The sequence below is a fragment of the Choloepus didactylus genome, chromosome 6 (assembly GCF_015220235.1).
Source record: "Choloepus didactylus isolate mChoDid1 chromosome 6, mChoDid1.pri, whole genome shotgun sequence".
NCBI lineage: Eukaryota > Metazoa > Chordata > Mammalia > Pilosa > Megalonychidae > Choloepus > Choloepus didactylus.
This window is the reverse complement of record NC_051312.1, coordinates 62,920,923-62,993,011: the sequence shown is the minus strand read 5'-3', so window position 1 is coordinate 62,993,011 and position 72,089 is coordinate 62,920,923. Positions and strand designations below refer to the sequence as shown.

General features: G+C 38.9%; 1 protein-coding gene across 1 annotated transcript; it reads right to left on the bottom strand.

Annotated features, from left to right (window-relative positions):
• Positions 1–28,114: 28,114 nt before the first annotated feature.
• On the bottom strand, positions 28,115–67,980 carry SAAL1 (serum amyloid A like 1). The gene is made up of 12 exons (XM_037840976.1): positions 67,808–67,980; positions 64,671–64,784; positions 59,761–59,844; positions 52,325–52,404; positions 42,857–42,916; positions 42,602–42,717; positions 42,082–42,262; positions 40,096–40,178; positions 39,821–40,009; positions 31,571–31,764; positions 31,093–31,185; positions 28,115–30,404 (listed from the first exon to the last, which is right to left on the bottom strand). The coding sequence occupies exons 1-12, from the start codon at positions 67,940–67,942 to the stop codon at positions 30,312–30,314; spliced, it is 1,422 nt and encodes a 473-aa protein (XP_037696904.1). The 5' UTR covers positions 67,943–67,980; the 3' UTR covers positions 28,115–30,311.
• Positions 67,981–72,089: the final 4,109 nt, after the last annotated feature.

Here is a 72,089-nt window from a genome sequence, read left to right as displayed (position 1 = left end):
TTATTGTGCCTAAGAGTCTCCCCCACAGAACCTCTTTGTTGCTCAGATGTGGCCGTCTCTCTCTCTAAGCCCATGTGGCAGGTGAACCCACTGTCCTCCCCACTAGGACATGACTCCCAGGGGTGTAAATCTCCCTGGCAACGTGGGACATGACTCCTAGGGATGAACCTGCACCTGGAATCATGGGTGTTCTAGTTTGTTAATGATGCCAGAATCCAAAACACCAGACATGGACTGGCTTTTATAAAAGGGCGTTTATTTGGTTACATAGTTACAGTCTTAAGGCCATAAAGTTACCAAGATAACACATCAGCAACCAGGTACCTTCACTGGAGGATGGCCAATGGTGTCCGGATAACCTCTGTTAGCTGGGAAGGCACATGGCTGGCATCTGCTCCAAGTTCTGGTTTCAAAATAGCTTTCTCCCAGGATGTTCCTCTCTAGGCTTCAGCTCCTCAAAAACTCTTAATTGCTCTTGGGGCGTTTGTCCTTTCTTAGCTTCTCCGGAGCAAATCTGCTTTCAACGGCTGTCTTCAAACTCTCTCATCTGCAGCCACTCTCTCTTCTCAGCTCCTGTGCTTTCTTCAAAGTGTCCCTCTTGGCTGTAGCTCCTCTTCAAAATGTCACTCTCAGCTGCACTGAGTTCCTTCTGTTTGTCAGCTCATTTATATGGCTCCAGTGATTTAATTTAGACCTACCCTGAATGGGTGGGGCAACACCTCCATGGAAATTATCCAATCAGAGTCATCACCCACAGTTGGGTGGGGTGCATCTCCATGGAAACACTCAAAGGATTCCAATCCAATCAGTACCAAAACATCTGCCCCACAAGATTGCTTCAGAGAATACGGCTTTTTCTGGGGGAAATAATACATTCAAACTGGCACATTCCACTCCCTGGACCCCAGAAAAACATTCTTTCCAAATACAAAATACATTCATCCCATCACAATATCACAAAAACGTAAATCATTTTAGTAACAATAGGTAAGTACAGGATCCCATCAGAATCAGTTACAGGCGTGGTTAGTCCTAAGGCATAATCCCCCTCTAGCTGTGGATCTGTGAAACTTTGAACAGGTTATGTGCTTCCAATATACAAAGGAGGGACATTCATAGGATATACATTCCCATTGCCATAAGGAGAAACAGTAAGGGAAGCAGGGTTTAAGGGACCAAAACAGTTCCTAAAACTGGCAGGGCAAACTCCATTAGATTTCAAAGTCTGAGAGTCATTAACAGAACAAGGTTGCATCCTTGGGGCTTGAGAGAGCTGGAGTCTAACCCTTCCTAAGGGTCTTTGTGGCAGCCCTTTCCTCTCCAAACGCTGGGTTGAGTGTTCCAACATATCCACACATTGGGGAGACCACCTTCTTGGCCCCACCCTCCTCAAACATCAGGGCAGCACCCGGATTCCCTTCCATCTCTGGGGTACATGCTCAACCCCTTCAGTACAGTGTGGTGGCAGGCAGGCTCTCCCCAATTCCCTGGGAATGTGCTCCACTGTCTTTGGGGCTTGGGGTTGCAGAACATTTCCTAAGCATCGAGGCGGAAGGCCCGCCCTCGACCTCCGGGGCAAACTCACCGTTTCCATGTGTATGGGCCACTCTGCTCTCCGAGCCCAAGGCCTCTTGACTCTAGACCTCAACCTCTATGGCTCTGTCTTTGAAGAAATTTTTCCTTTGATTTGTTCCTTGTCTGTCCCCTTCAGTCCAGACTGGTAGCAGCTCCGTCTATAAAGATCTCGCAAAAATTCCGTTGGCTTCGCATGAAGCACACGGGTCAAAGTCATCAGACAATAGGACTTTCCACAAATCCTTTCTGCTTAACTTCTCCAATCTTGGCTTGTTCTGAAATGGCCATCGGGTTCCATGTTTGGTTAAATTCTCTGTTTGGGGGTATATAATAATAAGAGTAAGTAATCCTGCAGTAACAAATTACCCCTTTATTTTGTTAACACCATAAATGTTTATTTCTCTCTCACTCTCAGGCCGGCACTTAATGTATTAACTCTCCAGGATGGCTCCTCTCCATGTAGTTCTCCATGTAGTTAGTCAGGGATTCAGGTAATTTCTATCTTGTGGCTCTGCCAGCTAAACCCATGACTGTCACCAAAAGAGAAGAGAGAATGTTAAGGTGGTCCACCAGCTCTTAAATGCTTTGGGCAGGAAATGTCATGTCCTTTCATTGGCTATAACTAATCATGTTGCCCTTCCTTACTGCAAGAGAGCTGGGATGTAGAGTCTTCCCACAAGCCCAGGAAGAAGACAAAAACTGGATATGGGAGAGCCCAAATATTCTTTACTCTGGGGTGCCAAGATCTATATATGTGTGCATTTAGAGCCTAGGGGTTAACAGAACCCACCGTGGAGCCAAACAGTTCTGCATTTACTTAGCTGTGTGACCTCATGCAAGTTACTGAACTGTTTTGTGCTTCAGTTTCCCTATCTGAAATTGAGGATGATAGCACTGCCTACCTCAGAGGGTTGTTATGAGGATTAAATGAACTCATACTTCAAAAGCACTTAGAATAAAGACAGGAATATAGCAAGCACTGGACTTGATTAAAAAAAAAGCAAATACATCAAATCAAGTCTGCAAGATATTGTTATTCAAATCCTCTTTGTCTTTACTAATTTTTTTTTTTACTGAGTTGTCCATTTCTGACAGAGGTGAGATTAAATTTTCCACAATTAAAAAAAGTTTCCTTGTATTTCTAAAAAATTTGCATAATATGTTTAGTTGCTCTATTGTTCAGTATTGAAAAGTTTGAGGTATGGGAACTATGTACTTTCTGCATGATTTTGTAAACCTACAACAGCTCTAATTAAAAAAATTAAGTTTATGATGGTTACATTTATTAATTGCCTCACTATAACTATAAAATAGCCCCAACTATCTTTTTTATTTTTTTGCTTAAATTCTAATGTCTTAGTTTTTGCTATTCCTACTTTCTATTTTGTTACTTACCTAGTTTTTATTTTTCCATCTCATATTCTGTGTTGTTTTGCTTAGTTTTATTTCTTATAAACAAGCTAAAATTTGATTTGATAATAATGGGATTTAACCCATTTATATTGTGGATATACTTAGTCTTAAAATATATTTTAATTTCTCTTTCTTCTTTCCCAATCTGACTTTTTCTGGATTGATTACATTTTTTTTGGTTCTTTGTTTTTTAACCTAGTGGTTTGGAAAGTCTACATCTTTTTCTATTTTCTATAGTGATTATATTTAAATGCTTAATAAACATATTAAAATGTTTATATTCCTATCAACACTAAGATTAGCCAATATCTATAACCTCTCTCCTTAATAAGACAAGACATGCTTTTGATTCTCTTTCCCTCTGCCCATGTCACTCCCTAACCTACAAATGTCTATTCATCATTCAACAAATATTTATTGTGCTTTGACTATGCATTGAAATCATCTAGAATTTTAGCTGCAGATTGTTAGTACATTGATTTTTTAGAAACCTCCCTTTTAACTATTGCATCAAATATCACATCAACTTTGCAGTGATTTTTTTATATATAATAGATCTTTATTTTTTCAACCACTGTCTTATCTCTTTTTTTCAGCATTCTTTTTTAAACTGTAATTTTGTTGATATATCACACACCATATAATCCATCCAAAGTATACAATCAGTGGCTCACAGTGTCATTAGATAGTTGTACATTTATTGCCACAATCAATTTTAGAACATTTCCATTATTCCAGAATAAAGAAAATAAAAATAAAAAATACCCAAAACATCCCATATCCCTTATCCATCCCCTATTATTTATATATTTTTCTCTTTATTTTATTACTCATTTACACATATACTGGATAAAGGGAGTGCCAGTCACAAGGTTATCATAATCACGTAGTCCCATGAGAAAAGATATATATATATATATATATATATACACATATACATATATATATAATTATACAATCATCAAGAATCAAGTCTACTGGATTACAGTTCAACAAATTCAGGTATTACCTTCTAGCTATTTTAATAGACTAGAAACTAAAAAGGAGTATCTATGTAATGCATAAGAATAACCTCCAGAATCATCTCTTGACTCTATTTGAAATCTCTTAGCTGCTGAAACTTTGTTTCATTTCTCTTCCTCCTTTTGGTCAAGAAGGCAGTCTCAATCCCACGATGCTGGATCCAGGCTCATCCCTGGGAGTCATGTCCCATGTTGCCAGGGAGACTTACAGCCCTGAGAGTCATGTGCACATACGAGAGAGGGTAATGAATTTATTTGCAGAGAAGGCTGGGGGAGAAAGGCCACATCAGAGCAACAAAAGAGGTTCTCTTGGGGTGACTCTTAGGCATGATTACAAGTGGGCTTAGCTTCTCCTTTGCTGCAATAAGTTTCATAAGGGCAAGCCCCCAAATCAAGGCCTTTATTTATTAAGTTGGGAGTCCCTAATAGCAGTGATTATTTGATCTTAACTAACATTTTCCCTGGTTTATTGGTTCCTCCATTGCAGAGCCTGTTATTGTTTTTGATGTTCTGTATCTATTCGCTCTTCTTCTATTAAGCGAATCCTGGTTTTCCTCTGGGGACACACTCCTCTCCCACTCCCAATCTATTTGCTGTGGACAGAGTTGATTCTGCCCCTTAGGGCAGTAACATGACTCTGGAATGGCCAGTCAGAGGATTGCAAGCCAGGACCAGATTAACTGGTTCAGTGATGGGCACATGACTCAGTTTTGGATAATGAGAGTCAGACCCAAGACTTTTGTTAACAATTTAGAAGAAGAGTCTCTTTATCATATTTAGCCTTGGAGCATAACATCCTGAATCTAATGGCAATCATCCAGAGGTGAAGATTTATCTGAGAGAGAGTGAAGCCAACATGGAGAAAAGTACTGCTAGAAGATGAAGAGAAACTAGGATCCAATGACATTGTTTGAACCTCTGGAGTCAACTATACCTAAAGTTTGATCCCTTTTTTTATTTAAGCCAAAGGGTTCTAACTCGTAAGTTACTGTTCCTTCCATCTCACAAATCCTTGAAAGAGTCCATGGATTTTATACTGTCTGAATACTCATATGACAGCTAGCGTTCTAATTCTGGAGCCTTACTGTCTCCGGCATTTCATGTGTGTCCTTAGACAATAAACAAGTAAAACAGGCATAGCATTCTAATGTAACAGAAGTTCAATGTTTATATCTTACAGATAGACATAGGAGAGGCATTTTTAGGTAGGAAAATGAGCGTTATAGTCAGACAAATGGAAAATATGGAGAAGAAAATTCTCTTTTTTTGTGCTGTAAGACCAAAGCAAAGTGTAGCCTTGCCAGAGTATGCACAGCTCAGGAAGAATCATTCTCTGCAAAGTTATTCTGTGGCTGATCTGTGGAGATTTTAAAAACATGTTATATACAAATTGAAGGTCTGAAGTATGTGCTTTCTTATTATCTTGTGGCTGGAGACTTAACATAAAAGGAAGAATTGTTTTGGATGTCACAATGTGATTTATGTGTATGATTAATAAAAAATCCTTTCAGGAAAAAAAAAAAAGTCATTTTAGGGAAAAAAAAATAGACCCAAAGTAAAAGTTATGCCTATTATTCTTCAGTATTATTATGATGCAGCAAACTGAGGTTTTTCCTAGTAATCTGTTAAATTTTATATGCTTTTCATTTTACAAAGTACTGTTATTTATATAATTTAATTTGGTCCTTAAAGAAACTGAGACTCAGAAAGGTCCAGTGACTTGTACAAAGTTAAACAGCTTGTAAATGGACAAGAACTTCGAACCCACAGTTCTCTCGCTCAGGCTGGTGCTGTTTTGTCCAACACGATGCTACCACTTCTAAGAGATAACTTGGTTTGAACGCCAGTGAATGAATATGTGCTTAGCTTAGATTTTATCATTTAATGAAGGAGATCCCTGAAACAAGCTACAACATAACACCAGAAACCACAGTAGCAGTAGGAATGGCACCCTAAGCTTATCTCTGTCTGTGGTAGTACAATTATTTGTTTCCTTATTTCTCTCCTTCACCATAAACTCGTTGAGGGCAAGGACTGTGCCTTTCATCTCTATAGCCCAGGATGTAGCACAGTGACTATTAGAGAGAAAGTGCTCAATTAATAATTATTCAGTACATGTGTGTTGGGAATGAATGAATACATAAATGCACATGTCAACGTGAAAGAAATGAATGATGTGACAACAAAACAAAATGCTTTCTGTAATCCTTAATCTTAAAGGTCAAAGCTCCATTTGTGTACCTGTGAGTATGAAGCAGAGGCTGCTTCTACAAGAGCTCCTGTTCAATGTTCAAATGGAAAGCAATTTGAAGAGACAGAGGAATGGGGGAGAGAGATCAGGCTGGGACATAATCTCTTGAGTCCTCAAGATCCAAATCCACTCAATATTCCCCACAAAACACACTAATCCTCACAATGTGATGACTTCAGTGAGCATCCGAGAGTTTATGGACAGACTGGGTATGAGTCTGTTTACACACAGCTTCAGGCAAATTTCATCCCAAATCTGCTTCAATTCTCAATTATGCTTTTCAACATTACAACTGGAAACGCTGTTTATCATCTGAATATCTTTGCTTCAACACACTACTCTCAAGAAATGGTGGTTTATAATCATTTCAAATACATTGGGCAAAATAGCCCAATTAGTATTGGCCAAGACAGAGCCTTCCATTTGCTGTGTTACAGCTTGAGCAAGCCTCACCTACCTAAGGAACCTTTTGCCTTGTTGTACCCTAAAACTTCAAAAAATGGTCTAAGGCACCCTGAGGATTTATTTCATTTTTATTTCCTTTGGGGTTTTAGACTTCATCAACTTTGGCATCCGAGTCATATGAAAACCTCTCAGTCCATTATTAAGAGATAATTATGAAAGCACCCAACACCATAAAAGACAAAGTGAATGGTGCCCTGGAATTGCCCAACACAGGTTCCTGTTGAAGTTATCAAAGCAAGAAGTGTGAGAAAATGTCGCTATAGAAACACAGAGTTCTGAATCATCAGGAGTGATGGCTATTTGGGGTTTTAGGATGAGGGAGATGATTTTACACCATGAGAAGCAACTGTACTTAGAGATATAGGCTCCATTGCCTGGGAACACTTGGTTTCCCCCGATGTGTGCAGCTTTAATGTTTGCTCTGTGCTGTTTAAAGAAGCATTATCACTTCTCATTCAATGCAACTATTCATTTCTCCTACAAGACAAACAACATTCATTGGGGCTGCAGAAAGCAAAGCCAGTACCATTTGTCTAATTAATTATCTCCGAAGCTTTTATGAAAGGGCACTGCTGAATCTACATCAGGGGAAATGAGCAAACTCAATGATTAACGTGTTTCTCCAAACTGAGGTCAAAATAATGTGGCTGAGCTTTCACAGTGGTCAGAAAGATTCTGAGAGAATCCAAGTGTGACCATCTGAAAAGTCAGGAGAAGAAAACACATCATGTGAGGAGACAAAGAATGCTACTCCTGGAGTTCCAAATGGACAGGAAAGAAAGCTCTTGGTCTCTTTGGGAAAGTCCCATGAACGTGGCATTAATGCCCTGGACCCTGCACTGGTAGAGGTCATGGTCAGGGGCACCTTTTCTTATGTGCCAGATATTAGAAGACTTTACATGTTCCACTGTAGCTGAAATTAATCAATAAGGCCCTCAGCCCCCAGTCTTTCCCTACAGAGAGAAATCTGCTTTTATTCATCACTATCCATCATCTGGTTTATGTATGAAGCAACGTTTCCTCAGTGCACAAAAAAAGCCACTTATACTCAGATGTATAAACAACTTGGATGTCACCTGCTCCTGTAAGTGTCTGATACTGTGGAAGGGGCCAAGAGGACTCACAACAACATGTGGCCAGGAAGAAGACTCAGAGAACCTGGGACCAGTCTTTACACTTTGTAGATGATATGTGTAAGTACAGCTCACACAGCCTCTTAGCAAGCTCAGAGGCACTTCAAAGCAGCGCTGAAAGTCTGTCATCAGCTCTTGCACCGTTGGCCACATTCTCTCCTCTTCAGGCTGTATTCATGCTCCCCCACTGAGTCACTGAGACACACTCCGAGCTGTGCACCTGGCCAAAGGCAAAGAAGAGGAAGCTGTTCACGTGGCCATCCTGTCTGCCAACTGGCCTACACGTCAAGCAGAAACGGTTATTGTTTGCCTCTGTAATAAAATCACTGAATACTTTTTGTAGAGATTTATAAGCATTTAATCAGCCTCATAAGTGTCACCAGGCAACTCTTCCAGAGGATGGGGGATGGAGATCGTGTGGTACAGAACTCCAAGGACAGAGAAAAGGACCGCAGTGTATCTCTTGCAAAGGCCCTACACAGGAAATGCTATGGATTCATGAACTCCGTGCTGAACTGAAATCCAATCAACATGATGCAAAAACCAAAACTATAGAACCCTGCCAATTGCAGCAACAAATTCTTCTGCTTCACAGTAGAGTTCCTTCTGAGAACATCGCAAAAATCACTGTTAAGGTCATGAACCAAAATATAAGAGAAGGGTCACAAAAAGCAGCATCTGTTGCTTGTCATGGTTTAGCTTTCATATGGTGTTAGACATGAGAGGACTGCTAATCCGCATCTTTCAGTCATATTACACTTCTGAAAAGCTAATGCCAATAACGAGATGATTGGAATAAGACCGCCTGATGGATACAGTCTGAGTTAGGTTTTGTAGTGCCTGAAACTTACTCAATTTGGGGGCCCTAGACCAGAAATTCGAAGTTAAGAATTGCTAGCTCCCTCCCAGGGTCTTCGGTTGGGCCCCAGCAAGTGAGAAGCACTTAAACCAGCGGTTCCCAAACTTTGCTGCACTTTAGAACCACTTGCAGAATTTTTTTTAAATCCCAATGCCCAGATTGCACCTGATACCAATTAAATCAGAATGTCTGAGTGTGGGAGCCAGGCATCAGTATCTTTAAAGATCCTTACATGATCCCAATGTTCATCAAAGTTTGGGAAACGCCATCATAAGATTAAGTCAGGCTGCCTCAGAGTAGGAAGTATAGTTTTTATTCATTTATTTAACTAATATTTGTGGAGCAATTTCCACTTGCCAAGCACTGTATCCCCAGCATTTAACACTATGCCTGACATGTAGCTGGCAATTAGTACATGCTTGTTCAATGTATAAATGAACATTACTGGTTAGGAAGTTTCTTCTGTTTCACACTGGAGACTGATTGTAGAGTAGATTTTGAATCCTCTGGCTTATCTTTTACTTTAGATATGTCAGTATTATGAAGGAACCCTCTGTATTTCTCCTAAAATAAAGACACTTCGTGGCTCCACCATGCACAGTAGGTGGTCCCGATGGATTCAGGGTATAAAAGAAACCAATCAGGAGAGAACCTAAGATGGCGGCTAGGTGAGACAGGGCAAAAAAACACCTCCATGAAAAATACTAGATAAAAACCAGAAAGTGACCCAGAACACCAGTTTCAGCAATGTACCAGCTGGACAAGGTCTGCTAAAACCACAGGGACCGTGCACTTGGTGAAACTGGGAGTCTGCACTCTGAAATGAGTGAGTAAGCCAGCTGAAAGCCCCACAGCCACGCTGCAGTGTGGGGAAACCGGGGTTGGCGTTTGGAGATAGACTAGTTCTTTTAAAAAAAAACAAAAAAACAAAAACCCAGGAGTGGCTGCAGTTATAACAGTGAGAACCGCGCAGTGAAGCATGGCAGGAGTGGGCTGTGCCAACTTCTCGGTGTCTGGCGTGGAGGATAGACCACTGCTGATTCCCTCAGGGCCGGGGGGCAGAAGGGAGAGCCAAAAGGAGAAAGAAACCACGCTGCTTGCAGCCGGCTCCCCGGTGGGCTGGAGACACCCCTGCCCGGGGCCATACCCACAGCCCAGAGCTGTGCCAGGAAACCCAGTGTGACGGGAAGTGTATCCCACGGCACCGCGCACACGCCACAAAATCGGCCGTGGACAGTGGCCTTGGGTACACCCGCAGCTAGTTGTCCCAGAGCTGGGAAGGCAGAGCTGTGCGCAAAGGGGGGAGGTTGAGACGCCCCATTCAGCCATCTTTGCATCAGGCTGGGAGCACCCCTGCAGGGCCTGGTGGCCCGGGACTTCCCTTGAGGGATGGCACGCACTTGTGACATAGCACAGCCTTTCCTCAGCAGAGGTCTTGGAAGATCACAGCTGAGAAGGGGGGCCCCGCTCGGAAAACCCAGGGATGCTACATCAATGCCAGCAACTTGTGGGTCAGCGGCAGAGAAAATCTGGGGCAAAACTGAAATGAATGCTTAGACTCTTGCAACAGCCCTGAATCTCCGGGAACACCTGGGAGGTTTGATTATTAAAGCTGACCTAACCCCTAACCACCCAGACACACGCCCCACAAGTTGTATTTTTTACAACTTGAAAGAACCTTATCAAGCAAAGCAAATGCCAAGAGGCCAAAGCAACAGAAAATCTTAAAGCATATGATAAAACCAAATGATATGGAGAATCCAATCCCAAACACCTAAATCAAAGTATCAGAAGAGACACAGTACTTGGCGCAGTTAATGAAAGGACTACAATCAAATAATGAGAGCATGGCACAGGATATAAAGGATATGAAGAGGAACATGGCACAGGATATAAAGGACATAAAGAAGACCCTAGAAGAGCATAAAGAAGCAATTGCAAGAGTAAATAAAAAAAAGAAGATCTTATGGAAATAAAAGAAACTGTTGGCCAAATTAAAAAGACTCTGGATACTCATAATACAAGATTAGAGGAAGCTGAACAATGACTCAGTGTCCTAGAGGACCACAGAACAGAAAATGAAAGAACAAAAGAAAGACTGGAGAAAAAAATTGAAAAAAATCGAAAAAATCGAAATGGATCTCAGGGATACAATAGATAAAATAAAACATCCACATTTAAGACTCATTGGTGTCCCAAAAGGGGAAGAGAAGGGTAAAGGTCTAGAAAGAGTATTCAAAGAAATTGTTGGGGAAGAGTTCCCCAACCTTCTACACAATATAAATACACAAAGCATAAATGCCCAGCGAACTCCAAATAGAATAAATCCAAATAAACCCACTCCAAGACATATTCTGATCAGAATGTCAAATACTGAAGAGAAGGAGCAAGTTCTGAAAGCAGTAAGAGAAAAGCAATTCACCACATACAAAGGAAACAACATAAGACTAAGTAGTGACTACTCAGTGGCCACCATGGAGGCGAGAAGGCAGTGGCATGACATTTAAAATCTTGAGAGAGAAAAATTTCCAACCAAGAATACTTTGTCCAACAAAACTCTCCTTCAAATTTGAAGGAGAGCTTAAATTTTTCACAGACAAACAAATGCTGAGAGATTTTGCCAATAAAAGACCTGCCCTACTTCAGATACTAAAGGGAGCCCTACCAACAGAGAAACAAAGAAAGGCGAGAGAGATATAGAGAATTTTAACAGCCATATATAGAACCTTACATCCCAAATCACCAGGACACACATTTTTCTCTAGTGATCACAGATCTTTCTCCAGAATAGACCATATGCTGGGACATAAAACAAGCCTCAATAAATTGGAAAAAAGAAAAGAAAAGAAAAAAGAAACCAGTCAGCAGCTCTCCTGAAATGTAATGAAATCTTTTCATCTATCATCCTTCTCTTTGTTTTCTTGGAAATGCATCTATATATGTGGAAGAAATATTGAGTATATCTTACTGTAGAAATTTCAATAGAAGTCTACAAGGATTCTTACTTAGCTGCTAAAACTTTGGCTACTCTATCTCCTCCTACTTCTTCCCCATGTTGCGGGATCTGAAAATTCAACTCACACTGTTACTAAGATGTGCAGAGAAAAGGTAACAGCTTCATTTTGTCTATATCAAATCTACTATTTCTCTGAGTCCCCATCTATGAGTAGCAGGAAAATTAATAAATCAAAGATCCAATTCAGTTTAAATTTACTCTGTTGCAATAATTTACATAGTCCCTTCAAGAACTGCCCAGTCTTTAATAATAACAATGAAAGTTTTAGTCTTAAATTGCCTCCTTCTGCCCTTGCATCCCTCCCTAATATTGTGTCCAGGTATATAGAGGAAAGGTGTAGCTATGAGTCCTCATGATGTGTGTGAAGATTATGTTCTTTCCAACTCTGGTTTCTTAGCTTCCACAGTGCTCAGTGCCTGCAGCTAATGTAAATTCTGCATTTTGTCTTTTTTGTTTTGGGTTTGGCTGGGGTGACTAGACCTCATCTCACCCCCCATTGACAACAAATCCTTACACATAGCCCATTCCTCCAGCTTCCTGCATCTTTCCTCCTCTCCAGGCTGCTATGGTGTGAACTTGGCCTACTATGCAGGTCTGCTGACTTGTCCACTAGCTCTCAATCCAGTATTGATATTGCAAGGGACTTTCAGGCAGCTCAGAAAAGCTAAAACAGAGCTTCCCACTGTAGGGGGTGGGAATGGCCAAGTCCTAGGCTGGAATAGGAGCAGCCTGAGAGGTGACTTCTTTGTGAAGTCCCACAAGAGGAGTGGGAAGAAACAGTCATCTGCTCCTGTCCTTAATTGCCACGGAGGGTGGACAGTGGTGCAGGGTACTGTTGGGGGTGCGTGTAAACTGCAGGGAGATATCCACCCACAAAAGGACTTACATATCTCTTACTGACAGCAGAGTCCTCAAGAGAGCCTCAAATCTTCAACTTAGAGGGAAAGAACATCACTTCAGAGGAAGTGACATGGACCTTGACTTTCAGAAACTGATGGAACAAGTAGCATTAAATAGCTCTCTTTTTTACTCCTACCTTGAATTTTCACCATTGTATTCCCACCAACAGAGCACAGTGTAACACACAGCATGTTTAACAAATCACAAAATACTGTTGAATGAATGAATGAATAACAAGTGTTCATCTACAATTCAGTGTCTTTATGACTGGTTCAATAAACCTCAACAAACCACTTACTGATCACATAGCAGAGGTTAATCTCTGACCAAAAACAGGACAAGAGATGCATGTTCTATTGACACTCCAATTCTTCCATGGAGCGTCAAATTCTCTGCTCCAGGTCCCAGGACAACCTTACAGAAATCAGCACTAGAATGCAGGGTGAGAGAACATCACTTTTGAACTGGTCAAGAGTTATGGTAGCAGCTCTAATGTATGTGTATATTTCAGCCAAAATTTCATACCCAGAAAAGAAAAAATAGATTTTAACCCAAGGTAAGTATTTCCAAAACCTAGGATGTGGCAATTAAGCTCACAGTGGCTCCTCTGTAGTAGAAACAGATACAAATCACTAGACCAATCCAGTTCTCCTGATGACAACCACATCAGCTACAAAACCTCCTTTCCGCTCCCTCTGCACTTATGTCCAGGACCAGAAGTCCATAGCAACACAGGACAAGCCTCTACATGTATACTGGATACAATGCTCAGAGTTTCTGTTGTTTTGAATTATTAAGGCATAGCTGGACCCCTCTCACCGTGTCTACCCCTCCCCATAAGCCAATTGCTTTCTTCTATTTCTTTATATTCAAAATTGCAAAAGAAAGTAAACGTCTCAGCTCCCACTAAAAACAAACCCTTGAACAAACACTTTCTCTTCACTTCTCTAGATAAGAAGGTTGGAGAGGAGTTAAGAGAGGAAGAAGAGATTTTTTTTCCTTCCCCCTTTTCAATTAACTTCATTTCTTTCAAGTCTGAGTAAACTCTGGGCACAGAGCAGCCAGGATGATATGATTATGGAAACTATTAATCTCTCCATCAAAGGAGAGCCAGCTCATGGCTACGGAGCAACCAGCACGTTCCTCTAAAGGGCTTCTGCAGCATGGTCCTCCTGGTTTCTCTTGGGGCCACAAGCATTGAGGGTACAATTGTGGTAACTTCCTAAAAGACAAAATCACCATTAAGACTCTCATGAGCTGTTCTGGGACATTGTGTGTTTTTCCACAATTAGTCAAAAGAGAAAAATAGCCGAGCCAAATGTCCCAATAGAACAAAAGTGAAAAATCCGCTAGGAAATTTTCAGATCATTTAAGGCTCATCTGAAAGTATGAAATTTGGATCTTTAAAGACCATTCAGTTATCACTCTATGTAGGCAACAAGCAAAGGTGTACATTTGGAAAAGGAAGTCTCCAAATTGCTTTAAATATCAGATACTAAAATCATAAAAATTGAATAACTTCTAAAGGTCATTTAGGCAAAAAAGTAGATTAGAGAGGGGCGGGGCAAGATGGCGGACTGGTGAGCTCTATGTTTTAGTTACTCCTCCAGGAAAGTAGGTAGAAAGCCAGGAACTGCGTGGACTGGACACCACAGAGCAATCTGACTTTGGGCATACTTCATACAACACTCATGAACACGTCGAACTGCTGAGATCAGCGAAATCTGTAAGTTTTTGCGGCCAGGGGACCCGCACCCCTCCCTGCCAGGCTCAGTCCCGTGGGAGGAGGGGCTGTAAGCTCCGGGAAGGAGAAGGGAGAACTGCAGTGGCAGCCCTTATCAGAAACTCATTCTACTTATCCAAACTCCAACCATAGACAGACTGAGACCAGACACCAGAGAATCTGAGAGCAGCCAGCCCAGCAGAGAGGAGACAGACATAGAAAAAAAACAACACGAAAAACTCCAAAACAAAAGCGGAGGATTTTTGGAGTTCTGGTGAACATAGAAAGGGGAAAGGCAGAGCTCAGGCCCTCAGGCTCATATGCAAATCCCAAAGAAAAGCTGATCTCTCTGCCCCTGGAACTTTCCTTAATGGCCCTAATTGCTTTGTCTCTTAGCATTTCAATAACCCATTAGATCTCTGAGGAGGGCCCTTTTTTTTTTTTTTAAATCCTTTTTTCTTTTCCTAAAACAATTACTCTAAGAAGCGCAATACAGAAAGCTTCAAAGACTTGCAATTTGGGCAGGTCAAGACAAGAGCAGAACTAAGAGAGCTCTGAGACAAAAGGCAATAATCCAGTGGCTGAGAAATTTCACTAAACACCACAATTTCCCAAGAAAAGGGGGTGTCCACTCATAGCCATCATCCTGGTGGACAGGAAACACTCCTGCCCATCGCCAGCCCCATAGCCCAGAGCTGCCCCACACAACCCAGTGTGACGGAAGTGCTTCAAATAACAGGCACACTCCACAAAACTGGGCGTGGACATTAGCCTTCCCTGCAACCTCAGCTGATTGTCCCAGAGTTGGGAAGGTGGAGCAGTGTGAATTAACAAAGCCCCATTCAGCCATCATTTCAGCAGACTGGGAGCCTCCCTACACAGCCCAGCAGCCCAGAACCGCCCTGGGGGGACGGCACTCACCTGTGACATAGCACAGTCATCCCTCAACAGAGGACCAGGGGGTGCACGCCCTGGAATAGGGACCCACTTGCAAGTCTCAGGAGCCATACGCCAATACCAAGGATTTGTGGGTCAGTGGCAGAGACAAACTGTGGCAGGACTGAACTGAAGGATTAGACTATTGCAGCAGCTTTAAAACTCTAGGATCACCAGGGAGATTTGATTGTTAGAGCCACCCCCACTCCCTGACTGCCCAGAAACACGCCCCATATACAGGGAGGGCAACACCAACTACACATGCAAGCTTGGTACACCAATTGGACCCCACAAGACTCACTCCCCCACTCACCACAAAGGCAAAGCAGGGGACAACTGGCTTGTGGAGAACAGGTGGCTCGTGGACGCCACCTGCTGGTTAGTTAGAGAAAGTGTACTCCACGAAGCTGTAGATCTGATAAATTAGAGATAAGGACTTCAATTGGACTACAAATCCTAAAAGAACCCTATCAAGTTCAGCAAATGCCATGAGGCCAAAAACAACAGAAAATTATAAAGCATATGAAAAAACCAGACGATATGGATAACCCAAGCCCAAGCACCCAAATCAAAAGATCCGAAAAGACACAGCACCTAGAGCAGCTACTCAAAGAACTAAAGATGAACAATGAGACCATAGTACGGGAGACAAAGGAAATCAAGAAGACCCTAGAAGAGCATAAAGAAGACATTGCAAGACTAAATAAAAAAATGGATGATCTTATGGAAATTAAAGAAACTGTTGACCAAATTAAAAAGATTCTGGACACTCATAGTACAAGACTAGAGGAAGTTGAACAACGAATCAGTGACCTTGAAGATGACAGAATGGAAAATGAAAGCATAAAAGAAAGAATGGGGAAAAAAATTGAAAAAATCGAAACGGACCTCAGGGATATGATAGATAATATGAAACGTCCGAATATAAGACTCATTGGTGTCCCAGAAGGGGAAGAAAAGGGTAAAGGTCTAGGAAGAGTATTCAAAGAAATTGTTGGGGAAAACTTCCCAAATCTTCTAAACAACTTAAATACACAAATCATAAATGCTCAGCGAACTCCAAATAGAATAAATCCAAATAAACCCACTCCAAGACATATTCTGATCACACTGTCAAACACGGAAGAGAAGGAGCAAGTTCTGAAAGCAGCAAGAGAAAAGCAATTCACCACATACAAAGGAAACAGCATAAGACTAAGTAGTGACTACTCAGCAGCCACCATGGAGGCAAGAAGGCAGTGGCATGATATATTTAAAATTCTGAGTGAGAAAAATTTCCAACCAAGAATACTTTATCCAGCAAAGCTCTCCTTCAAATTTGAGGGAGAGCTTAAATTTTTCACAGACAAACAAATGCTGAGAGAATTTGCTAACAAGAGACCTGCCCTACTGGAGATACTCAAGGGAGCCCTACAGACAGAGAAACAAAGAAAGGACAGAGAGACTTGGAGAAAGGTTCAGTACTAAAGAGATTCGGTATGGGTACAATAAAGGATATTAATAGAGAGAGGGGAAAAATTTATATGACAAACATAAACCAAAGGATAAGATGGCTGATTCAAGAAATGCCTCCACGGTTATAATGTTGAATGTAAATGGATTAAACTCCCCAATTAAAAGATATAGATTCGCAGAATGGATCAAAAAAAATGAACCATCAATATGTTGCATACAAGAGACTCATCTTAGACACAGGGACACAAAGAAACTGAAAGTGAAAGGATGGAAAAAAATATTTCATGCAAGCTACAGCCAAAAGAAAGCAGGTGTAGCAATATTAATCTCAGATAAAATAGACTTCAAATGCAGGGATGTTTTGAGAGACAAAGAAGGCCACTACATACTAATAAAAGGGGCAATTCAACAAGAAGAAATAACAATCATAAATGTCTATGCACCCAATCAAGGTGCCACAAAATACATGAGAGAAACACTGGCAAAACTAAAGGAAGCAATTGATGTTTCCACAATAATTGTGGGAGACTTCAACACATCACTCTCTCCTATTGGTAGATCAACCAGACAGAGGACCAATAAGGAAATTGAAAACCTAAACAATCTGATAAATGAATTAGATTTAACAGACATATACAGAACATTACATCCCAAATCACCAGGATACACATACTTTTCTAGTGCTCACGGAACTTTCTCCAGAATAGATCATATGCTGGGACATAAAACAAGCCTCAATAAATTTAAAAAGATTGAAATTATTCAAAGCACATTCTCTGACCACAATGGAATACAATTAGAAGTCAATAACCATCAGAGACTTAGAAAATTCACAAATACCTGGAGGTTAAACAACACACTCCTAAACAATCAGTGGGTTAAAGAAGAAATAGCAAGAGAAATTGCTAAATATATAGAGACGAATGAAAATGAGAACACAACATACCAAAACCTATGGGATGCAGCAAAAGCAGTGCTAAGGGGGAAATTTATAGCACTAAACGCATATATTAAAAAGGAAGAAAGAGCCAAAATCAAAGAACTAATGGATCAACTGAAGAAGCTAGAAAATGAACAGCAAACCAATCCTAAACCAAGTACAAGAAAAGAAATAACAAGGATTAAAGCAGAAATAAATGACATAGAGAACAAAAAAACAATAGAGAGGATAAATATCACCAAAAGTTGGTTCTTTGAGAAGATCAACAAGATTGAGAAGCCCCTAGCTAGACTGACAAAATCAAAAAGAGAGAAGACCCATATAAACAAAATAATGAATGAAAAAGGTGACATAACTGCAGATCCTGAAGAAATTAAAAAAATTATAAGAGGATACTATGAACAACTGTATGGCAACAAACTGGATAATGTAGAGGAAATGGACAATTTCCTGGAAACATATGAACACCCTAGACTGACCAGAGAAGAAACAGAAGACCTCAATCAACCCATCACAAGCGAAGAGATCCAATCAGTCATCAAAAATCTTCCCACAAATAAATGCCCAGGGCCAAATGGCTTCACAGGGGAATTCTACCAAACTTTCCAGAAAGAACTGACACCAATCTTACTCAAACTCTTTCAAAACATTGAAGAAAATGGAACACTACCTAACTCATTTTATGAAGCTAACATCAATCTAATACCAAAACCAGGCAAAGATGCTACAAAAAAGGAAAACTACCGGCCAATCTCCCTAATGAATATAGATGCAAAAATCCTCAACAAAATACTTGCAAATCGAATCCAAAGACACATTAAAAAAATCATACACCATGACCAAGTGGGGTTCATTCCAGGCATGCAAGGATGGTTCAACATAAGAAAATCAATCAATGTATTACAACACATTAACAAGTCAAAAGGGAAAAATCAAATGATCATCTCAATAGATGCTGAAAAAGCATTTGACAAAATCCAACATCCGTTTTTAATAAAACACTTCAAAAGGTAGGAATTGAAGGAAACTTCCTCAACATGATAAAGAGCATATATGAAAAACCCACAGCCAGCATAGTACTCAATGGTGAGAGACTGAAAGCCTTCCCTCTAAGATCAGGAACAAGACAAGGATGCCCGCTGTCACCACTGTTATTCAACATTGTGCTGGAAGTGCTAGCCAGGGCAATCCGGCAAGACAAAGAAATAAAAGGCATCCAAATTGGAAAAGAAGAAGTAAAACTGTCATTGTTTGCAGATGATATGATCTTATATCTAGAAAACCCTGAGAAATCGACGATACACCTACTAGAGCTAATAAACAAATTTAGCAAAGTAGCGGGATACAAGATTAATGCACATAAGTCAGTCATGTTTCTATATGCTAGAAATGAACAAACTGAAGAGACACTCAAGAAAAAGATACCATTTTCAATAGCAACTAAAAAATCCAGTACCTAGGAATAAACTTAACCAAAGATGTAAAAGACCTATACAAAGAGAACTACATAACTCTACTAAAAGAAATAGAAGGGGACCTTAAAAGATGGAAAAATATTCCATGTTCATGGATAGGAAGGCTAAATGTCATTAAGATGTCAATTCTACCGAAACTCATCTACAGATTCAATGCAATCCCAATCAAAATTCCAACAACCTACTTTTCAGACTTGGAAAACCTAGTTATCAAATTTATTTGGAAAGGGAAGATGCCTCGAATTGCTAAAGACACTCTAAAAAAGAAAAACGAAGTGGGAGGACTTACACTCCCTGACTTTGAAGCTTATTATAAAGCCACAGTGGTCAAAACAGCATGGTACTGGCACAAAGATAGACATATTGATCAATGGAATTGAATTGAGAATTCAGAGATAGACCCTCAGATCTATGGCCCACTGATCTTTGATAAGGCCCCCAAAGTCACTGAACTGAGTCATAATGGTCTATTCAACAAATGGGGCTGGGAGAGTTGGATATCCATATCCAAAAGAATGAAAGAGGACCCCTACCTCACACCCTACACAAAAATTAACTCAAAATGGACAAAAGATCTCAATATAAAAGAAAGTACCATAAAACCCCTAGAACATAATGTAGGAAAACATCTTCAAGACCTTGTATTGGGCGGCCACTTCCTAGACTTTACACCCAAAGCACAAGCAACAAAAGAAAAAATAGATAAATGGGAACTCCTCAAGCTTAGAGGTTTCTGCACCTCAAAGGAATTTCTCAAAAAGGTAAAGAGGCAGCCAACTCAATGGGAAAAAATTTTTGGAAACCATGTATCTGACAAAAGACTGATACCTTGCATATATAAAGAAATCCTACAACTCAATGACAATAGCACAGACAGCCCAATTATAAAATGGGCAAAAGATATGAAAAGACAGTTCTCTGAAGAGGAAATACAAATGGCCAAGAAACACATGAAAAAATGTTCAGCTTCACTAGCTATTAGAGAGATGCAAATTAAGACACCGGTTAGAATGGCTGCCATTAAACAAACAGGAAACTACAAATGCTGGAGGGGATGTGGAGAAATTGGAACTCTTATTCATTGTTGGTGGGACTGTATGATGGTTCAGCCACTCTGGAAGTCAGTCTGGCAGTTCCTTAGAAAACTAGAAATAGAGTTACCATTCGATCCAGCGATTGCACTTCTCGGTATATACCCGGAAGATCGGAAAGCAGTGACACGAACGGATATTTGCACGCCCATGTTCATAGCAGCATTATTCACAATTGCCAAGAGATGGAAACAACCCAAATGTCCTTCAACAGATGAGTGGATAAATAAAATGTGGTATATACACACGATGGTATACTACACGGCAGTAAGAAGGAACGATCTCGTGAAACATATGACAACATGGATGAACCTTGAAGATATAATGCTGAGCGAAATAAGTCAGGCACAAAAAGAGAAATATTATATGCTACCACTAATGTGAACTTTGAAAAATGTAAAACAAATGGTTTATAATGTAGAATGTAGGGGAACTAGCAGTAGAGAGCAATTAAGGAAGGGGGAACAATAATCCAAGAAGAACAGATAAGCTATTTAACGTTCTGGGGATGCCCAGGAATGACTATGGTCTGTTAATTTCTGATGGATATAGTAGGAACAAGTTCACAGAAATGTTGCTATATTATGTAACTTTCTTGGGGTAAAGTAGAAACAGGTGGGAAGTAAAGCATTTATCTTAGGTTAGTTGTCTTTTTCTTACTCCCTTGTTATGGTCTCTTTGAAATGTTCTTTTATTGTATGTTTTTTTTTTTTTGTTTTGTTTTTTTTTTTTAATTTTTGTTTTTCCATACAGTTGATTTAAAAAGGAAAAAAAGGTTAAAAAAAGAAAAAAAGGAAAAAAAATATGTAGTGCCCCCTTGAGGAGCCTGTGGAGAATGCAGGGGTATTGGCCTACCCCACCACAATGGTTGCTAACATGACCACAGACATAGGGGACTGGTGGTTTGATGGGGTTAGCCCTCTACCGTAGGTTTTACCCTTGGGAAGACGGTTGCTGCAAAGGAGAGGCTAGGCCTCCCTATAATTGTGCCTAAGTGCCTCCTCCCGAATGCCTCTTTGTTGCTCAGATGTGGCCCTCTCTCTCTAGCTAAGCCAACTCGAAAGGTGAAATCACTGCCCTCCCCCCTACGTGGGATCAGACACCCAGGAGAGTGAATCTCCCTGGCAACGTGGAATATGTCTCCCGGGGAGGAACGTAGACCTGGCATCGTGGGATGGAGAACATCTTCTTGACCAAAAGGGGGATGTGAAAGGAAATGAAATAAGCTTCAGTAGCAGAGAGATTCCAAAAGGAGCCGAGAGGTCACTCTGGTGGGCACTCTTACGCACAATTTAGACAACCCTTTTTAGGTTCTAAAGAATTGGGGTAGCTGGTGGTGGATACCTGAAACTATCAAACTACAACCCAGAACCCATGAATCTCGAAGACAACTGTATAAAAATGTAGCTTATGAGGGGTGACAATGGGATTGGGAAAGCCGTAAGGACCACACTCCACTTTGTCTGGTTTATGGATGGATGAGTAGAAAAATAGGGGAAGGAAACAAACAAACAAACAGACAAAGGTACCCAGTGTTCTTTTTTACTTCAATTGCTCTTTTTCACTTTAATTATTATTCTTATTATTTTTGTGTGTGTGCTAATGAAGGTGTCAGGGATTGATTTAGGTGATGAATGTACAACCATGTAATGGTACTGTGAACAATCGAATGTGCAATTTGTTTTTTATGACTGCGTGGTAAGTGAATATATCTCAATAAAATGAAGATTAAAAAAAATAAATAAAGGTCATTTAGGACAAATAGGACAGGTATGTGGTTTGTGCAAATCTAAGACAAACATCAAAAGAAATTAGGGGATTTAATTTAGGGACTCCATTCCAGAGCCCATAATAACAACAGATTTTTTTTTTTCTTTTAACTATGATAGAGTACAGACCTCTCTGTGAAGGAGGGGTGGGTTAAAGGATGTAAAGCATTTCTTCCAGGAAAAATGCTTACTGATTGCCCAGGTAAATGCTTATTCCTGGATACAAGTAGAAAAAGCCCAACAGCAGTTGCATTTGGAAGAAAGCACACTCATGGATTTACAAATGCCCCCATCCTTCTAAAGGAAGACTGAATTTCCAGAGATGCCAACGTCAAATGATATGGGTACCACAAAACAAAACTCCATGGCCCTATGTTAGCTGGGAGACTTATAAGAAAGCCACAGCATGTTTTCTTGAATTGTGGACTGTGACTGACATCTCTCATCCACTCACCTACTGTGCTTTCCACACGTACTCCTTCCTGGAAGTCAAACCCCCCCCCAAAGAACAGATAGCCTCTTCTTTCTTCCCACTACCTGTTGTTGGGAATCTACATGTACATTGGGTCCAAGCAGGTGTCACTTCTGGGAAAGGAGTGTTTCCAATACTTTTCAGTTTCTCATGCAATCATATAAACCCTGAATGGTAAGGGGGAAAACCCATAAAAGTTATTATGAACAGAAATCATGATGTCAAAGGAAAAACAGCTGGAGAAAGGGAGTTTAATAAGCAGGCTTTTTATTACAATAGGCTTGACGTCATTGACAATTTATTATTTCCAACACTAAAACACAAAGCGATGTGCTACACTGTGGAAGAAGGGGATCTGTGGACTTTCCTGAGTATTTTAATAATCTCTTATTGACAGTAGATAGAAGATATGAACAAGGACTGGGAACAGGAAATGATTTTAGTGATTTCATTACAGTAATAGAGAAAAGCACTTCCAACGCAGGGCTTGGCAGATGGTCTGGTAAGGTTTCAACTTCTAAATAGCCTACAGGCCAACAAGCCCAATATTGATACAAGCTCAGTATGTAATTAACAAAGTGTCCTGGTGAACAGAAAAGTTTTTATAAATATATACTGTAGCCTTAGCAGTGAGACACAGGAAGCTGGTGTTTAAATTAAAATCATTTCACATAGAAAGTTATTTAGAGGCACCAAATATACAGTAAGACCTCGGCTAAAGAGCCCTTGATGTTCTAGTACCAATCAGATTTGCAATAAAATATTGAGTATGGTACATCTTCACTTAGTTTATCTCTAGCAGTCACTTCCTTTTAACTAACATCAAAAATCAACTTGGTGAGGTCCCTGAGGATAGATTTCCCTGGAACAAAATATTAGTGTTTCAAAGCTTAATATGTTAGATATCTATAGATCTTTACAATTTTGAAATACTTTTATATGATCTCATTTAACACTTACAATAATTCTGTAAGGTAGGTAGAATTAAATATCACTGTCAATTTTATAGACAAAGATGCTCAGAAAAGCCAAGTGACTTAATAAAGTTCATATTGACCCTTGAGCAATGGTTTTTCTTTTTCTTTTCACCATTAATACATGATCTTCTTCTGTTCAATAGCCTGTGCATTTCAGCAAATCAAAATCCTACTACATTTACAATGTGTGATATCTTTTTAAAAATGTGCATTCCACTTTGTCACACCTGCTCAAACATGGGTGTAAAATGTAAGGCCCCTATAGGAAAGCCTTACTGTTTAGGTTGGTAATTTTAAGAGCCCAAAGCCAATCCACCACACAGAGCTGTTGTTTCTGAGCCCAGGGTAGAGCAGTCACTTTCAAAGTGAGAACCAGCTTCTCACTATACTGTTTCCTTGTGAACTCAGGCACCTATAGGCTATAAATCTCTCCCAATTTAGTCCAGTATCTCCAGCTCCAACCCCTATTTCTCTTGTGAACATTGTTAGTGCTTTAAAATGTTTGTTCTCTTTGGGTCTTTGTCCAAAATCTGTATCTCTAGCTCAATCTCACCAGTTTCAAATCCATGTGGACACTGGACATCTCCACTTGGATGTCCAGCAGGTATTCAAAGCTTAACAAGTTCAAAGTTGAACACATTTTTCACTTATCCCCATACCTGCCCCTCCTCCAGGGCTACTTCCCTATCACAGTGAATGATGCCATCATCCACTCAGTCACCCTAGTCAGGAGTCTGGATATCATCCTAGATTTCTCACTCACCCTTGCCTCCAAGCAACCACCAAATCCTATTGATTGTTGTCTAAATCTCCATTTCAATCCTCTCCTCCTTCATAAGGCTACCAGTGTGACCGTAACACTTTAAGCTACATATCTGTAAACAGCTTCACTACCTTCAAGGTCAAGGCTGAACTCCTAGCATGGTGATGAGCAATGCCTGGAGATTGTCTTTCCCACCACATTTTATATAAGACCATCGTCCTCAGCCCCAAGAGGCATATGGTTTACAGCTCAAGAGCACACATGCAGTAAACATTCCATAATGGACAGCTTATATCCCATCCACAATTGGGAAACCTTCACTACCCTGCCTCCTTGGTCTGTCACTTGTAACTCCATTCCTGAAAACACTTTCTATCTCAATGAAGGATGCAAATGCAAACTACTATGTCTCCAGTGGAATGTATTATAAGTGAAATTATAGGGACAAAGAGATATCTCAACAGACCCCAAAAGCAGAAATTATTGCTGGGACCCGTAAGAGTCATGAAGCTGGAAAGCAGCTGCACACTAAGGCAGCTTCCCATCTCTTGGGCTGTTTCTGTAAGCTATAGCTTCAATAATGTTGTATAACAAACCACCTAAAAATCTAATGACTCAAAATATCAAGCATTTATTTCTTGCTCACAGGGCTGCAGGTTGTAGTCAGGCTCGAGTCCAGGCTCCAGGCTAGGTTCAAGTTTGTTGCAGGTCTCCCATCCTCCTTAGACCAAGGGCTACCAAGGGCATGCTCTTCTCATTGTGAACGGCAGGAGCACTACGCACACTGAAATACCCTGCTTACATCAGCTCTACTAACATCCAATTGGTCAAAGCAAGTGACTTGGCCAAGCTCAAAGTCAAGGGACAGGAAAGCATACTCCATCCACCACGAAGCCACGGCAAGGGCAGAGATACAGTGAGGTAAAGAATTGAGAACAATGATCCAATATGCTACAGATCACATAAACCTCTGCTGGGGGTGCAACCAATTTCTTCCTCTGTTCCTTATATATGACCCTCTAGAATGCAAGCTCTGTTAGGGCAAGATTCTTGTCTGCTTTGTCCATTGCGATACTGATGGGATGCAGATTTTGTCTGTTTTACTCACTGTGTTTACCATGTGCCAGAACACTGCCTGGCACGTGGTAAACACTTAATAATAATTATGACTGACCACCCCCAAACCCAAACAGTGCCCTAAGCCTTGCAAGCTTCAGCAATCTTCAGCTTCCAATGCTCCTGAGTCAGCCTGATGTGCCCGGCTTGGATCAGGAATCAATCTCTTTTTCATCCATATGCTGTAAGCAGAATGTAGGTAGTTCAGAGAAATTCTCAGAAAAGGGAGCATGGGTAGGCAGATATTCCAGGTTTCTAGACCACATGATATATAAAACTCTTAATAAACCTATATCCACTCTAAAAAATTTTGAAGTGAAAAAAAAAAAAAAAGGTCCTTTACAATCTAGTCCATAGCTACCTTTAGGATGCAGTATAACATACTGTTTAGGCGGCATGCTTTAGAGTCAGGCAGGTCTGGGTTTAAATTCTGGGTCAGCTCCTTACTACCTGTGTAGCTTTGGGCAAGTTATTTAACCACTACGAATCATTTCCCCATCTGAAAAAATGGTAATAATTATTTTACGGGATTACTGCAGGATTAAATAAGATAAAGAAAGTCAAGATCTTCAGAGTGCTTGGCATATAGAAAGCCATCAATAAATACTGACCATTTCTACCTGGTGTCTGAGCCTGGTGTCCACTACAGTCTTCTGTGCCTTTAGGTAATTTTTTCATTACATTCATTTTAATTTCAGCTTTAGCTGAATGAATTAGGGGTGCACACTTGGCCCAAAGTAGCCAACCCACAGGCTGGTCAGTGACCTACAACTGCCAGACGTGGAAAGACTAACTGCTAACTAGTCAACAATCCCTCTCTCATAAATTTGAAGTAAGAATACCAAGGGAAATGATTAAGCAGGAAGAACACAATCTCAAAATTGAGAGGCTGCATGGCCTTGATGGTCCACATACAAGCTGAAGTTGTACCACAGCAGAAACTTTGAACTGATGAAGCCAGGTGCTAAGGGGATTCAAAGCAGCAGACCCCATCTCTAACTCTAGATGCCACCTCCTTCAGTCCAGATCCCCTCTCCTCCAGGGCTGGGTCCAGGGGGACATGGCCCTTTCCCAGAATTGTGTTCCTTGTCAGGGCCCTGAGGAATTCCAGATAATTAAGAGTAAAATCAGAATGGCCCAGTCTGTGACGCTGCTGAGCTATGTAAGTTTGCAGGCATGGACTTCCAGGCACAATACAGCTGTTAAGAATGTGCAGTCATGTGGGCACTATAATCAGGATGAAAGGAGTGCTTAATATTCCAAAATCTTTGACTTTGAAGAAACCCAGAGGTTCTTTACCTTTTATATTAGATGTTCCCTGGGCTATGCAAATTGGATTTAAGCAAACTTGACAATGCAAATTACTTAAATTACATTATAAGACAAAAAGACTGCATTCTAGACAGAGATACAGAGTAGTCAGACTGATGAACAAATACTGTCAGGTGAGAGTGGAAGGCTAGCAGCAGCTACCACATGTCCTCCTGCTTCCAGCCTCACCTGGTTTCCTTTGGTTGATGCTTTAAATCTTGCCTGGCCCTTAGGACTACACTGACTCAGGTTCTGGTAGGTTCAACTGGCCCAAAGAGTAAGCACTGGACATAGGTGATCTTTAAGAATCTCTCTATCTCTGAAATTCTATGATTCTGCTTCCTTCCCTTAGTACTCCTCTAAGGGACAAACAAAATACAACATTAAGGATCAATAAAGATCACCAATAAGGACTTTTCTTAGTAAAAGTATCCCACTATGGTAGTAAATATATTTGACAGTTTCCTGTCTGGATAATAGTCACTAGCATTCCTCATGGCAAATGCAGAAAGGACAAAATAGTCAAGTCATGGCCAATCTTATTTCATCGCCTTTAACTTAACTTACTTACTTCCCTTCACCTTGGACTATTCTGAAGCAAATCCAAGATATCATATCATTTCACTAGAAATACATGACTTTTAATAATGGTTCTTGGATTTTATATATATATCTCACACTGGGAGCCAAAAAATATATACGGATTAATTCAAGAGGGGTGTTAACCTATTTTCCCTTTCTTAAAACTTCTACTAGAAGAAAGGAGATTGAAATTGCAAAGTGATAAGAGAGAACATACGCTTAAATAGAATACTCAGTTCAGTCCTAAATTAACATGGACCTTTTTCTTAAACAAAAAAAAACAACAACACAACAAAAAAAGGTTAGCCTTAAAACATCCATTAAGGCAACCTATAACACCAGTATTTCTCTTCAATTTACTTAATTTACATCTAGTACTGGGCACAGCATTACTATACCCCAGTCCTGCAGAAGAGAAAATGGTGTTATCTTCTGAACCCCAAACAGAGGTTGGTTCTTAATGCCTATGGTCTCTGCACACGTCTCACAAAAACAACAAACCCCACAAGTATATATGGTGAGAGGTAGCTTTTAAACTTCCTTTTTCCACCTACATGAGTCAGGGTAAGTGATTCAAAGTGAAGGCATAGGAAATGTTAAAGATAATGTGGAAAGAAGCCTTCTGATCTAGAAAGATGGATCAGCCAAGAAAATGGTTTAGTTACAACTGAAACGGGATAAAATATCTTTAAAAAAAGAAAAGAAAGGCAGCAGAAGGATGATTTCTCTTCTAAGTGGTTTAGACAGTTCAAAAATTAAATTCAAAGTTAATTAGAAATAGCATGACACATATAACAAATACTAACCCAAGTTCCTCTTGTAATTCTTCCCCCACACAAAAAAAGAATGATTTTCAATTTCATTTGTACATGTAATTACAAATTTTGTATTTATTTTTTTGGAGAAAGCACGATTTCAAAATATCACTGTAATTGAGTCAAGCATAAAGGTTTTGTGTTTTTCTGCAAATTCTTCAGATCATATAGCATTAAAACAAGTTTTAACTTTACTCACATTTACTTTTTTAAAAAAACTATGTATTATAATTTGTAGATATAAGAAGTTTCCAAACATATCAAAATAATATGAAAATACATACCACCTCACAATATTACAACAGCAAGAAATAAAATAAACAGAGCAGGTTGGAGGCGTAATGTGAAGCAGACAAGTACCTTGGACACCTATAGCTTTCCCATGATGTGCCCCTTCTCTCCCTCTAACTTCCCCTCTGAGTAGTATTCCCTCCCTCAGATTCCAAGGTCCTTGTGCTCTCCCTTTTAAATCATGCTCTCAGGAGAAAAAAAAAAAAAGTGAAATTCTCATGCACTGAGTAACTTTAAGTATTACTCTTATAGGATTATCTGCATCTTAACAACTTCAAACTTAAAGGAATAACAAGAAAGGAAATTTTAGCATCAGCTAGCAAGCAGGAGAGTGATTTCATTGGTGCCTTTTGAAATCTCATGTTAAATACAGTCGCACATTCAGTCTACAATTAGGTCAGTGCCGAAGACATGAAAATACACACAAAGTAAACCTACCAATTAGGATTTCAACTGTAAGATTTTAATTTTATAGTTCAATTCTTTTCAGCAGTGACATTTCAACTATAAAACTACCTTCGAACTGGAAAACTGTATAACTTGTTATCAATAAAGGTATTCCTGTGCTTAATTGGCAAAAGTCACTCAAGGAAAAAAGTGTGAGGCAACACCAATGCTCCAAAGCCAAAAAGGGCCTGAAATAAATTGGGAAGAGGCTGTTCTACAAGTGATGTTTAAAAAGCTGGCTGTGCTATTCATAACTGGCATTTTCTTAAAATCGTATTGAAAGTTCCAATTATAGTAACTGAAATCATGCAAGTGTATTTGGTTAATTAACCCTAGTTAATATGTTTCATTAGGAAGCACTATAAAGAGTGATAAAGTATGAGAGGAAAAAAATCATGTATAGCACAATTTCAAAGCTATCAAAAGTTATTCAACTTCCTCAATCTTAATTCAAGAAACCTACATTCACTACAGCAAATAATTTTCTGAAATTCAACCACTAGAATTATGCTAAAAATAGAAAACTTTGTTAATACACTTTTATCAAAATGCTAGCATTTTCTATCTTCATATGTACAATATTGAAAAAAAATTAAAACATAACAAAGCTAAACTAACAGAAAACAATGCTTCTGAGCTATTACTAACAATCTGGTGTGGAATCAACACAACAATCCAAAATGGCTAAGATATGTTCCCATATTATGGCAAACACCAAAAGCCATTCATACCATCCTTCTCTCTTTCTCTTCTTTTCTATAGAGACTAGACAGAAAAAAGTACTTGATTTCAAATACTTGCAATGAGGGATAGCCACACAACATGGATCTGGCCAGGAGGGCTATCCTTCCCAAACAAAAAGGCAAAGCCTTGCTCGGAGAAAGCCCCTATGCCACTTTCTCCTTTTTCCTCCCTGAATGTGCATGAAAGGTCCAGAAAGGGTATAGTCCCCTTCACCACAAGACAATATGCAGGAACACAGAGGTCTACACACAGATGACATGGAGAGGTGAAAGGAGCCACCTTAGGAGGCCTGGACTGCCCATCCCTGGACTGCTCATTGCTTAAGAGACATGGAAGCTCTGAGCTGCAGGGTTTTCTGTTAGTGCAGCTGCCTGTATTTGTAACAGATAAAAACACAAAACATTCTCACATAAAAATCAGAATTAAGAGTTGGGAAGAAATCCTCATCAACCCCTCAAATATCCCAACAAGAACCTCAACGACAAACTTGTACTTTTGTTTTCTTCACCTGAGGATGATAAATAACACACAACCAGCACAAAAAAGAGGAGGTGGTGGTGGTTTATGTTTCTATGGAAAAGTGACAGAGATCTGAAATTCCAATGCCAAATAAGTGAGATAAGGCTGGGGGAAGATGAAGGGCATGAATGCAGTATCAGACAGTGATTGTCTAATATAGGCTTTATCTAATATTTCCTCTATGTCAATTTCAACCATTGGTGTAGAAAATAAAGTTTATTTCTTAGGCAGAGGAAATCCCAATTCAGTTTTTAAGTCCGAGCTTTCAGACTTGGGAAGCTTTTCTCCAGGTCATCAGCAAGGCTCTTATCAACTTCATGTAGGATTTTAAGAAAATCTTCCACCTGTGAGCCAAAGAAAAGAACCAAATAAATGTCAGTGAAGGAGAGGGTAGTTTAAGATATTGATTGCTGACTGTAAAAATGCTCCACAGAGGTAGCTACATAGTCCAACCAAAAAAGAAAGTGTTGACAGATCTGCAGATGACAATAACAGTACTTTCTGGATACACCTCTGAAACATTATCAAGTGATTATCCCTTACCATTCTATTTCACTCTTAAGCTAGAATCTATCCTGCCATTACTTCCCCTTCAGGGTCCATTACTGGAGTTTTATTATAATTCTCCTTGCTTACATATCCCCTCACTCCCACATCTGTACTTCAACTTCATTTGCCTAAAAAGTTTCTAGCTTGAAATTGCCTTTAATGGAAACAAATGTATTATCATTTGAAGAACCACAAAAACCTATTGTTGATTCCTGTATAAGAATCTTACCTTTGCTTTATATAAATTCTGATAACTTCAGGACCGAAAGGAATATTATAAATTCAGGGCTGATTCCTTTCTGTTCAAGTTAGAATTGTTACTCAGGCCAGACCTGTGAATTATCCAGCAGAATGATCTATCCAACAAAGGTATCACATCACATGAATGATAATCACTATCTTCTCTGACAATGGCCTCAAAGATAAAGCATTTTATTTAGCAATCCTCTGAAGTTAGCTACCTACACATTTATTCATACTCACCACAGGGTTATACAGAGGCAGAAGGTTTCGAAATGCACATATACACTTTTGTTTGCTTAAATGGCCCTCCTTTAGTCCCAGAGACATGGTTTCCTAAAACACAAAAAGATTTAATCCCAACAAAAGAAAATTTCTAAAGCTTTATCTGGTGAATTGATCTAGAGTTAGGAAAAGTGCTTATGATAAGTTAACTGAAAAGAACAGTCTATAAAAATTGTATATATTGGATTAGGAGTATGTAAAACAATGCACACATAAATATCTGAAGGAAATTATACCAAATCACATCAGTTGCTGGCTTAAGATCATAAAATTATGGCTGATGAATTTTTCCTTTCTCTATTTCCCCAAAGTTATGTAATATAGTTATAATATACTACTTTTACATTTAAAAAAATATATAATAATAATAAAGTTTGGAGCATTAAGCACTCCACAGCTCCTTTTGCCGAAGAAACCATCAATACTTCTTTCCTACCTTTGTTAGTGCCTGAAAAATATTAGAAAGGAATTCACATGAAATATCTTTTAAGATTTTCAAGTGGAAATCATCTTCAGTTAAGTCAGACGTTTTAGTTTCTTCCATATTAGACTCTACCGAGTTCTCTGGTTTCTTCTGACAATGTTCCATATTTTTTAAGACACGAACTAGGCTGTCAATTAGAGGAAGATCTAGTGTACAAACAAATCAAGAGGTACAGAATTGGTTTTCATTCATTCATTCACGTATTCATTCAACAAATAGGTAATGAATAATTTTTGGTGCTAGGAACTGTGTTTTAGGCACTACAGACACAGTGGTAAAAACAAGATTGTCAATACCTCAGCCTTCAGAAAGTTTACATTTTTATATTTTTCAATACATAAACAAATAAAACAGATCATTTCAGATTGCAGTAAGTGCTATGAAGGAAATAAAAAGAATATACCAAAGCAGCCAGACAGGGGGAGCTCTCTGAAAAAGTGACAGTGAATAGAGAACTAAAGGATAAAAAGCAGTCAGCAATGCAAAGAGCCAAGGAAACTATTTCAGGCCAAGGGCCAAGGGCCAAAACTCCAAACAGGAAATGTCATGAAAGGTCTGAAGAACACGTCTAGCGAGCAAGGAAGAAGTGGCACAAGATGAAAGTAGAGTTAGGCACACGTCCTACCATGCAAGGGTCTTGGAGCCCATGTTAAAAAAAATAATTTGGATTTTACACTTCATAAAAATCTTAAACAAAACTTTTAAATGTTATGCTTTATTAAGTTACACGCAAAAACATTCAGTATGATTTCTTAAAAGACTGAATGGTCATTTTAATTAGTCTATAATAAACATAAAACTAAAGCTCAGATTCAAAATATATATTATAGCATGAACATGCTAAAAGATACCTCACACTGATTTAATCACCAATTCTAACCTTACTATTTATGCTTGATAATTACAAATTATGAATCCAGGAAAAAAAAAGTTTTCTATAGTACCGAAATCAAGTATTCAGATTTTTCAAAAATCTAACTTCTTTCCAAACATAAATCATTTATAGTAAATGGAAATTACATTTAAAAAAAATTAGCAACCAGGGAAATTCAGCTGGCCTCTGTAGATTTTCTCAACTGATAAATCAATAAACACTAGAACTTGGATTCTTGTGTATTTTTCCTTTCTCTCTTCCTTGTGCTATCATCAACTCTTGATTCTAATGGCCCCATGCTTTACTCCATGTCACCACCACTGGAGATCACATTAATCTATACCAGCCTCCATTCTCTTTTTCCCACCTCAACCCTAATTCTGCAAGGCTTTCAAGGTTTAGGGGAGGGCAAGGGGGAAAACATCAATCACCACCAATCATAAAAATCATACATAAAGTTTCTAGGCCCATAATATCAGGAAAAGTGTGTTCTTAGCATTTCAAATAAAAACACTAGATATGATTTTCAACAGAAAGATTATATACACAAGGAAATTAAAAAGAGCCAAGAATTCTTTATCTAGCAAAGCTCTCCTTCAAAATTGATGGAGAGTTTAAAATTGTCACAGACAAACAAATGCTGAGAGAATTTGTTAAGAAGAGACCTGCCCTGCAAGAAATACTAAAGGGAATTCTACCGGCTGAGAGAAAGGAGAGACATCTGAAGAAGGGAACAGAATAGAAGAGTATTAGTAACAGTAACGTAAAGGAAAAAAAGACAGGTGGAAAAAATAAATCTGACAAATAAAAACCAAAGGATAAGATGGTTGGTTTAAGAATGTCTTTGCAGTAGTAACTTTGAATTTTAATGGATTAAACTTCCCAATTAAAAGATAAAGACTGGCAGAATGAATTAAAAAGTATCATCTGTCGATCTGCTGTTTACAAGAGACTCATCTTAGAGCCAGTGGCACAAAGAGATTGCCAAGTGAAAGGATGTTAAAAAATATTCCACTCAAGCAGCAGCCAAAAGAAAGTAGGTATATCAATACTAATGTCAGACAAAATAGACCCTAAATGCAAAGATGTCATAAGAGAAAAAGAAGGACACTAAATATTAATGAAAGGGACAATTCACCAAGAAGAAATAACAATCATAAATGTTTACGCACCTAATCAATGAATTCAAAGTACATGAGACAAACATTGCTAAACTGAAGGGAGTAATAGATGTTTCTAAAATAATAGTGGGAGACTTCAATACACCACTCTCTTCTATATAGAACCAGACAGAGGACCAATAAGGAAATTGAAAACCTAAACAATGTGATAAATGAATTAGACCTAATAGACATAGGAAGAGTATGTTAAATCCCAAATTACCAGGATATACATTCTTCTCTAGAGTTCATGGAACGTTCTCCAGGATGGATCATATGCTGGAGCACAAAACAAGTCTCAATCAACTTAAAAAGACTGAAATTATCCAAAGCACATTCTTTGACCATAATGGAATTCAACTAGAAATCAACAACCACCAAAGAACCAGAACAGTCACAAACATTTAGGAAGTTAAACACACTTCAAAACAATCAGTGGGTCTAAGAAGAAACTGCAAGACAAATAGGTAAATATCTAGAGACAAATGAAAAAGAGAACACAACATATCAAAACTTATGGGATGCAGCAAAGGCAGTGCTGAGGGGAAATTTATAACCCTAAATGCGTACATTAAAAAGGAAGAAAGAGCTAAAACCAAAGACCTAACTGAATAACTGAAGAAGCTAGAGAGGGAAGGATCAGCAAACTAACCCTAAAGCAAGTAGAAGAAAAGAAATAACAAGGACTAAAGCAGAAACAGATGATCAGGAGAAAAAAAAAAACAATAGAGAGAATAATAAAACCTAAAGTTGGTTCTTTGAGAACATCAACAAGACTGACAAACCCTTAGCTACACTGACAAAGTCAAAAAGAGAGAAAACCCAAATAAAATTAGAAATGAGAGGGACATTACTGTGGATCCCAATGAAATTTAAAAAATCATACGAAGATATGCTATGAGCAACTGTACGCCACCAAACTAGACAACTTAAAGGAATTGGATAATTTCCAATTAGACAACCTACACAACCTGAAAAGAAATAGAAGAACTCAACAAACGAAACATAAGTAAAGAGATCCAATCAGTCACCAAAAATCTTCCTACAAATAAACACCCAGGGCCATATGGCACCACAGGGGAATTTTACCAACTTCCCAAAAAGTTCTTTCCAAAAAGAACTGACACCATTCCTGTTCAAACGTTTTCAAAAAATTGAAGAAAAAGGAACACTATCTAACTCATTTCATGAAGCTAATATCACTCTAATACCAAAACCAAATAAAGATGCTATAAGAAAGGAAAACTACAGGTCAATCTCCCTAATGAATACAGATGCAAAAATTTTCAACAAAATACTTGCAAATCAAATCCAAAGGTATATTAAAAGAATCATACACCACGACTAAGTGGGGTTCATTCCAGGCATGCAAGGGTGGTTCAACATAAGAAAATCAGTCAATTAAATCATTAACAAATCAAAAGAGAAAAATCAAATGATCACCCCGATAGATGCTGAAAAAGCATTTGACAAAATTCAGCATCATTTTTTGATAAAAACACTTCAAAAGGTAGGAATTGAAGGCAAACTTCCTCAATATGACAAAGGGCATATATGAAAAACCCAGAGCCAGCATAGTACTCAAAGGTGAGAGACTGAAAGCCTTCCCTGTAAGATCAGGAATGAGACAAGGATATCCACTGTCACCATTATTATTCAATAGTGTGCTAAAGTTCTAGCCAGAGCAATTATGCAAGACAAAGAAATAAAAGGCATCCAAATGGGAAAAGAAGAAGCAAAACTGTCATTATTTGCAGATGATATGTTCTTATATTTGGAAAATCTGAGAAATGGACAAAACAGCTACTTGAGCTAATAACAAATTTGGCAAAGTGGCGGGATACAAGATTAATGCGCAAAACATTAGTGTATAGTGTTCCTATACACTAGTAATGACTTAACTGAAGAGGTAATCAAGAAAAAAATTCCATTCACAATGGCAAGTAAAAAAACCAAGTACCTAGGAATAAACTTAACCAAGGATGTAAAAGACCTATACACAGTAAATTACCAAACTTTACTAAAAGAAATCAAAGAGGACCTAAATAGGTGGAAAGATATTCTGTGTTCATGGATAGGAAGGTTAAATGTCGCTAAGATATCAATTCTACCCAAACTGATCTACAGATTCAATGTGATTCCAATCACAATTCCAACACCCTACTTTGCAGACTTGGAAAAGCAAGTTATCAAATTTATTTGGAAGGGAAAGGATCCTCAAATTGCCAAAAAAAAAAAAAAATTCTAAAAAAGAAGAATGAAGTGGGAGGACTTACACTACCAGACTTTAAAGCATACTATAAAGCCACAGAAGTCAAAACAGCATGGTACTGGCACAAAGACAGACATACTGATCAATGGAATCAAATTGAGAGTTTAGAAATAGACCCCCATATATCTATGGTCAGCTGATTTTTGACAAGGCTCACAAATCCACTGAACTGGTACAGAACAGTCTTTTCAACAAACGGGACTGGGAGAACTGGATATCCATATCCAAAAGAATGAAAGAACCCCTATCTCACACCCTACACAAAAATTAACTCAAAGTGGATCAAAGACCTCAATGTAAGAGACAGTACCATGAAACTCCTAGAAGATAAGACAGGGAAGCATCTTCAAGACTTAGTAATAGGAGGTTGCTTCTTAGATCTTACACCCAAAGCACAAGCAATGAAAGAAAAAATAGATAAATGGGAACTCCTCAAAAATCAAAAGCTTCTGTGCCTCAAAGGACTGTGTCAAAAAGGTGAAAAGGCAGCCAACCCAATGGGAGAAAATATTTGGAAACCATATGTCTGATAAGAGACTGATATCCAGCATACATAAAGAAATCCTACAATTCAACAACAAAAGAACAAACAGCCCAATTATAAAATGGGCAAAAGATATGAAAAGACATTTTTTTGAAGAGGAAACACAAATAGCCAAAAAGCACATAAAAAGATGTTTATCTTCACTAGCTATTAAGGAAATGCAAAGCAAAACCATAATGCGATATTTCACACCAATAAGAATGGCTGCCATAAAACAAACAGGAAACTACAAATGCTGCAGAGAAGGTGGAGAAATCAGAACTTTTATTCTTTGCTCATGGGACTGTATAATGATACAGACCCTGTGAAAGACAGTTTGGCAGTTCCTCAAAAAACGAGGTTTTGAATTACCCTCTGATCTGGCAATTTCACTTCTAGGTATATACCCAGAAGATCTGAAGGCAGTGAAACAGACATTTGCACACCAGTGTTCATAGCGGCATTGTTCACAATTGCCAGAGGTGAAAACAATCCAAATGTCCTTCAACAGATGAGTGGATAAACAAAATGTGGTATATACACACAATGGAATATTATGCAGCAGTAAGAAGGAACAAGGTCCAAAAATATGACAAAACGGATGAACCTTGAAGACATAATGCTGAATGCAATAAGTCAGATACAAAAGGAGAGGTACTATATGTTATCATTAATATGAACTCCCTGGACAAGGTAAAATCAGTATCTTATAATGTAGACTATAGGGTAACTAGAGATAGACAGAGGCCAGTGAAGGGGGAATGATTACCTAATATGTACTCATCACCTCTGTGATGATAATTCATTAATGGGATTATAAGTATCAGTGCTACACTGAAGGCAAAAATGATTGAAAGGGGTTGTTTAAAGGCATGTATCCCACAGACTAGCACCACAAATAACTGTTTGCATGATATACAACAACAGAATGGTATACTGGAAAAACCACCTATTGCATATTAATAGACTATATTTAACAGGAATACCTTACCAGTACCACACTAATATTAAGGATAAATAATTAGGGGCTGATAAGAACTTTGGGGTGTTTTTGGGTTATGATAATTTTTTAATATTGAGAGTGATGATGATTGTATAACTAAGAGAAGATTACGTAAGACAATAATTGTTTATCTTAGATAGAATACATGTCACATGAAATTAGTACCCCCTACTTAATAAGTCAAGCCCTCAATCTTGAGGGTTGCTCTTGTGAAACTTATGGTTCTAAAGGGGAGGCTAAGCCTACCTATAACTATGCCTGGGAGTCACCTCCAGAAAACCTCTTTTGTTGTTTAGATGCAACCTTTCTCTCTTTAAGCCCACCTCTGCAAATAAATCCATTATCCTCCCCACAATGTGGGACCATGACTCCCAGGGTAGTGAGTCTCCCTGGTGACATGGGACACGACTCCCAGGAATGAGCCTGGCCCTGGCTTTGAGGGACTGAGAATGCCTTTTTGACTAAAAGGGGGAAAAGAAAGGTAACAAAATAAGGTTTCAGTGGCTAAGAGATTTCAAATAGAGTCGAGAGGCTATCCTGTAAGTTTCCCTTATGCAAGCTCCAGTTAGATATTCCAAAGGCCCACAGTATGTCAAAAACACTAGTCAACAGTAGTCCCCAAAACACTTTGGTCCCTATCTGAGACTCTATAAAAGTTTCATTCACTAAGCTTACTTTTCAGAAAGTTAAATCCTCCAAAGTGTTCCTATGCCAGACAAGTCCCAAAACCCAGAGGCAAAATTCTCTTTAAGAACATCAACTAGAGGCATCCGCCTTCCCCATAATGTCAAAACCCCTTTTTAACATGAACAAATTAGGGTGGTCACTGCTAAGATATCCCTGAAGATTGAGAAAATGATCAAACAAGACAGAGGGACAGCAACAGACAAGATAGGATTTAACAAAGGATTACAAATACTGAATCTTCATATAATTTTTTTTTGTTTATTTCTAACATACTAGAATAGCTAGAAGGAAAAAACTGACATGGTGGAACTGTAACCCATAACATGCTTTAAAATTTGCTCTATAGCTACTTGTTAAATTGTATTCAAATGTTATCACATTTCTGTATATGTTATATTTCACAGTAAGGAAATAACTGAAATTGTGGGCCTGTAACCCAGAATATTCTTTGAAACTTGCTCTATAACTACTTGTTAAATCATACTTTGAAAGTTGTCATTTTTTGGTATATATATTATATTTCACAATAAAAAAATGTAAAAAAAAAAAGTGTGATGGGTTGTAGTGATGTGAGGACAGTATCATAAATGTTGTTAACACTACTAATTGTAAAATGGGAAATGTTATATTGTATGTTACCACAATAAATGTTTTAAAAAAATAAAAAAATTAATATGCAGAAATCAACAATCTTCATAGGTACTAACAACAATAAATCAGTGGAAGAAAAGACTCAACTCACAGACAATAGCAACCCAAAAGATAAACTATCTAGGAATAAAACTAGTAAGAAATATATAAGATCTATAAAAACGAAGGCTTAAAACATTACTTAGGGACACAAAATAAAACTTGAACTAATGCAAAAGCATAACATGGTTTTGGATAGTCTATAAATTTAATATAATCTCAATAAAAGTCCCAGGATATTTTGTTTTGTTTTGTTTTTGTAACCTGTCAATCTAATTCAGTGCTAAACAAGAATAGTCCAAAACATTCTGAAAAATTAGAATGAAGGCATACTAGCCAACTAGGTATTAAAACATAAAGCTTTAATAATTAAACAGTATGGGTGCAAGTACATGAATAGATCAATGGAACAGAATAAAGTATATAAAATTCAGAATATGATAAAGAAGAAATTTTGAATCAGTGGCAATAAAATGGGTTATTCACCAGATGATAACAGATTAAATTCTAGATGAATCATGGATCATGAATTTATTCATAGTCATAAAAATCATTCCATGAATGAAATTTATTTACATAGAAAAATATTCATTTTATATTTCTAAGCGAAAAAGGCTGACTAAAAAGAAGTACTTAATATATATGTATCTTTATCCTCACTTGGATAAAGAACATGAAACTATTAGGCTTTATTGTGACTTATTATGCACTAAGAATGTACTACTCATTATTAAGCAGATCAATCCATCAATTAATTTTCTAGGTGACTAACAATAAATAGCTCTGGAAGATGGGATCACAAGCACTGTTTCCTTGATGATGTTTATAAATTTCACAAATTTTCTGTATTGGGTATGCAATATTTTTGTAATTAGGAAAACAAAACATAAAAAGGTAAAATGAGAGAAAGAATCTAATGAATAACTAACACAAGTCCAGACTTTAAAATCTGATAGACTAGAACTTAATTTATTGAACCAAAACAATACTTGCCTTTTTCTACCTTTAGATATTCCTGTTCAGTTTGTGAAACAAAGATGGCAGATAACACTGAAAAAACAGAGGCTAGCACTGTTTTCTGTTCTTGAAGTATGATGGGTGGATCATTAGACTGGCAGAATTCATGGCAAACCAGGTCAAAAAGCAAATTCCAAGTGTCTTTTCCAGCATCAGGACACTGTACTTGATAAATATGACAAAGAAAGTAGTAATTTAAAGCAGAAAATAACTGCATGCATAACTGTAGTGCTTCCCCATAAACATCTTACCAATTGCTTGAATTCCATCATCCACTGTGGTAAGTAGCTGTAAGATGTGCATGTAAACATCCAGCCCTTCTGGATTTTCTGAACTAAATACAAAAAGCAAGAGCACTGAATAAATAACTCTACCGTCTACAGGATTAAAATCATTCACTCATTCAACAAATATTTATTACTATGTACTAGCCACTGCCCTAGATGCTGAGGATTAAACAGGGAACAGGTCAGAATCTCTCTGGTCATTAGAACTTACATTCTAATGGGCAGAAATAGTAAAAAACAAAAACAAAAACAAATATTAATCAGCGCGTGTAAAACAAGAAGCAAAACTTCTCATTGACCCTGTCCCACAAAAGCAACAATGCAGAAACTTGCTGGATTACTTAAATAATCAAAACAAAAAAACAATTGAGAATTCTATAGGGGAATGTATGGCCCACTGCACCAAGTATCAAAAATAATGATGTTCTTAAACCTTTAAAGGATTATCCTAGTTCTCTGAGAACACTAAAACCATACAAGCATAATTCTTGTGACCAACTGTTTGATGCCCAGAAACTTGCCACCTTAGTTTTTCAATCAAGGAACCAAGGGCAAAGACAGCATACAAATTAGAAAGATGATACCGTAAATATGTACGTTTTCAGGTATATGTTAGGACTAGGAAAACAGATACATGAGACGGTGTCCCTGCATTCATGACATTTATGGTCTAAAAGAAAAGATAACTAAAGGGGGAATTACAATTATGTGATATGAATGTTACACTGGAGGAACTACAGGTATCAGGATACCACATAGCAAGCAGACTAATAAAGTTTGGAGGATCAGAGAAGATATCTTAAGAGAAACGATGTTTACACATCTAAAGGGAGAAGAAGTATCTAAATTAGGGAAACTGTTCAAAGACTTGGAGACAAGAGAGCTTAGTTCATTTGAAGAACGAAGGAAATTTCATATGGCTGGAACACAGAGTACAAGAATAAGGATGGACGAGCACTAGGCAGGGCTTTATAAAGCATGTTTAAAACACAACAAAACAAAAAACCCTGGACTTTATCCTAAGGAATCAACTGAAGAGCTTTAAGAATGAAAGTGAGAGGATAGTGTATTCTGTGGAAAGACTGCTCTAGCATTCTAGGCGTGGAAGGAGCAAGGCAGGGAGCTTAGATGAGAGAATGTTCCAGTTGTCCAGGTGAGAGACAATAGCAGTCTGGTGGTTGCATGGATTCCAGGAAAACTCAGGAGCAAGTTTTAGACTAGCCATGGGAAAAGAGTAGACAAAAGTGAGTAATGGCTTCCTCATTTCTTCCACATTATCCAAATGGAATAATGACTGCATCATTTAGTGAGCTAAAGACTAGCGAAGCTGGTGTGAGGGAAAGATGGTAGGTTTAATCCTCACTTGGATAAAGAACATGAAACTAATAGACTTTATTGTGACTTATTATGCGCTAAGAATGTACTATTCACTATCAAACAGATCAATCCATCAGTTAATTTTCTAGGTGACTAACAATAAATAGTTGCTTAGCCTACAAGACCTTGTAATCACTACTGGCAAGACATAAGAGCCCAAAGTCAGCCTCTAACCCAAGACTGGCATATATAAAGGAGCAAGAAAACAAGTGATGCCCTATAGAAGCTGTTAAATGTTTAATGTAAAACAAAGTACAAGAAAATCTTTTCCCCTTGATTTAAATTACAAAAACTACTGATAATTTTATAACAGCAACTACAACTCATGTTGAACAATAGCCTAGAGTTAAATGAGTTAGATGGGTACCTGTAACCATGATTCTTGCCCATAACCATTATGATTCTTGCCAACAGCAAATATATTGTCACCATAGACAGTAGTGGTAAATAAAACCTAACAAAGATAGCTGTGACCTATTCATCCTGTCTAAAGGAAACTAAGATGTCTTTCACATCTTTTACTTCTAACAACTGGATCTTCCCTGAATATTATGCACAGTAAGGCTCACCTACCGTACTTGCTTGGCAGCTTCAAGTACACAGGGAACAATCTTAAACACTGGTCGCTCTTCAGAATCTTCTTGGGGCTGGTCCACAGGCTGAGCAGCCCCATTTCTAATCCATTCCAACATGAGCGTCTCATCCAAATCAAAGAGCTTGTCTACAACCTCTCCCACCTTCACCAGCAAGTCAACTGCAGAGAATAAAGCAGATACTAAATTGAGAAACAAAATGTTAAAACAGGTTAATCTAAATTCCTAAAGCAACCCCAGGAAAGCCAAATCTTGCCAAAGCATTACTTATTCCAAGGGCAAATGACCTCCTATGTTTAAATTTGCTTGTCTTCCTTCATTTTTAAATGGTGGACTTACCAGTGTCATGGGAGTATACAAATATATTTTATATCTTGAATCAAAATACTTTCTCACCCTGCACTTAATCTTTTTTTTAAAAGTAGGTTTCAGAAAGTTACATGATTTCCCAATAATTAAATATGATCTAAAAATTTTTTCCAGATTACATTGTGACTTACCATTTGTCGAACTTGATATGATGAAGCAAATGCTATCATAGATAAGCGGATGTTCTCTAATCCTTTCAACCCAGACACTGGCCACTTCTGTCTGGGAAAGGCAAGTAAGCAACAACCTACATGATATATGTGTGCTTAATTTCTATCTTTGAAAAATGGTAAAGGAAATTCAAGTAAATGAAAATTTCTTAAGAATTTACTATTAATTAACTTACGGGTGAGTGTATGGAACCCATAAAAAGAAAAAAAGCATACCTGCTTGTTTCCAGCAGAGTAGGAGGGTCTGACTCATATAAGCAGTGCAATAGTACCTGTCTACAAAAACAAAAAAGTTAACCCAAAATGCCTTGCTTTTAGACTTTTCAAGTAATTATTTTTATTTTTAATGTATTTTTTATTGTGAACTTTAACATATACACATAACAGTGATAACTTTCAAAGTATGATTCAATAAGTAGTTAGAGAACAAATCTCAAAAAATGTCATGGGTCACAGTTCCACAACTTCAGCTTCTTCCATTATTGCAAAATATAACATATATACAGAAAGGCATTAACTTTTGATGTGCAGGTCAGCAAGCAGTTACATAGGTAATTTCAAAAATTATTATGGATTACAGTTCCACAGTTTGAGTTCTTTATTTATTATGCAATATAAGGTATATACAGAAAGGTGATGACTTTCAAAGCACAATTCAACAAATATCTATAGAGCAAATTTCAAAGGGCATTATAGGTTACAGCTCCACCATGTCATTTACCTCCTTCCAGCTTTTCCAACACCCCAGCATTTAAATATACATATGTATTTATATAAAGTTTCAGTATTCATAGACTTTTGTTAAATGTTATCTTGTTACTACCCCTTCCTCTCACTTAACTCCTTTCTCCATCTTCAGGGGTGTCTAGGCAGTGAGCACCCTAACTTGTTCATACTGAAATGGGATATCAACCGTATGGGGAAGGGGGCTGCTTCTGATTGTTTTTCTTAAACAGGTTGTTGCCTCTGGGTTTTAGGACTTGTCTGGCAAAGGAACACTCTAATGGATTCACGTTTCAGACATAAAACTTAGTGAGTGAATCTTTTATAGAACCTCAGGTAGGGAAATAGGTATTTGGGAACTACTTTTGCTAAGGGCATGGCTTACTGTGGCCATTTGGGATGTCTAGCTGGAGCTTGCATAAGAGGAACCTCCAGGATAGCATCTTGACTCTATTTCTGGAATCTCTCAGCCACTGTGACCTCAGCTTGTTACTTTTCTTTTTTCCCCGCTTTGGTCAAGTAGACATTTTCAATCCCTTGTTGCCGGGCCAGACTCATTCCTGGGCGTCCTGTCCCATGTCTCTAGGGAGATTCATTCCCCTGGGAGTCATGTCCCTCATGGGGTGGAGGTTAATGAATTTACTTGCTGAATTGGGCTTAGAGAGAGAAAGGCCACATCTGAGCAACAAAGAGGTTCCCTGGAGGTGCCTCTTAATCATAATTATAGGAGGGCTCAACCTTCCATTTACAACCCTAAGTTTCACAAGAGCAAGCCTCAAGTCAAGGGTTTGATTTATTAAGTAGTGGGTTCCTAATTTCACGTAATATATATTCTATCCCAAGATAAACTGTCAGGTTTTTATATTATCTTCACTTAGTTGTACAATCATCATCACTCTCAACTTTAAACAATTATCATAACATAATACATCCCAGAGCTCTTATTAGCTGCTCATTATTCATCCCTAGTGTTAGTGTGGTGTTCGTAAGATATTCCTATTACATATAGTCTTAAATATATAATGGGTAGTTTTTCCATATACCACTCTGTTGTTAGCCCTCTGCAGCAGTGTCATACCTTGTAAGTATATCATGCTAACACTTATTTAGGTTTGTGGTACTACTCTGTGGGTTTACATGCCTTTAAACAACCATTTACAAACATGTTCACCTTTAAAGCATCACTGATACTTATAATCCCATTAATGAACCATAGTCACACCTGACCACTCCCATACCATTAAGTTCACCCTCATTATCATATCTGTACATATTAGATTATCATTCCCTGCGCCCGTATGAATGTATTATGTCCCCCAAAACACCATTATCTTTGATGTAATCTTACGTGGGCAGACATATCAGTGTTGATTAGATTGTAATTCTTTGAGTGTTTCCATGGTGATGCACCCCACTCAACTGTGGGTGATGACTCTGCTTGGATAATTTCTATGGAGGTGTGGCCCTGCCCATTCCGCATGGGCCTTGATTAGTTTACTGGAGCAATATACAAGCTCAGACAGAAGGAGCGAGCTTGCTACAGCCAAGAGGGACACTGTGAAGAACACACCAGAGCTGAGAGAGTAGCTTCAGATGACAGACAGTTTGAAGACGGTCGTTGAAAGTAGACTCTTGCTCCGGAGAAGCTAAGAGAGGACAAACATCCCAAGAGCAACCAAGAGTGACATTTTTGAGGAGCTGCAGTCTAGAGAAGAACATCCTGGGAGAAAGACATTCTGAAACCAGAACTTTGGAGCAGACGCCAGCCACGTGCCTTCCCAGCTGACAGAGGTTTTCTGGACGCCGTTGGCCATCCTCCAGTGAAGGTACCCGATTGCTGATGTGTTACCTTGGACACTTAACGGCCTGAAGACTGTAACTTTGAAACCAAATAACCCCCCATTTATAAAAGCCAATCCATCTCTGGTGTTTTGCAAATAGGCAGCATTAGCAAACTAGAACATTCCCCCTTCACTAACTTCTGTCTATCTCAAGATCCCGTATATTCTGCATTATAAGACATTTATTTTACATTTTTCATGGAATTCACATTAGTGGTAACATACATTATCTCTCCTTTTCTGTCTGGCTTATTTCACTCAGCAATATGTCTTCAAGTTTCATCCAAGTTGTCATGTTTCACGATCTCATTTTTTCTCACTGCTGCATAGTATTCCATCATATGTATATCCCACATTTTGTCTATCCACTCATTTTTTTGAAGGACACTTGGATTGTTTCCATCTCTTGGCAATTGTGAACAATGCCGCTATGAACACTGGTGTGCAAATATCTGTTTGTGTCACAGTTTTCAGATCTTTTGGGTAAATACTGAGAAATGAAATTACTATAATGTAGGGTAACTCAATATCTAGTTTTCTGAGGAACCGCCAAACTATCTTACGCAGTGGCTGTTCCATTATACGGTCCCACCAGCAATGAATAAGAGTTCCTATTTCTCCACATCCTCTGCAGCATTTGTAGTTTCATGTTTGTTTAATGGCAGCCATTCTTATTGGTGTGAGATGATATCACACTGTGGCTTGATTTGCATCTCCCTAACAGTGAAGATGAACATTTTTTCATGTGTTTTTTAGCCATTTGTATTTCCTCTTTGGAGAAATGTCTTTTCATACCTTTTGCCAATTCTATAATTGGGCTGTTTGTACTATCATCATTGAGTGGTAGGATTTCTTTATAAGTGCAAGGTATCAGTCTCTTAACAGATACATGGTTTCCAAATACTTTTTCCCATTGCACTGGCTGCCTCTTCACCTTTTTGACAAATTCCTTTGAGGTACAGAAGCTTTTAATTTTGAGGAGTTCCCATTTATCTATTTTTTCTTTCACTGCTTGTGCTTTGGGTGTAAGGTCTAAGAAGCAACCTCCTAATACCTGATCTTGAAGGTATTTCCCTACATTATCTTCTAGGAGTTTTATGGTACTGTCTCTCATATTGAGGTCTTTGATCCACTTTGAGTTAATTTTTGTATAGGATGCGAGATAGAGGTCTTGCATTATTTTAGATGTGGGTATCCAGTTCTCCCAGCCCCATGTGCTGAATAGACTGTTCTGTCCCAGGTTAGTGGATTTGGGGGCTGTTCTAGTTTGCTAATGCTGCCAGAATGCAAAACACCAGAAATGGATCGGCTCTTATAAATGGGGTTTATCTGGTTACAAAGTTACAGTCTTAAGGCTATAAAGTGTCCAAGGTAGGTCATCAATAATCGGGTACCTTCACTGGAGGATGGCCAATAGTGTCCAGAAAACCTCTGCTAGCTGGGAAGGCATGTGGCTGGTGTCTGCTCCAGAGCTCTGGTTTCAAAATGACTTTCTCCCAGGACGTTCCTCTCTAGGCTGCAGCTTCTCTCCAAAATATCACTCTCAGTTGCTCTTGGGGTGTTTGTCCTCTCTCAGCACTCTGGAGCAAAAGTCTGCTTTCAAAGGCCATCTCCAAAATGTCTCTGTAAACTGCAGTTCCTCTCTCAGCTCCTGTGCCTTTTTCAAAGTGTCCCTCTTTGCTGTAGCAAGTTTGTTCCTTCTGTCTGAGATTATATAGTGCTCCAATAAACTCATCAAGGCCCATGCTGAATGGGCGGGGCCACACCTCCACAGAAACTATCCAATCAGAGTCATCACCCACAGTTGGGTGGGGCACATCTCCATGGAAACACTCAAAGAATTTCAAAATCTAATCAACATTAATATGTCTGCCCACACAAGACTGCATCAAAGAACATGGCATTTTCTGGGGGACATAATATACAAACTGCTACAGGGGCCTTATCAAAAATCAGTCGACCATAGGTCTGGGGGTCTATTTCTGAATTCTCAATTTGATTCCATTGTTCAATATGTCTGTCTTTATGCCAATGCTGTTTTGACTACTGTGGCTTTACAGTAGGCTTTAAAGTCTGGAAGTGTAAGTCTCCCACTTTGCTTTTCTTTTTTAGAATGTTTTTAGCAATTCGAGGCCCCTTTCCCTTCCAAATAAATTTGATAACTAGCTTTTCCAAATCTGCAAAGTAGGTTGTTGGAATCTGATTGGCATTCCATTGATTCTGTAGATCAGTTTTGGTAGGATTGACATTTTAACAAAGCTTAGCCTTCCTATCCATGAACATGGAATATTTTTCCATCTCTTTATATCACCTTTTATTTCTTTTAGTAAAGTTACATAATTTTCTGTTTAGAGGTCTTTTACCTCCTTGGTTAAGTTTATTCCTAGGTACTTGATTTTTTTAATTGCTATTGTGAATGGAATCTTTTTCTTGAGTGTCTCTTCAGTTAGGTCATTACTAGTGTATAGGAACATTACTGACTTATGTGTGCTAATCTTGTATTCCGCCACTTTGCTGAATTTGTTTATTAGCTCAAGTAGATTATGTGACTGATTGCTCAGGGTTTTCAAAATATAAGATCATACCATCTGCAAATGACAGTTTTACTTCTTCCTTTCCAATCTGGATGCCTTTTATTTCTTTGTCTTGCCAGATTGCTCTGGCTAGAACTTCTACCACAATGTTGAATAACAGCAGTGAGAGCAGGCATCCTTGTCTTGTTCCTGGTTTTAGAGGGAAGGCTTTCAGTCTCTCACCACTGAGTACTATGCTGGCTGTGAGTTTTTCACATATGCCCTTTATCATATTGAGGAAGTCGCCTTCAATTCCTATCTTTTGAAGTGTTTTTATCAAAAAAGGATGCTGAAATTCTGTCGAATGCTTTTTAGCATCTATTGAGATGATCATCTGATTTTTTCCCTTTTGACTTGTTAATGTGCTGTATTACACTGATTGATTTTTTTATGTTGAATCACCTTTGCATGCCTGGAATGAACACCACATGGTCATGGTGTATGATTTTTTTTATGTGTCTTTGAATTTGATTTGCAAGTATTTTGTTGAGAATTTCTGCATCTACGTTCATTAAGGAGACTGGCCTGTAGTTTTCTTCTCTGGTAGCATCTTTATCTGGTTTTGGCATTTGAGTGAAGTTGGCTTCATAAAATGAGTTAGGTAGTGTACTAGTTTGGATATATTATGTCTTACCAAAAGCCATATTCTTTAATGCAATCTTGTGGGGGCAGACGTATTAGTGTTGATTAGGTTGGAATCTTTCAGTTGAGTGTTTCCATGGGGATGTGACTCAATCAACTGTGAGTGAAACATTTCACTGGATATTTTCCATGGAGATATGGACCCCACCCATTCAGGGTGCATCTTGATTTAATCACTGGAGTCCTATAAAAGAGCTCACAAACAGAAGGACCTCAGAGCAGCTGAGAGTGACATTTTGGGGAGCAGCTGAGAAAGAAAGTTTGGAGACAGCTGTTGAAAGCAGACTTTTTCTAACTTTGGAGATGCTAGCCCAAAGTTGCTCCAGAGAAGCTAACAGGACAAAACGTCCCAAGAGCAACATTTTGAAGAATGCGCAGGAGCTGAGAGAGGAACTGGAACACAATCCAGGATCAGCAAATGCCAACCACGTGCTTTCCCAGCTAGCAGAGGTTTTCCAGATGCCACTGGCCTTCCTTCGGTGAAGGTATACTTGTATTGATGCCTTAATTTGGACATTTTCATGGCCTTCAGACTGTAAACTTGTAACCAAATAAAACCCCTGTTCCGGTTTGCTAATGCTGCCATTGTGCACAAACCCAGAAATGGATTGGCTTTTATAAGAATGTTAATAATAGGGCAGCATATAGGGAACTCTGTATTTTTTGCATGATTTTTCTGTAAACCTACAACTTCTCTAATAAAAAATAAATAGAAGAACACAATTTTGCCAAGTTCTTTGCCACTTTAACAAGGATCGTCTTTCCTCCAGTTTCCAATAATACACTAACCATTTCCATCTAAGGCCTCATCAGAAGTACCTTTAACATCCGTATTTCTACTGACAGTCTCTTCAAAGCAATCTAGATTTTTTTTTAATCAAGCACCTCACAATTTTTCCAGCCTCTTATCCATTACCCAATTGCAAAGCCGTTTCCACATTCTTAGCTTTGTCACAGCAGCACTCAACTCCCAGTACCAAAAACCACAGAACAGCAGTTGAGACCTGAACATGTCTTTTGTGGGGAACATGATTCAATCCCCAACAAATATGGACATAAAAGCCTATGAGATACAAATTTATATATAGATAAAGAATAATTATAAAGTAAACACTCATGTTTCCAAGAAACAGAACAGTGTTGCACATGGTAGCACCCCCATGACCCTTCCAAATCGTAATGCCCTCTTGGCCACTTAGAAATGACTAGTATTCTGCTTCTCCAGCACTCATGTCCCTGTTTGCTCTATAGTTTTATTCTAATGTTTCAGTTTTGCTTATTTTTGAACTTTACATAAACTATATTATACGTATTGAGTCTTTATTCTTTTGTTCAACATTATGTATATCTGAGAACAACCCATGTTGTTCCTGTCACTGTTCTTTGATTCAGTGCTGCAGAACATTCCTGTGTATGAACCTAATTTATTCGTCCAGCCTTCTACTGATGGACATTTGGGTTAATTCTAATTTGTAGCTATTTCAGGCAATGCTCCTATAATTTTTGTATAAATAGGCTGACATTTATGTGAATGGGTTTCTCTTACTATATACCTATGAGTGGCACTGCTGGGTCATAGGACATGAATATCTTCCAATTTGACAAGATAATGCCCAACTGTTCTAAAACAGTTGAACATATTTACATCCCATCAGCAATGTAAATTGTTCTATATTAATTAAGATAAGCATCTAAATGGATGAAATAAATATACCTCCTGTTCCAGTTTGCTAATGCTGCCATTTTGCAAAACACCAGAAACAGATTGGCTTTATATAAACAGATTGGTTTATTTGGTTACAAAGTTAGAGTCTTAAGGCCATAAAGCGTCCAAGGTAAGGCATCAACAACTGAGTACATTCACTAAAAGATGGCCAATGGCATCCGGAAAACCTCTGTCATCTGGGAAGGCACAGGCATGTGGCTGGCATCTGCTCCAGAGTTTCAAAATGGCTTTTTCCCAGGATGTTTCTCTCTAGGTGTCTGGGGATGTTCTCTTAGTTTCTTCCATGCAAATTCTGGACTAGCAAAAGTCTACTTTCAATGGCCATCTTCAAAATGTCTCTGTTGGCTACAGCTGCAACAGAATGTCACTCTCAATTGCTCTGAGGTCCCTTTGTTTGTGAGCTCTTTTTACAGGACTCCAGTGAACTAATCAAGACCCACCCTGATTGGGCGGGGCCACATTTCCATGGAAACATTCAATCAGAAGGTTCCAAACTAATCAACACTAATTCATCTGCCCCCACAAGACTGCATTAAAGAACATGGTGCTTTGGGGGACATAATATATCTGTGCTGGTTTGAATGTATTATGTCCTCCAAAATACCATCGTCTTTGATGCAATCTTGTGTGGGCAGACATATTAGTGTTGATTAAGATTTTGGAATCCTTTGGGTGTTTCCATGGAGATGTGATTCAATCAACTGTGATTGGATAATTTCTATGGAGGTGTTGTCCCACCCATTCAGGGTGGGTCTGAATTGAATTACTGGAGCACTATATAAGCTCAGACAGAAGAAGCGAGCTTGCTACAGCCAAGAGGGACACTTTGAAGAATGCACAGAAGCTGAGAGAGCAGCTGCAGATGAGAGACAGTTTGAAGATGGCCATTGAAAGCACTCTTGCTTCGGAGAAGCTAAGAGAGGACAAACACCTTAAGAGCGACATTTTTGACGAACTGCAGCCTACAGTGGAACATCCTGGGAGAAAAACATTTTTGAAACCAGAACTCCACAGCAGATGCCGGCCACGTGCCTTCCCAGCTAATAGAGGTTTCCCGGACACCACTGGCCATCCTCCAGTAAAGGTACCTGATTATTGATGACTTACCTTGGACACTTTATAGCCTTAAGACTGTAACTTTGTAACCCAATAAACCCCCTTTTATAAAAGCCAATCTATTTCTGGTGTTCTGCATTCTGGCAGCATTAGCAAACTAGAACAACATCCAAACTGGCACACCTCCCAATTTATAAAATTTACTAACCTACTTCATTATCAGATTTTTGATAGGGAATACCAGAGACCAATCATAATCCTGAGTTATTTACTCCATGAATGATTGTAAATTACTGAGGAATACCTTGAATTAGGATCTTGAAGTCCCTGTGCACCTAGAAAAGGTAATCATTTCTTCTTTTTTTAGAGGTACAGTTACTTGAACATTCTGATACAGGGCCATAGTCTGACAAGGACTCTCCCTAAAACAGTTTCCTTAACCTGTTTTGGGCAGAGATTTCTTTGAAATTCTGATTAAAGATCCGCCCTCTGCCGAGAAATGGACACACCCACAAAATTCAGCATGTAACTTCAGGGTGTTCTCCGACTTCTTAAAGTAAACCCTAGGGTTTCCAGCATTAAAAAACCTTCTGCCAAAAATTTTTCTGCAAGTAGAAGAAACCTAGCTTCCAAGCAGAAGAAAGTAAGTCCTGATCACAGAGGTTATTCTTTATCTTCTAATCTGTTAGCAATTCCTACCCTTGATCTACTCACAGTTCTCAGGGGGACCCTGCCCAACAAATCAGGTTTTTCCAGGGTCTAGCTTTCTGGGCCCTTGGATTACCCAAATCTAAAATGTTTTGGATTCTGGTCACCACCTTCAAGTTTTGTCCCACTGGTACTTATCAAATCTGTGTTATCCCCTGCTAACAATTCAGGTCCCCTTTCTACTGATTAACCAAAAATAAGAAACAGGCCTAAACTCTGGATCACGTTCATAAATACCCTGGAAGACTCCAGCTACCATCAATATACAATAAAGAAACTGGAAAATATTCATCAAGAGAAGAGAAGTACTATATTTCCTAATATTCTCACTCTCTCCTGTGTATTAGAATTTCCTTAATGATATAAAATATGATGCTGTTTAAAAAAAACATAATTATCATATAGTAGGACTTACCCAAGATTTTTATCACTGCTGATAGACACACATATCTCCTGGAAACAGGCCATATTGCCTAAAATTCCCACACAGATTTCCTGCCAAATCAAATTTCACAGGTCATAATGGCTCTGAGGTGAAACACACATATACAAAAATAACTTGAGTAAAAACTTTTACTGAGTCAATTGGTGGAGGACACAGAAGTATATTGCTCTGCTCTCTAACTCTGACAAGTTTACAGAATTTGAGAAAGGATGAAAGACACAGGAAAAAGAAAGCTCAATATAGGTAGGAGTTACTTGTTAGAAGAAATTTTATGGATGAAATGAGTCTTAAATGACTGGCAGGATTTAGATGTGCAAACAAGCAAGGGCAGGAAGGGCAGCAAGGACAGGAAGGGAAAAATGAACATGGCTAATGCAGTCGGCAGTAAAGAAAGCAGCCAGGATGGAGCATAAAAATGGGGGTTAAAACAGCAGGTTAAAAAGGATCAGGATTATTAAGGGCTTTGAATGCCATGCTGAAAAGTTCAGACTTAATCTGGGAGGTTATTTGGAGCCATGAAGGTTCTCAAGGAGGGGGGACAAATTGCTAAGTAGGTATTTTAGGAAGATTGTTTTGACAGCCAAATGCATAATGCATTACAGTTACAAAAAGTTTAAGAGAAGTTAAAAATCTACCTCAGTAATATCAACTAATGTTTATTTAGCACTTACTCAGGCCAGGCACCACGTCAAGCACTCTCCATGTATCATGAGGTAAATACTATTATTATCCCCATTTTTTCAGATGAGGAAACTGAAGCACAGAGAAGTTAAGCAACTTCCCCAAAGGTTCCAACTAAAAGAAAGCAAGACTCCATAGCCTGAGCATTTAACCACCATACTATATTGCATCTCAGGAGCCAAGAAGCAAGATGAGGGCTTTGATGAGGATGATGGTGGCAGGCATGGAAAGAATGAAGCTGAAGGAAACTCACAGGTGAAAGCAAAATAATTTGATGGGCGGCAAAGAGAGAAAATAGTTGACCGTGACTGCTAGACTTCATGTAGCCTCATTTCCTCAGTCAGAAATGTTGGTTTCATTAACAGGAAAATTGGAAAAGAAAATTAGCTTAGGAAAGCATACAATGAATTCAGTTAGGACAGTGTTTCCAAACACAGGAACATAAGAATCACTCAGGGAGCTTGCTGTAAATATAGATTTCTAAGTCTTACCCCAGATCTACTGAGTCTGCACTCCTAATTTTATAAGTTTGATAAACATATGGAATTTGGGATTAAAAACTGCAGCCTGCATGCAAGAAGGAAGAAGTTGTGAGGTATGCAACTTCTATAACAACTTATGGTGAATGGTCTTGAGGACAGCATTTTGAGTGAAGTAAGCCAGAAATAAAAAGACAAACATTATAACACCTCATTAATATGGACTAACCATAATGTGCAAACTCTGAGAACTGAATCTGAGAGCACAGGTTACCAGGGGAAGGCTTATTGTAAAGATCCCTATTTTGTAAGCTCTTACAGCAGTCACATCTATTTCTGAGTTGTAAAGGTTATCTCTAAATTCTGAGATGCTGAGCTCTTTGTGTATAACCTGGTTGGTCCCTAGAACTTCGAATATCTGTGTGACACCTGAGATTCACAGCTAGAGTTACGCAGCTATGAATGTATTATCCCATAAGGCAACTGTTAAAAAAAAGCTGAAAAAGTGTTCAGACTTCAATTAGATGTATGACTGAAGCAGATCTCAAATCAGACTAAAGGGTAAAGGACAATATTGACTGTGTTTTAAACCTTCAACTTCTGTGTGAGACCAAAGAAAGACATGTTTATTTGGTGCAAAATCTGTATCTTCTGTAGCACACTAAATAATTTAACTTGTACAGTCAGTTTATTCACACACCATAAAACACGGAACTTTGAAGAGGGAGTGCAATCTGGTTGGTTTGTGCAGGTTAGTGTGAAACCCCAATACATCTCAAAGTAATTTCCGCAGAGAATAAAAATGTATTTGCAAAGCCCCACTGAGGGTCTGGGGAAAAATGTGGGAACATTAAACTTCCCCACCTGGGGAATTACTGATATTCTCACAAGCATTGCGAACTACCAATTTGGAAGGGTGAGCTCTCGATCTTGGGGCTTGTCCTTACAAAGCTTGTTACTGCAAAGGAAAGGCTAAGCCTATTTATAATTGTGCCTAAGAGTCTCCCCCAGAGAACCTCTTTGTGGCCTTTCTCTCTTTAAGCCCAGTTGGCAGGTAAACTCACCGCCCTCCCCACTATGTGGGACATGACACCAAGGGATGTCAAATCTACCTGGCAACATGGGACATGACTCCCAGGGATGAGCCTGGACCCAGTATCATGCGATTGAGAAAATCTTTTTGACCAAAAGGGGGAAGAGAAATGAAACAGAATAAAGTTTCAGTGGCTGAGAGATTTCAAATGGAGTCAAGAGGTCATTCTTGAGGGTATTCTTATGCATAACGTAGATACCCCTTTTTAGTTTATAGTGTATTGGAATACCTAGAAGGAAATACCTGAAATACCAGTAGCCTTGATTTTTGAAGATGATTATATAACTATGTGGCTTATAGAGTGTGACTGTGTGATTATGAAAACCTTACAGCTCACATTCCCTTTATCCCATGTATGGACAGATGAGTAAAAAAAATAGGAACAAAAATTAAATGAATAATAAGGGGGATGGGATGTTTTGGGTGCTCTTCTTTACTTGTATTTTTATTCTTGTTTTAATTTTTTTTTTTTTTTTGGAGCAAGGAAAATGTTCAAAAATTGATTTTGGTGAAGAATGCACTATATGATGGTACAGTACAGTGTACTGTATTGTACACTGTGGATGGTTGTAGGGTATGTGAATACATCTCAATAAAACTGAATTGAAAAACAAAAAAACAAAACAAAACTGCAGCATGCAAGTGGAGAACTCCTGATGAAAGTTTAAGATATAGCACCAAAAATCCAAAGGGAAGTCAGGGCTTTGATCCCACAGGCAGAGTTGCAACTGAAACCTGTTGCTTAGTGGAGGAGTTCACTAAGGCAGTGAATATAAAGAGAACAAGAGATCAGGGTCTACACCTGTGCTGGTTTGAATGTATCATGTCCCCCAAAACACCACTATCTTTGATGTAATCTTGTGTGGGCAGACCTATCAGTGTTGATTAGACTGTAATTCTTTGAGTGTTCCCATGGAGATGCACCCCACCCAACTGTGAGTGATGACTCTGATTGGATAATTTCCATGGAGGTGTTACCCCACCCATTCAGGGTGGGTCCATATTAAATCACTGGAGCCATATAAATGGGCTGACAAATAGAAGGAACTCAGTGCAGCTGTAAGTAACATTTTGAAGTGCAGCTGAGAGTGACATTTTGAAGAGGAGCTACAGCCAAGAGGGACACTTTGAAGAAAGCACAGGAGCTGCAGATGACAGACAGTTTGAAGACGGCCATTGAAAGCAGACTCTTGCTCCGGAGAAGCTAAGAGAGGACAAATGCCCCAAGAGCAACCAAGAGTGACATTTTGAAGAGGAGCTGTGGCCTAGAGTGGAACATCTGGGAGAAAGCCATTTTGAAACCAAAACTTGGAGCAGACACCAGCCATGTGCCTTCCCAGCTAACAGAGGTTTTCCGGACGCCACTGCCATCCTCCAATGAAGATACCCAATTGTTGATACGTTACCTTGGACACTTTATGGCCTTAAGACTGTAACTGTGTAACCAAATAAACCCCTTTTATAAAAGCCAATCCATCTCTGGTGTTTTGCATTCTGGCAGCATTAGCAAACCAGAACAACACCTTAGAAGGAGTCCACACTCAGGTATAGGAAGAAAGAGAAAAGCCAGTGAAAGTGATAGAGAGTAATTAAAAAGATAAGAGACCATGGGGGTTAGGGGACACAGAAGGCACAAGATTAGGGAGTTTCAAGTAAATGTGTGTGGTCAAACGGGAAAAGATAAAGAGTGAGAGTAGAAAAGAAACAAATTCTAATCAACTAAAGAGGGAATAAACTCCCAATCAAAGACCAAGTTTCTCAGTCTTGGCTGTTCATTGAGCATCACCTGGGGAACTTTAAAAAGATGCTTGGGTGACACGAACAGATATCTGCACGCCAATGTTCATAGCAGCATTATTCACAATTGCCAAGAGATGGAAACAAACCAAATGTCCTTCAACAGATGAGTGGATAAATAAAATGTGGTATATACACACGATGGAATACTACATGGCAGTAAGAAGGAACGATCTCGTGAAACATATGACAACATGGATGAACCTTGAAGACATAATGCTGAGCGAAATAAGCCAGGCACAAAAAGACAAATATTATATGCTACCACTAATGTGAACTTTGAAAAATGTAAACAAATGGTTTATAATGTAGAATGTAGGGGAACTAGCAATAGAGAGCAATTAAGAAAGGGGGAACAATAATCCAAGAAGAACAGATAAGCTATTTAATGTTCTGGGGATGCCCAGGAATGACTATGGTCTGTTAATTTCTGATGGATATAGTAGGAACAAGTTCACAGAAATGTTGCTATATTAGGTAACTTTCTTGGGGTAAAGTAGGAACATGTTGGAAGTAAAGAAGTTATCTTAGGTTAGTTGTCTTTTTCTTACTCTCTTATTATGGTCTCTTTGACATGTTCTTTTATTGTATGTTTTTTTGTTTGTTTGTTTGTTTTTCATACAGTTGATTTAAAAAAAAGGGAAAAGTTAAAAAAAAGAAAAAAACAAGGAAAAAAATATGTAGATCCCCCTTGAGGAGCCTGTGGAGAATGCAGGGGTATTGGCCTACCCCACCTCCATGGTTGCTAACATGACCACAGACATAGGGGACTGGTGGTTTGATGGGTTGAGCCCTCTACCATAGGTTTTACCCTTGGGAAGACGGTTGCTGCAAAGGAGAGGCTAGGCCTCCCTATGGTTGTGCCTAAGAGCCTCCTCCCGAATGCCTCTTTGTTGCTCAGATGTGGCCCTCTCTCTCTGGCTAAGCCAACTTGAAAGGTGAAATCACTGCCCTCCCCCCTACGTGGGATCAGACACCCAGGGGAGTGAATCTCCCTGGTAACGTGGAATATGACTCCCGAGGAGGAATGTAGACCTGGCATCGTGGGACGGAGAACATCTTCTTGACCAAAAGGGGGATGTGAAAGGAAATGAAATAAGCTTCAGTAGCAGAGAGATTCCAAAAGGAGCCGAGAGGTCACTCTGGTGGGCACTCTTACGCACAATTTAGACAACCCTTTTTAGGTTCTAAAGAATTGGGACAGCTGGTGGTGGATACCTGAAACTATCAAACTACAACCCAGAACCCATGAATCTCGAAGACAACTGTATAAAAATGTAGCTTATGAGGGGTGACAATGGGATTGGGAAAGCCGTAAGGACCACACTCCACTTTGTCTGGTTTATGGATGGATGAGTAGAAAAATAGGGGAAGGAAACAAACAAACAAACAGACAAAGGTACCCAGTGTTCTTTTTTACTTCAATTGCTCTTTTTCACTTTAATTATTATTCTTGTTATTTTTGTGTGTGTCAGGGATTGATTTAGGTGATGAATGTACAACCATGTAATGGTACTGTGAACAATCGAATGTACGATTTGTTTTGTATGACTGTGTGGTATGTGAATATATCTCAATAAAATGAAGATTTAAAAAAAGAGGCTAAAAACAAAACAAAACAAAACAAAAAAAAGATGCTTGGATATATTCAGAAGACAGAGAAATATATGATGGATGATAGATAGGGAGGGAGGGAAAGAAATAGCGATGCGACAGCATGTTAAAGTTGGTGGATTGAGCTATCGGGGAGGGGGGTCAGGGTATGATGGAATTCTGTGTATGGGGCTAGTATTATTTTTGCAACTATTCATGTAACTTTGAATTTATTTCAAAAAAAAAAAAAAAAGATGCTTGGAGTTTGACACTTGGAGATTCTGTATTAACTGATCTGGGGTATGGCCTGGCTCAGGATTTTTTTTAGTTTCCTTGGGCAGAGCATCTCCAAGTTTGGCCCCCGACTAGAGCATCATCTGGGAACTTACTAGAAATTTTCGGCCCTACTCTAGACCTACTGGATCAGGAACTCTGGGGGTAGCCCAGCAAGCAGTGATTCTGGGCCTGCTGAAATTTAGGAACCACTGTTTTAGGTGATTCTAACATGCTGCCAAAGCTGAAAACTGCTGCTGTAGACAGGCTATGGCTGGTGGGCATATACAACAATATGACATTCCTGAAAGATGTCATTTCTGACATAAGCTTATTTAAGTACTAATCATGCAGCATTTCTATTTTAGTTAGAAAAACCCAGAAGAAAACTCACGTAACTGTTGAACTTTACACTAACATAAAGATCCAAGGACAAAGTGGTTTACCAGGTCCCAATTCAGGTGGAACATTCTACTAAGTAACAATTTTAATTCATCATTCAATTTGTAAAAATACACAAAGAATTATACACTGATTTATAATTATTGCGGTACAATGGGTATATCAGAGTTCCACAGGCCTAGCCTCAAATCCCAGCTCCATTCCTTCCTAGTTGTCTGACCCTAGATATATTTCTCAACCTGAAACTTAGTTCTTCTATTTGTAAAGTGGGGCTAATGCCTACCTCATAGGAGTAGTAAAACCAAATACTCAGGTTAATAACAGTTATTCGTAATTATAATTACTCAATGGATACTTACTAATTACCCATGGCATGCATAGCACATGGCAACTTACATGGCATTAAAGTACAGTATGTTGCACAACACATAAAGATAAAATGAGAGGTAGATAATTGTTCTTGGGAGTTTACTATCAACCACTGAGAACTTACTTATTCAGAAAGGCTTGGAAGAAAAACACCATGTGGAATAAAAGACGTGAATAGCAGAGGAGACTGAAGGCATCCAAAGGGAGGCACAGGAAGGGCAATAAGCACTGTAAGCTCATGAGACAGGGAGTCCACAGGCCTTGCTAACCTAGAAAGATCTGGAGGGTGGGTTTTATGCAGGAAAGGTTTTGAGCAAGAGGCCAAGTTTAGAAAGAAGGTTCTAAACAAGGGAGAATTTTGTGAGTAAAAAAGAGCCATGAACTGAGAAATGAGAGGTCTAGGCACTGTTCCCTTTTCTGCCACACATTAGCAGCATAATTTCTGTAAGTTACTAAACCTATGTGGCTTCCACAGCTGTTACATGCAAGTACAGATCTCCCAGGTCCAGTCCAAATCTAAAATTCTATAACTTTAGTAATTTTAAATAGCACAATATCTAGTACCTGGTAGATGTTCAACAGACATTGGGAGAGTAGTTTGTTGATGTATAGCCAGTAAGAAAAATAAAACAAAATAAGGTGAGAGAAATGCAAGACTACTCAGCACTATCTGCTATCATTGTCCCAAAGAGTAAAGCTTTAGAAATGTACATACTTACTCTCAAGCGTGGACACCTGGATTTGGCCAATACTCCCATAAATATGTCAGGAGCATTAAATTCTTGGAGAAATAAAGCCACATCCTGGAAATAAAAAATGATTATTGATTTGGATGCTGAAATTCCTCTTAAAACCCCATAACTTAGTTAGCATAAAGAAATGTTAATTCCATATATATCTCCTTTCAGTATTGCAAATGCAAGAAAATAGCAAACCATGAGGTTAGAAATTATGTCAATACACAAAAGTAATGCTAGAAAGTCTTTGTAGTATGTGATCACAACACAAAGGAAGTATTCCGTAAACAAATCTAAATAAACTGTGACACTCCAGAGAATCATCCTCCTTTTTTTGCCCTGAATATATTTAGCTTAATGGTATTTCTACCTACCAGGACCTCACATTAACTCATTTAAACACATTTGATGATTGTCAGATATCACACTAGAAACTGGAGATAAGGGAAAAGAGTATAACTCCTAATTCCAGTCCTCCCAAAGTTTAAAACACAATACAGGAAACAGGTTGAAAACTCCTATTGTAATGGTCATGTCCAAAATCAGAACCTGTGTTTTCAAAATCCTACACAGAAAGAAAATTCTGACTACAATGTAACTGTGACAGCTTCACACCTCCTTCCTAAAGTCTGCCCAGTCCACAGCACCTAAAGAGGCATACCACACTGTGACACCTGGAGTGGACATGTGACCCAAATGGGCCAAATCTCACCTATGAATGTGGGGCACAAAAACTGAGTCAATTAATGTGGGTATTTGCATATTATAAAATATACAAATAAAATCAAGTTTCTGATAGTCCCTTACCACAGATTTTCACCAAATCTGAAGAATATCTGGGTTGGTTCACCTTAAATACAGGCTCTATAGCTTACATGAAAATTCACTCTGAAGGACCCTGGGGGCACCCCAAAGAGCAAGGCAGTTATCTCCCAGAACAGCTGAAACTGAAGTAACCTATGTGACTGCTGACTAGGAGAGACATTCTGTACCTATTAAGAGACAATGGTAAGAGAAAACAATGTTTTCAAAGATACATCTCAAATTTAAATCACTACAGCAGATGCTCTCCAGTATAGGCAATCATGTGATGCTCATGTGGGCAACTCTGCAAGGATTTATTTATTGAATGATGATTAATAATTCCCAGACCTAACAACATAAACAACAATAATAATGGCAGTTAATATCTATTGAATAAATATTAAATGCCAGGCACAATTAAGTGCTCTGCATAATATTTAATTTTCACAATAACCCTATGAAATCGTTATTATTATTAGCCCTATTTAACAAAGAAACAAACTGAGATTTTAAAAGGTTAAGCAACCTCTCCAAGGTTACACAGTCAGTAGGACACAGAGCCCAGATTTGAGCCCAGATGGGTCCAACTTGTGGCCATGCTGTTAACCACTACACCACACTACCTCTCAGGTAGTCAATCATTCATTTGTTATTCATGAACTATTTACCGAAAAGCCTAAGTAACAGGCACTGTTTTAGGCTCTGGAAACACATCAGTGAGTAAATTAGATAAGGACTCAGTCTCAAGAAGTTTTCATCCTAGAGGGATGAGACAAATTAAATACAAAAACAACTAAAGTACATAATTTCTAAGTGCCACAAAGAATATAAACAAGGTGGGGAATTTAGAAACCAGCAGAAAGAGGGCTCCTTCAGATCTAATATTAGGGACAGTAGACATTAGGCTTTGATGAGAAGGAACTCAAACATATTAGGGAACGCAGAGACTCAAAACAACCACTGAATAACAAGAAAAGTGTTATACAAGAGAGTGAACAAGGTTCCATGGGAGCACACATGTAAAAGAGATTAATTCTGCAAGGAGTGTCTGGGAAGCACCACAGAAGAAGTGACATTAAGCTAGACCATAAATGATAAAAAGGATTTTGCCAGCTGGAGGCCATTCCAGTCAGAGAGGGTGACAAATAGAGCATGGATGCATGAAAATGCTTGAAGTATCCAGAAGTCTCCCGGTCCTGCTCAAACACTGAATGATGGACACAGAGCAGCAGGAATTGAGGCTAAGATGCAGTTTCGTTGGAGGGACTTCATTCCAGAGACCACGGTGACCAGTAGAGAGCTCTGTTCTACAGAGGTGCCAGAAAAGCTATGAAAGGGGGCGAAGTAGAGGCTAAAGAACGTGGCCTTCCCCTCCAATAACCTCTTTCAAATCACTGCTCTCTGCTTTTACCTATTTTATATCTTAGGATTTTACATTAAGAGTTCATTTGCAAACCAGGTTCAATTTCATTTTTAAAAAATTATAGACATATAAATATACATACATATATACACACATATATAGACACCACAGCTTTTCAATAATTGATTGAACGGACAGTACTCTCAACTAACTTGACCTGACATTTACAGGACACTCTCTTCAGCAACAGCAGAATACAAATTCTTTTCAAGTACACGTGGGGCATTTACCAAGATTGATCTGATTGTGGGCCATAAAACAAGTCTTGATACATTTAAAAGATCAAGTCATAAAGTATGCTAACTGACTACATGGAATTAAATTAGAAATCAGTAACAGGAAAGTATTTGAAAAATCCCCAAATATTTGAAAACTAAACAACACACTTCTAATAACACACACCAGGAATAAAAGAAAAAATCATAAGGGGAATTAGAAATATTCTGAACTTACTAGAAATGAAAACACAACATATCAGTATTTGTGGGATACTGCTAAAACAGTATTTAGGGAAAAATCTACAGCTCTAAATGCATACATTAAAAAAAGACAATTCTCAAATCAATGCTCTCAGCATGTTCATGAGTCAAAAGACTCAATATCGTTAATCTGTCAGTTCTCCCCTAATTGAACCACAGATTCACCTTAATCTCAATTAAAATCCTAATAGGATTTTTTTTTTTTTTTAAGATATTGACAAGCTGATTCCAAACTTATTATGGAAATGCAAAGGACCTAGGACAAGCAAAACAACTTTGAAAAAGAAGAAAAAAGCTGGAAGGCTAATACTACCTAATCAAAATTACAATAACCAAAACTTTGTGATACTGACATAAAAAAAAAAAGATTAATGAAACAGATAAGAGTCAAGGACACACCTATACGTATAGATTTTTACAAAGGTGAAAAGGAAATTCAGTGGAGAAAAGATAGTCTTTTCAACAAATGAGCTGGAAAAATTGGATAACCATATGCAAAAAAAATGAGCTTCAATCTATCTCATACTATATCCTAAAATTAACTCAGAATGGCTTATAAGCCTATAAGTAAAATCTAAAACTATAAAACTTCTAGAAGGAAACAAAAGAAAACAAACAACACAATTAAAAAGTGGGCAAAAGATTTGAACAGGCACATCACCAAAAAAGACATAAGGACTACAAATAAGCAAATACTTAACATTTGAGTTAACACAATGAGAATCCACTAAATACTCATTAGAATGGCTAAAATTAGAGACTGACTATACCAAGTGTTGGTAAGAATATGGAGGAACTGGAATTCTCATACACAGCATGTGGTAATGTAAAATGGTTAATAACATAAAAAACCTAGAAAACCATTCAGCAGTTTCATAAAAAGTTAAACATACATCTACCATGTGATCCAGCCATACCACTCAAGGTATTTACCTACGTCAAAGTGTATGTCCATAGAACGACTTGTATACAAGTCGAAATGTTCACAGCTGCTATATCTGTAATAAACTGCAAACAACTCAAATATTCATCGACAGATGAGTGAATTGCGGCATATACATACAATGCCAAGCAATAAGAAGGAATGAAATAGTGACATATACAAGATTGATAAGTCTCAAAATAAGTATGCTGAGCAAAAGAAGCCAGACAATTAAAGTATGATTCCATTTTATAAAACTCTTGACAAATCAAACTAAACTATAGTGACAGAAAGCAGACCAATGGCTGCCTGGGGAGGGTAGAAGCAAGGAGGGGCAAAAATGGAGGAATTACAAAGGGGCATGGAAAAACTTTTTGCGGTGATGGATATGTTCTCTAGTCTATCTTGATTATGGTGATGTTTTCATGTATGTATACATTTGTCAAAACTTACCAAATTGTACATTTAAATATATGCAGTTTTTTTATGTCAGATATACAAATTTTTGTAACTGATATCTCAATAAAATAAAAAAGGATAAAAATAATGAACAGCCATTGATAATTTTTAAGACAGAAGAAAACAATTAAAGCTATGTTTTAGGAGAAAAAGGTAACTTGGGTAGCACTGTGGAGGACAAAAAGGAGGTGAAAGAGACTAAAACAAGGATATAAATCAGGAATCTATTGCAAAAGTCCAAGTGATAAAATGAGAGATTATTTAAGTTAATAATTCTCTTTTGCCTCTATATTCCTACCTGTACTACCTATATACCATAGGGTTGTGAAGATCAAATGGAATAATATATATGAAAATGCTTTTTAAGCTATAAAGTACATTACAAATATTAAAATATTACTGCAATTATACAGACATAATCCCTTCTCATCCTTTCCTTCTAATTAACTGTGGCACATCAGTGGTCTCCTAACTCCTAATGTGCTCTCCAAGATAAGGCCAGAACTCTTTAGGTGGGTAAGAATCAGATCTTCCCTTGGTGATAAGCTTTCTGGCATTCCTGAAAGCTATATATTTATCCCAAACCTAATGAGAATTAGCTCAGATCCTCTGCCCTTAAAAGACAAAAGTTTAGCATTTGTAGCTGATGGGACCTCATTTTCTGCACCACATATGGGTATGATTATAGACACTACAGATTGGGTTTTTTCCCCAGAGCCTGAAGGACTGAATCTATTAAAAATCCATTCACCACCTCCTCACCCAACAGCCTTTTCAGAGTTTCATTACCAGTGAAACCCCATACCTCATCCATTGACATATCCCATACTCTGCAAATTTCATTCTCCATTTCTTCATCAAGCTCCATCTGTTGCTCCTCATCATCTGAGCCGGATTTGGTGTTTTGGGGGCTAACAAGCTTTAGGAAACACAAAGGAAGAAAAGGATGAATAAAAACTATCCATAGTACACCCCCAAGTTATCCCAGAGTAGTTTATAAGTCATAAAAGCAGAATCCTCAAAGTATCTTCTTGGCAAAATCTTGTTTAAAAAAATTAGTGACTTCAGATCTATTCATTCAACATTCATGCCTAGTATTGCTAGGCACTGGGGCAGGAATACAAAGATGATAAGGTATAATCCTTTGCCTTCAAGCAGTTTAGGATCGTCATGTAAACTGAATGACAACAGAAAAGGCTAGATGATTCAACTGAAGTGTAGACAAAGAGTTGTGGGAGCAAAAATGATGGACCTCTGCCTGGAAGAAGCTGGGAAGAAAACATTTCTTGGTGATATTTGAGCTAAGTCTGGGAGGAAGAAAAGGAGTCTGTCAAGAAGGGGAGAAGAGCATTCAGATGGGAGGAAAGTACAAAGGTAGAGAGGTAAGAAAAGATCTCATGTTTCAGGGACAGATTAGGCTGGGAAGGTTGCAAAGAGCCTGGATAATAAACTAGGAAATCTGCATTTTTCTTCTGTAGGCAAAGGGAACTAAGAGGAGTATCATGAACAGCTTTTCCTTAGGAAGATTTTTCTGGCAACTGTGTAGAAGATGGTCAGGAGAAGAGAAACTGGAAACAGAGAAACCTGTTAGGGAAAAGTGGTGACAAGAGAATTCACATTTATTGAGAGCCTCCTATAAGTCAAACACCATGCTAAGCACTTTATGGCCATTATAATCTCACTTAACCTACACAGTAACCCTCTGATATAGGTCTTCTCATCACATTTTATAGACATTGAGGTTCTAAATGGTTAAGTGACTTGCCCAAGGTCACACGCTAGCAGGTTTTGATCTCAGACTTTGATCTCCAAAGTCACCAAGTAACCTGCTACATCAAAGGCCATGAAACAGTACCTATCAGCAGACTCAACATATATGAAGCAAAATGATACGTGAAGGGGAAAGTAACAGATGTATCTGGAGACTTCAACACCCCAACTTTCTGTTGGATAGAACTGGACAAAAGATAAACCAAGAAGAAGAAGATTTGAATAACATATAAAGCAGCTAGATCTAACATAGAACACTCCATCCAATGACAGCAGAATACAATTCTTCTCAAGTACACATGGGACATTCTAGATAGACCATGTTAGGCCACAAAATGTATCAATAAATTTTAAAAGGCTGAAATCATACAAAGTTTTACTTGTGACCACAAGAGAATGAATTAGAAATCAATAGAAGGAAAACTGACAAATAAGAGGAAGTTAAAAAAATATATACTCGTAAGCAGTGCATCAAAGAAGTTAATAAATACTTGCAGGTTAATGGAAATGAAAACAAAACATACCAAAGCTAATGGAATGAAGCGAGCAATGCTCAGAGAAATCTGTAGCTATGCCTACATTAAAGAACAATCTCAAATCAATAACCTGAACTTCCACTTTGATGAACTAGAAAAAGAAGAGTAAACCCAAAGCAAGCAGAAGGAAGGAAATCAAATTTAGAGTGAAGTGAAATACGAAAACAATCAATGAAACCAAAAACTGGTTCTTTGAAAAGATCAACAAAATTGGCAAACTAATTTTACCTAGACTGACCAAGAACAAAAGAACACCCAAATTACTAAAATCAGCAATAGGGTAGTAATATTATTACCAACATTGACAGAAATAAAAAAGGAATATAAGAGAATACTATGAACAATTGCATGCCACCAAATTAGATAACCTAGATGAAATGGATAAAGTCCTGGAAACAAACTGCTAAAACTGACTCAAGAAAAACTAGAAAATTTGAATAGGTCTATAACAGATAATCAAATCCTTCCAACAATAAAAAGGTCCAGGACCAGATGGCTTTGCCGGTGAATCTATAATAAAAAACATCAGTCTTTCTCAAACTCTGCTAAAAAATAGAAAAGGGTATGCTTCCTAACTCCCTCTGAAAGGCCCATATTACCCCAATACCAACAACAGCACCAGAAAGGACAACTACAGGCCAGTGTCCCTAACAAGTACACATTCAAAACTCCTTAACAAAATGCCAGGAAACTCAATCCAGCAGCATATTAAAAGGATTATTAAACACCGTGACTAATTAATTCCAATTTGAAATATATACCCAGGAGAACTGAAAACAAAGCTGTACACAAATATTTATAGCAGCAATTTTCATAATAGCCAGGAAGTGGAAATAATCAAGAGTCCATTAACTAACAAATGGATAAACAAAATATGGTATAACCATATAAAGGGATATTATTCTGCATAAATAGGAATGATTTACTGATATACAACAACTTGGTACCTTGAAAACATCATGTTATGTGAAAGAAACTAGCTACAAAAGGCCACACATTGTAGGATTCCATTTATATGACCTGTCCAGAATAGTCACTAAAAACAGATTAGTAGTTGTCAGGGGCTGAGGAAAGGGGTAATGAGGCGTGACTGCTTGATGGGTATGGGGTTCCTTTTTGGGGTGATGAAAATGTTCTATAATTAGATAGTAATAGTTGTACAACATTGAGAATAAGCTGGAAGTCACTGAATTTTACATTTCAAAATAGTTTAAATGGTGAATTTTATGTTAAATGAACTTTACCTCAACAAAAAGAAATTATTTCTTCTCAAAAAAAAAAAAAAAAAAAAAGTCCATGAAACAGATCATTAGACCCTGGGCTTCCGCACTGGGGGCAAAAACCCGCGCAATGTATCCACACGGTCATGTATTGCTATAAAATTTTTAAAAGCAAAACATAGTAACCATAAACATTCCAGCATCCCTCCAGTTACACTTCCCTCTGTTTTCCGGGGCACCTGAGTGGCCACAGGCAGTTTCGGGGTCCGGCGGAGGCTGCCAGGACCGCCAGGCTTGAGGCCCAGGGGTGCGCGACTGGGAGGGAAGGGGTCGGCGTGGGGATGGCGTCCCCGGGGCAGAAAGGGGATGCGCAGAGGCACGTCTGGGGTGTCGGGGGAGAGCGCGAGTTTCCACACCTGGATGAGTCCGCTGAGAACGCCGAAGAGCCAGTGCTTGCTGTAGACTGTGCTCCCTATGCAATCCCCCTCGGCCCCCTTCTCCTCCTCCTGCTCGTCCGGACTCAGAAGCGGCGGCGAAGGGTTTCGGTCCATTCCTAGAGCGCAAACCGTGCGCGGGAGCCTCGCCGGAAGCCACTGGAGGAGACGAGAGGCCGCCTGGGGCCAGAGGGCCCTGCACGCGCGGCGTGGCTCCCCGCGCAGCGCCCTCTGCTGCCCGGAGCCCGACGGACCAGAGGGCCAGCCCAGCATGCCAGTCAAGCCTGCACCCCACCCTGCAAGGACCAAGACGCTATCGTACTCTTAATTGTCATTGGTCATCCTCACTAGACCAGATATGCCATCTCTCCAGGAGCACTTAGCCTGATTGGAGGGGGATAAGAGGGGCCAGAGAACAGGCCAGTGTCTGGCACAGATGTGAAACTGGTAACTATGGGGCCATTTCCACAGGCTCCTTCTGGCCCTAGACTTCCCTTTTGAATTGGAGTAAAAAGAATCAGAAGCATTAATGGCTCCCAGATTTTCCGCTGTCTGCTCTCAGTTTATTTATGGTTGCAGCTTTCCTTCTCCCTCCTGGTTCTCAGCACAGACGGCCCCTCCTCCCCCGGGATTGTGCCTCGCAGGGGAGGGGCGCGGGCCCCCTGGCGGGGAGACCTTACGGATTTCGCTGATCTCTGCTGTTCGACACGTTCCTGAGTGTTGTATGGAGTTTGTCCAATCTCAAATTCCTCTGCCGTGTCGGGTCCACGCAGTTCCTGGCTTTCTACCAACTGCCCCGGAGCAGTAACTACAATCTAGCCCTTACCACTCTGCCATCTGGCCCCGTCTCCTCCATATGAAACTGAGGATCATTTTTTCCATTTCTTGGACTTAGGAGAGCAGCCTGTCCCCCGGCCACTAGAGCTGGAAAAACGTCAGAGGGTCCAGGCCACCTCTGAAGGGGCAAGAAACACTTCACAGAAGACACAGTTTCTCGGTGTAGAAATCATCCAACACGGTCTAAGCCCTAAAAAGTCATGCAGGATCCTGGATGATTCTATGTTATGTGGTATTGTCCCATGCTTTGTAAGATGCCTGGATCTCTGGCCTATCCACTAAATTCCCTCCAATCATTGTGACAATCAAAAATGTCCCCAGAAGTCATGATGGGATAGGGGCAGAGGGATGCAGTGCAGCCCCACTGAGAACCAGGGTCCTGCTCTGTTTCCCAGGGAGTGACAAGTTTGGGAGGAATTATGTTAATGGTTTTCTTTAAGGTGACTAATTTAACTGCCACCACCAGCATCCCGACAATGCCTAACTCAGTCCTTTACCGGATACCTTTACGCTGTAAGAAGCAACAGAATAGGAAACAAGTAGAGAAATCTTTGAGGCTCTTCTTCTCAATTTGAGGATGATAAAATTTCTTCCCAGCAAGGCATAGGCTCTGTCAGTTACACGGATCCTGTCCTGAGTGGCCCATGAGCAATACCTAGGACTGATCCCTGAAGAAGACGGAGAACTGGCTTCATGTGATTCTCCCCCTCCTGACTCCCGCTGTCCCCAGCAGCCCCAGGAACCTGCACCTCCAAGTTCCCTTATGCATGTCATAAGTTCCACAAGAGTGGAAGTATTTGTCTGAAAGCCTAAAATTGGCTTTCTATGTGTCAGAATAGCCTCAAGGGTCCCTCCTCTCTAGAATAGGAAACAAAATGCCAGAAAATGCATGAAGTGATCACAGGATGCTGACATCATGTTGAGAAAGTTTAAAGATTAAAACCTACTGAATTAAAGGTTTTATTTCTTTGCTAAGGAAAACTGCATTTCCTACATTGTGGCCCTCCCAGAAGTATAAAACTTGGAAATTGTTTTCCCTAAATAGAGAGTCCTCTCCAATCCCAACCACTAAATGCCTAATGTGAAGCTGTTTTAGTGCATTTGTAGCTCTCTGTCTTATCTTAGGCTGTGCATTATGTGGATGAAGAAAAGGCATGATTGTGAACAGCTTAGGGGGGTCACTGCCTAGACATCTCTGAAGATCGGGAAAGTGATTGAACTAGAGGAAGGGGTAGCAACAGACAAGATGGAATTTAAACAGAGGATTATAAATACTGAATCTTTATATAATTTTTTTTCTTTTTTTTTTTTAGTTGTTAGGGTATTGGAATAGTTAGAAGGAAAGAATTGAAATGGTGGCAATGTAGCCCATAGTATCCTTTGAAATTTGTTCTATAGCTACTTGTTAAATAGTAATTTGGAAGCTATACTTTTTTGTATATATGTTGTATTTCACAATAAGGAAAAAACTGAAACTATGGTACTATAACTCAAACTTTGGAAATTTCCTATATAGCTACTTGTTAATCATACTTTCAAAGATATTACCTTTTTGTATATATGTTATGTTTCATAATAAGGAAATAAGTGAAACTGTGGAATTGTAACCCATAATATTCTTTGAAATTTGCTCTCTACTTGTTAAATTGCACTAGGAAAGTTGTCACTTTTATGTATATATGTTATAGTCTACAATTTAAAATACAGAAGAAGAAAAGGCATGATTGGTTCTGTAGTTTACAAGTGGCTTCCATGGGTGAGAGTCAAGATTTGGCCGAGGGAGCCTGCAGAGAAACAGGGCAATTCCGAGCAGGGCAATTCCGAGCATGGCTGCAGCGGAAAACATTTGCGTGATGATGATGAATGTGCTGATTTTCATTGAGATAGTTAATGATTTACTAAGTTAGGAAAATTAATTAGTGTTAATAAAGGCTACATAACATTTCAATGGTAGCCGTTTAGTCATTTAATATATTTTTATTAATTCATTCGATGAGTATTTAGTGCCACCGTGTCATTGGATACATAGTGGTGAAGAAGATAGACAAGGGCACTGCTTTCAGATCACTCAAATGTGGCTTGGAAGTGAGAGGAGAGAGAAACAAATAAATAAATGCCCAAGATAATTCCAGCGAGATATGTACTTTGAAGAAAGTAAAACATGGGTGATGTGACAGAGAGTGTCAGGAGGGGCAGGGAAAGTCTTTGGATAGGATGATCATGGATGGCCTCTCTGACAAGATGGCATTTGAAGTAACTTATGCTTTGGCATGGCCAAAATAAAAAACTCATTTAACTTTTACCTTTTAACAAAACAACCCAAGAAATGGATGAAACAGACAACCTCCCTATACCTGAGCCACACCCCCCACCTCTGACTCTCAGCTCAAGCTCAGAGTCAGGATGACCATGCCAAAGCCAGCATGAAGGAGACTTTCTGACTAAAAGCTGAGACAAAGACCAAGGGTCCTGCAGTTTCCACTGAGTGAGTGCAACCCAAGCAACAGGTAAAAAACATTTCTAGCCTTCATGAGTAAGTTTATGTGATACTACATAAAATGAAATAAAGGCATTAGAAGCATAACTAGCTCCCTCAAAGCCGTGCTGCAGGGAGCTGCCTCCAGATTATGCTTCCCTTAGAGCAGTGGTGAGGACTAAATGATAACGCAGCTTGGAAATGTAGCCTCAGGAAATGTAGCTGTGACTGTTGTGTGTACACTCTCCTCTCTCCCTACTTGGGACATGCACCAAATTCCTCAGAGAATGGCCCCTCTCTCTCCTTCACTGTCTTCCCAACATCTGTCATTACTGCTAACTGACTCAGGTTCTGCATGTTTCCAAATTCAAATAGCTGAGCACAAGTATCTAGCCTTCCTCACAGGGTTGTTTTGAGGATTAAATAAGATCATATATGTAATTTATGAGGAGATAATTTGGCTTCTGTAGTGAATGGTGAGCACTATGTCTCTAGTTTTATCCTCCCTCCAAGTGACCAGTTCACCTGAAACCTGAGATGGTTAAATTGCCTGTGCACAATATCTGTGGTGGTAATAAAACCAAAGGGATTGAGGTGATAGTCTTAGCAGGGTCTACAACAGCACAGACAAAAATTGCCACCAAGTCCTGTAACTAACAAACATTACATTGAGGAGTATCTTAGTAACTGATGACACATGCATCTTATAATAATGAATTCAGAATCTCCTGGGGGATATATAGAGTTGGGCCACCCAGATCCCCTTCAAGGATGGACTTGCTTCCCAGCTGCAGGGAGTGCAGCAGACAGATCTGGTCTCAGCTGCAGAGAGGTCATCCAGGGACTGAGTAATAGGCATGTAAAGACCTGGTCTCTGTGATGGGCAATACTCCCCTGAGGGCAACCTGCCAGGTTGGCCAAGGCTTTGTCAGACCTGCATTGCAGCTGAAC

What these genes read in the sequence shown, in the direction of transcription:
- SAAL1 (XM_037840976.1), bottom strand. Translation starts at nt 67,942, where the DNA reads ATGGACCGAAACCCTTCGCCGCCGCTTCTGAGTCCGGACGAGCAGGAG. An exon ending in GGGATATGTCAATGGATGAG is followed by an intron (nt 59,845 to 64,670) that starts GTATGGGGTTTC and finishes TTTTATTTCCAG; the next exon opens with GATGTGGCTTTATTTCTCCA. An exon ending in ACTCTGCTGGAAACAAGCAG is followed by an intron (nt 42,718 to 42,856) that starts GTATGCTTTTTT and finishes TATATCATGTAG; the next exon opens with GTTGTTGCTTACTTGCCTTT.